Raw genomic sequence first — 72,089 nt, 5'->3', positions numbered from 1 at the left:
TGACTCGTCAATGGGTTCAACTGGAATCTCTTCCTCAGGTTGAGCACTAGTGTTAGAGGTTCCTTCACCGCTTGATTCTTGAATCTCTTCAAGACCAATTGTCCTCCTACTGTCCTCTTGGCATATGAGTTCCCTCTTGCGGAAAACTCCTTTCCTTACTACAAAGACCATGTTATCACTAGGTCTGTAGAAAAGATATCCAAAGGATTTATGTGGGTAACCGATGAAAATACACCGCTCACTACGAGGTTTAAGCTTGTCGTGAGTCTCTTGTCTTACAAAAGCTTCACAACCCCAAACCTTGATGTGTACCAATGAGGGAACCTTCCTTGTCCACATCTCGTGAGGTGTTTTGGAAACCTTCTTAGTTAGGACTAGATTAAGGATATGGGCGACAGTCTCTAAGGCATACCCCTATAATGAGATTGGTAGCGAAGCTCGACTCATTATTGAGCAAACCATGTCCAACAATGTTCGATTGCACCTCTCAGCCACATCATTAAGTTGTGGTGTCCTAGGTAGCGTTAATTGTGAAAGAATTCCACATTCCTTAAGATAGTTGTGGAACTCGATACTAAGATACTCACCACCCATATCGGATCTGAGCATCTTTACCTTCCTGTCCAATTGATTCTCCACTTATTGCTTAAACTCTTTGAACTTTTCAAAAGTTTATGACTTATTCTTGATTAAGAAGATATATCTATATCTGCTATAATCATCAGTAAAAGTCACATAGAAGAGGTTTGCATCCCCTGTGGTGGATCTGAAGGTCCCACATACATCTATGCTAATGAGATCTAACAGTCCCTCACCTCTTTCACAAGTACTAGTGAAGGTGATTTAGTCATCTTTCCAAGTAAACAAGATTCGCACGTGTCATCTGACTTTAGGTCAAATGAATCCAACACTCAATCCTTTTGGAGTTGGGCTATGTGCTTCTTGTTGACATGTACAAGACAACAATGCCTCAAGCATGCCTTGTCTATACCATTAGACGAATCAATATGCAACACATTATTTCCTAAGTTATCAGCAACCATCACAATTTCATATACACCATTACAAGGCAATGCTTCAAAATAAAATAAACCATTATAATAAGCATTAATAGAACCGATTTCATTATTAAACGAAAATCTAAAGCCTTGTCTATACAAACCATGAAAAGAAATAATATTCCTCGTCATTTCTGACGAGTAGTAACAATCATTCAAATCTCACCCTAACCAACTACTAAGCACTAAAGAGTAAACTCTGATCTTGGTAACAGGAGACGACTTCCTATTGCCCATTATCAATTTCATCTTCCATGCTCCACATCCCTACTTCTCCTTAGCTCCTATAAATCAGAACAAATGTGAAAACCACATCCTGTACCAAGGACCCAAGAACTAGCATGTGATGATTTATTAGATACAATAGTGTAAATACCTACGAAGGAGGGTTTAATCTTCCCATCCTTGATGTCCTGCAAGTAGTTCGGGCAGCTTCTCTTCCAATTCCTTTTATCATGGTAATAGAATCATGTTGCTTCTTTAGGATCGGAGGAGGGAGTGGTAGAACTGGTTTTGGCTTTGGATCTACTAATAGAAGATCCATCACGAGACTTTCCCTTCTAGTTCTTTGAGGGAGCTTTCCTCTTCTTCCCATTTCCTTGTCAAATAGCCAGGACAAAAGCAACGGTAGGAGTAGGAGTGGATTCGACACTTTTCCCCTTTAATCCACTTTCAACAGTTCTCAGTAGACCTTGGAGCTTGCTCAACGTGACTTCCTCATCGCTCATATGATAAGTCATCTTGAACTGATCATTACAAGGAGGTAAAGAGTGTAGGGCTATGTCAATAGCAAACTCTTCGTCAAAGTTGACATTCAACTTGAGCAAACGATCCACGTACCTCTCCTTTTCTAATGATTCATATATCAACAAAATCAAAGCTCAGCAAACATAACCAATATGGGTATTTTGGGAACCACTCTCCTGTTCGGTCTCTGGCTGACTGTACACACCACGTCCTCCTGAAAAATTCAAAGTTAAGCCAAGACCCACATTCCCGACTCCAAGCCAACAATCAAATAAGAACATGACAAGAGACCGAGCCCATGTCCTTAGCCCAACCCTTTTATTACAAATTAATTATTTCCCGTTGTTCTCGGGTTCACGGCAGAAAAGGTTCACGGTTATGCGAAGGGTTCACGGCCCGAAGGAGGTTTGCGGCCAGCGAAGGTTATGCGGTCCGAGGTGGTTTGTGGTCCGAAGCTAAAAAAATAAAGGAGAAGCGAGGTTTACGACTACTATGGTCTTCGGTTTTTGATGTTTTTACAACACTTTTATTAAGTGTTTAAGTGTATCATATATAATTATGAAAACTTTATTTTAACTTCATTAAAATAATAAATCATTAAGTTTAATGTTTATTTAACAAAAATTGGCTTCGGTTGACTTTTATAATATTGAAAATAACGGGATGTTACATTATCCCCCCGTTAGAAGGAATTTCGTCCCGAAATTTAATATTATACAGATACACTAAGATTAGGGAAAGAGATGTGGATATTTCTGTTTCATCTGATCTTCTCGCTCCCAGGTGAATTCAGGTCTTCGTTTTGCATTCCAACGAACCTTCACTATCGGGATACGGCTTTGTTTAGTTCTCTTGACTTCCCTATCTAGGATTTCTACAGGTTGTTCTACGAAGTTGAGACTCTCATTTAATTCGATTTCGTCAAGTGGGATAACAAGAGTCTCGTCAGACAAACACTTCTTGAGATTTGAGACATGAAATACGGGATGAATGTTACTGAGTTCATGCGGTATATTGAGTTTGTATGAAACAGGACCAATTCTAGCAATAATCTGGAATGGTCCAATGTACCTTGGATTTAGCTTGCCACATTTACCAAAACCTATCAATACTTTCCGGGGTGAGACCTTCAATAGAACTTGATCACCAACCTAAAATTCCAAGGGTTTTCGTCGTTTATCCGCATAACTCTTCTTTCTATCTCAAGAAGCTTTTAACTGTTCCCGTATATGGACTATCTTCTCTATAGTTTCACGAATAATCTCGGCACCGGTTAGAGTACTATCAGGTATTTGGTTCTTTGCTAGTTACGTATCGCCTACCTCATCCTAGCACGTAGGGGATCTGCACTTACGGCCATAGAGAGCTTCAAAGGGTGCAACTTTAATACTAGTGTGATAGTTGTTTTTCTAGGAGAATTCAACAAGTGGTAAATGGGTGTCCCAAGCTTTACCGAAATCTATCACACATACCCTTAACATGTCTTCCAGCGTTTGAATTGTTCTCTCGCTTTGCCCATCAGTCTGAGGATGGTACGCTGTACTCATGTCAAGATTCATTCCCAAGGACTTTTGTATTGATTGCCAAAACCACGAGGTAAATCTACTATCTCGGTCAGAGATAATAGATATTGGCACACCATGCAACTGTACTATCTATTTTATGTACGTCCTTGTTAACTTCTCCATTTTATCTGTTTCTTTTATTAGCAAAAAGTGGGCGGATTTGGTTAATCTATCGACAATAACCCAAATGGTATCATGAACTCCCGTTTTTCTGGGTAACTTGGTTATGAAATCCATTATAATCCGCTCCCACTTCCACTTAGGTATTTCTGGTTGTTGAAGTAAACCCGAGGGCTTTTGATTTTCTACTTTGACTTTGGCACAAGTTAGACACTTGCCCACAAAAGTAGCTATCTCTGGTTTCATGTTTGGCCACCAATAGAGTTTCTTTAGGTCCAAATACATATTGTCTGAACCCGGGTGAATAGACTATCGAGTTTTATGAGCTTCATTCATGACATGTCTATAGCCACCAAACTTCGGTGTCCAGATTCGATTCATGAAATAACGTACTCCATCACCCTTAGTTTCCAAGTTCTTTTCCACCCCCTTAAAGCTTCACATGTTATGTTTTCATGTTTCAAGGCTTCCAACTGAGCCTTCCTGATATGCGCGGATAAGTGGGAATGGATACTCATAGTCAGAGACTTTACTCGACGGCCCAACTACTCTTTCCAACTAAGGGCATCTGCTACCACATTGGCCTTGCCAGGGTGATAATGATTCTCACAATCATAATCATTTAGTAGCTCTACCCCTCTTCGTTGTCTCATGTTGATTTCTTTCTGATCAAAGATGTGATGAAGGATTTTATGATCAGTAAAGACTATGCACTTTGTACCATATAGATAATGTCTCCAGATCTTCAAGGAAAAACCACTGCTCCCAGTTCAAGACCGTGCGTAGTATAATTGACTTCGTGGTTCTTAAGCTGTCTCGAGGCATAGGGTATACCTAGCCCCTAATTAGACGCGTCATAGTAGACTACAAAATCTTCCGTCCCTTTTGGGAGGGACAAGATCGGTGTACTGCAGAAGGCTTGCTTTAAGGTCTGGAAAGCTGTTTCTTGTTTCTCCCCCCATTCGAATGACACACCTTTTTGATTCAAGGTGGTGAGTGGCTTTGCAATCTTGGAAAATTTATGAACGAATATCCGGTAGTAGCCAACGAGACCTAGAAATTGTCGAATTTTTGTTGGGGTTCGTGGGATTGCCCAAATTTCGATTGCCTTGATCTTGGAAGGATCAACATGTATTCCATCCTTGCTGACAACATGACCTAGGAACTCCACCTTTTGAATCTAGAATTCTCATTTGGAGAACTTTGCATACAATTTCTCTGCCCTCAAAGTTTCCAAGACATGTCTCAAGTGTTGGTTATGTTCTTCCTTACTTTGAGAATAGACTAGTATATCGTCAATGAAGACTATGAAGAACTTGTCCAAGTAAGGTCGAAACACTCGATTCATAAGGTCCATGAATACTAAAGGTGCATTCGTTAGACCAAAGGGCATTACTACGAATTTGTAGTAACCGTAGAGAGTTCTGAAAGCAGTCTTTGGAATGTCTCCTGGACTCGAAGTTGGTGGTATCCTGATCTCAGGTCAATCTTGGAGAAGAAACTAGCTCCTTGGAGTTGATCAAAGAGCTCATCTATCTGTGGTAAAGGGTATCGGTTTTTAACGGTATTTTGTTTAATTCCCGGTAATCTACGCATATACGAAAAGATCCGTCCTTCATTTTCACGACCAAGACCGGCAGTCCTCAGGGTGAGAAGCTCGGTCTAATGAAACCTTTGCTGAGTAGTTCTTTCAATTGGCTGGACAGTTCTTGCATTTTTGAGGGTGCAAGACGACACGAGGCTTTAGCTATAGGGGTAGCTCCGGGAATCAAATCGATTTGGAATTTGACTTGGCGTTCATGAGGAACTCCTGAGATATCTTCAAGGAACACATCAGGGAAATCACAGACTTTAGGGATATCCTTGATGATTTTCACTTCTTGTGTCTTATCAACAACATGAGCTAAGAAGGCACAATAATTTTTGCAAAGATACTTCTGAGCCTTGATGCAAGAAAAGATTTGTAGATTCATACTAGATTTGTCAACATAGATAACGAGAGATTCATTACTTGGCAGATTAAGACGGATGGCTTTCTGTAACAACCCGATATTTCAAGTCAATGTAATGACGTAAAGTCAAGTATTGTAAACTATTTTGAGATGATAATAAAAATAGCAACATAATGAAATGTTCAAAAATCTCAATGTGAATTTACTAAGTGGTAGATATATATCGTAACAAGGTTTTCCAAAATATTAAAAAACACTAAAATCCGAGTTATAACGAAGAAGTTATGACCAATCGAAGATCCGCAACAAAACCTGTAGAACATTGTTAAGCATAAAATGCAAAATTTCAATAAATACTTTTTAGCCTTAGGTATCTAAATGAAAGTTGTAGATATCATTAAACCGTAAACGTACATAAAAATCACGTCCAAATCTGACTTTGTATGAGGAAGTTATGATTTTTCTAAGTGCCGAATACAGCGGTAGATAGCTAAAAACAAAAAATAGAGATCGAGCAACTTTTAGCCGACACAACCTAAACGAGAATCGAAGATCTTGGCAATAGTAGTACATCATACCCTCATCACACATCACAACTTTACCTTCATGGGATACAATATGTTTTATAAATAGAAATATGTTTTATTTATATGTTTGCATACTGCATCATACCAAGGGTAACCATTTCAACTATAACATTACATTTATACAAAGAAAATACATATCGTTATTATGCCTTTATCAATACTGTAGAAAGGGTAATCATTTTGGACATAAACATATAGATTTCAAAATACGTGACTTAATTGAGAATATGTGAGTCATTTGTCTTCATCGTACCTATCAAGGTATACAAGAAAGCCATGTTTTATAACAAGAGTCTCTGCCCGGAGAACGTGATAAGTGTGTATAAATATATATGGGACTGATATTTCCGCACCCTGACTGTTAGCTACAGTCCGCGGGGTGACAAATATCATAACGATTCGACGCCTGAAGAACGTTGCTATAGGAAAATCCATCATAGTACGGTTATGAAAATTCACAGGATAGAAAATTATTATGGTATTATGTTTTGCGGGAAAAGTAATATTACAGTTATTTTTACGTGAAAATACAAACATCTTATAGTTTTCTTTACTAGTAAAACTATACATCATTGTTTTAAGTATGACATATTTACTTATACGTTACAGTCTTGGGCATTTAAGACTGCTTTTCAACTTTAGGAAAATATAGGATTTTCCGGGTTCAATATATTCATTTTATTCAACTCAACGATTCATAAATCACTTTATGAGAAAATATCGGATTTTTCTGGAAAACAAACGTGAACTTTCGAATGGCATGCATTTACGCAAATATCTACTTATGAACTCACCAACTTAATTGTTGACACTTCTTCTTTGAAATAACTTGTATTCTCAGGAATCACTAAACACCATGTTAGCAACTACTTTTGGGGACTAATGCTCTGGCGTTAGTAACATCTTTTGGAGCATCGTATTGTATTTGACTTTTGAAACATGTAATACAACAATCATGTAAACTTTCAAATATATATTATGGTGGTGTATACTTTCTTTACTATTTAATTTTTATGATACTGTACATGACGTCCTCCACCCCCGAATGTTTCCGTTGTTCAGGTTTAGGGGTGTGACAGATTGGTATCAGAGCATTGTTTATAGTGAACTAAGTATATCAAAACCATTTTTGATATACAGCTATAAACACAATTGGGCAAAAACACTCTGATTTAGAGATATACTTTTAAAAATATAGTTTTATTAAAAGTATACGTGCATACATTACATAACAGTAACTTTATCATAAGGAAAACAATATAGAAGTATTATAGATGAGTTGTGCACTACAGGTATGCCTTGGAATATGTAATCGGGACTGGGATGAATATAGCCTGATCAACTATATTTATCCGAGAGTCGACTAACATATGTCAGGGAATAGTTGTAGTGGACGACAAGTCTAAAACTTACCAAACATATAAACTTTAGAATTAAACATAACATTTAGAATACTATAGGATCATTTTGTAAATGCAATAGTTTAACCTTGACGTTCAAATTCATGTGCTTTAGTGTTTAGACAATTCTCATATCCCTATTCTCGCACAAACGCAATGGCCGGATACAATCTACCAGGGGACCCCTACTACCCGAACCAAGGAAATGGAGGGTGGATAGACAATGAGCCGGTAAAGGATCCAGAAGAAATTGTGGAGGAAAAAGAAGAATTCAAGGAAGGAATGCAAGAGGACTCCGAATCAGATCCCGAAGACAATAACCTACCTTTAGTGGCTCCGATTCAAAATCCTAATCCTCGATCGGGATTTCAAGGCCCAACACTGCTGTGGGTAGTGAACCTGAATAGGTGGAGTCACGAACAGGGTGAATCCCCTCCGTACAATGGAGACTGGCGCTTCTACAATCTGAGCGAGGGAGGCTCAACAGACAGATTCCTTCGTATACTGGTTCGCCGAATTACTCGCAATGATGAGCAAGGAAGGGCAACTATCCAAAGAACCAAGGAGAATGATGTGAACGCCGAAGTCAATACAGTTCGCATGCGATAGTTAGGATTAGCTCATGGAAGAGCCGTAAGTGAAAATGAAGCTTGGCAGCGAGAGCTAACTGCAACTCAAGCTAAAGTCAGGGAGATCCGTGTTAACTCTTGAGTCAACACAGTTCGTCTTCGTCGTCTGACCGATGACTAGGACTTTGAAAGGTCTCATACTAACGCCTTACAGGTGGAGTTGGATGCACGTCGATCTGAGAACAAGGATCTTTGTCAGAACCAGGTGGCACTATAGAGACGTGTATGGGAAGCAGAACAGCAGCTGGCTGAAGCCAGGGCTGAATCAAGTACCAATCACAACAATTCCCCTTGCGAGTAGAGTCTACTCTACTCTGTCTTTTGGATATAATTAGGTCCTTGTATAGACTCTAGTATTAACTTTTTGTACTGTAGACCTGTAGATGAGGTCAAATTTTCCCAATATTTCACTGTATCCACGATATATATATATATATATATATATATATATATATATATATATATATATATATATATATATATATATATATATATATATATATATATATAAAGTAATTGCGTTGCGTGTAAATTTCCTTGGATGCCACTAAGATTTGTATGTTTGTCTATTATTATATAAACTACTATTATGAATCGAACACAAGTTCATTCTTAAGTCGAATCTTAACATATGAAGAATTCTAAATAACCAACTTTTACCACTCGACTCTCAAATCATATGAGATTTATTATCCTTCATTGTAAATTCTTTGGCAGCAAGATGCCTCCTCGCAGATTTGCACGCTGCGTCAACAACGCAACACCTACGCCACCGCCACCGCCACCACCTCCACAATATGATCCTGTCATGGTACAGGCTGCTATCACTGCAGTAGTAGCAGCTGCTCTTACACAAATAAACACTAATGGCGCTGGAGGAACTAGAAGCAGTACCAACCACTTGAATCATGATACCGACGATGGTCATATCATGGAATGCACATACAAAGAATTTTCAAATGTGAAGCAAAATACTTTCAACGGGGTAGGAGGAGTCATTTCACTTATGCAATGGTTTGAGAAGACCGAAACGATCTTCGAGATCTGTGCATGCCTGAAATCAAGCAAAGTCAATTTCGCTGCTTGCACTTTCTCTAATTGAGCCCTCACCTGGTGGAAGGGCCATGTGAAAGCCCTATCTCTCCCTGTTGCTAATGCCATGAGTTTGGGAGGATAACAAACTCTTGATGTTGGAAGAATACCGCCTGAGGGGCGAAATCCAAAAGTTAGAGCAGGAGTTATGCAACCTAAGGATGACTGGATCGGACCTAGCCACTTACACCGCCAGGTTCAGTGATTTGTCAGCCTTGTGCCCCGGTATGGTAAACCCGGAACCAAAGAAGGTGGAGAGGTACATTTGGGGATTGTCACTCCAGATCCAAGGGCATGTCTTGGCTTCTAACCCAATCACGTTTAACAGCGCGAAGCGCTTGGCTCAACGATTGATTGATCATGGTGTTAAACAGGGTACTATTACCACTGCTACTAAGCCACCGAAGGAGGTAGAGTACCGAAGGAAACCCTGGAACAAGAAAAAGCGGCAATCCCCGCAAGAGAACCCCAAAAGGCAATAGTTAGTGACAGCTGACGCTGTTACTGTCCCTACCACCGCCACACCAACGAAGCCGTACATCGGCAACATGCCGAAGTGCAATAGGTGCAACTTTCATCGCCACGGACCCTATCGTGAGATGCATTGCACCAAGTGCAATAGGAAGGGACACCATGTCCGCTTCTGCAAGGAACCAACCTATCCAGCCGCAAATGTCGGAATAGGTCGTGCTTGTTACGAGTTTGGAGCAAAGAGGCACTTCCGAAGGGATTGTCTGAAAGCAAACAATCGGAATACTAGTGGAAGAGGCCGAGTTTTCGCAATGGGCCAATAGGAAGCCGTTGCAGATCCCACGGTGGTTACAAGTACATTTCTCCTCTTAACTCTTATGCATGCATTCTATTTGATAGTGGACCGGAGAGGAGTTTCGTGAGCCAAAATTTTAAAAAGCTACTCAAACAAACACCCCAGTCATTAAGCGAAACATTCATAGTAGAAATGGCTAACGGAAAGACAGAAAGCGCTAAAGAAATATACTTAAACTGTACCCTCGCACTAAACAACAATTCTTTTCCAATCAACCTCATGCCAGTTTCAAAAAAAAGTTCGGCGTTATCATAGGCATGGATTGGTTGAGTTCTCATCATGCGAACATTTTATGTTACGAAAAGGCCGTTCGCCTTAATATGCCAAATGGAAAAACCCTCATTATTTATGGCGATAAACCCAGTACAAATCTTTGTATCATCTCTTGTGTCAATGCTCAAAAATATTTATGCAAGAAATATCATGCATTCTTGGCACACGTCGTGGATGTGAAGCGAAGAGTAGAAGACATCAAGAGCATGCTTGACGTCTATGATTTTCCCGATGTCTTTCCCAAAGATCTTCCAGGAGTACCTCCTACAAGACAAGTTGAATTCATTATCGACTTAGTTCCTAGAGCCACCCTTGTAGCCAAAGCACCGTATCATTTTTCCCCAACAGAGATGCAAGAATTATCTAGTCAACTTAACAAAATGCTCAACAAAGGATTGATCAGACCAAGCTTCTCACCGTGGGGAGCCCCACTGCTGTTCGTGAAGAAGAAAGATGGATCGTTCAGAATGTGCATCGACTACCGGGAGCTAAGCAAACTCACCATTAAGAACCAGTATCCCCTGCCACGAATAAATGATCTGTTCGATAAACTCCAAGGGGAAAATTACTTTTCAAAGATCGATTTAAGATCGAGATATCACCAGTTGCGAGTCCTTGAAAGTGATATTCCTAAGACGGCTTTCCGCAACAAGATACGGTCACTACGAATTTGTAGTGATGCCGTTCAGGCTAACCAATGCACCCGCCATGTTCATGGACTTAATGAATCGGGTATGTCATTCATTCCTAGACAAATTTGTATTCATAGATGACATACTCATTTATTTAAGGAGTAAAGAAGAACATGGTCAGCACCTGAGACAAGTCTTGGAGACACTACGAGCAGAGAAACTTTACGCAAAGTTCTCGAAGTACGAGTTTTGGATTAGGAAAGTGGACTTCCTAGGTCACATGGTCAGCGAAGAGGGAATCCATGTTGACCCTTCCAAAATTCAGGCAATCAAAAATTGGTCAGCACCGAAGATGCCGACCGAAATTCGCCAATTTCTAGGACTTGCTGGCTATTACCGTAGATTCATACATAACTTCTCCAGCATTGCAAAACCCCTTACCACCCTGACTCAAAATGGGGTAGCCTTCAACTGGGGAGAAAAGCAAGATGTTGCATTTCAAACCCTAAAGCAAGCCTTGTGCACTGCACCGATTTTGTCACTTCCAGAGGGGACAGAAGACTTCGTAGTGTATTGCGATGCATCCAAGAAAGGGCTGGGTTGTGTGCTGATACAACAAGGAAAGGTTATTGCTTACGCCACACGGTAACTAAAAACACACGAGGTCAACTACACCACTCATGACCTAGGGCTTGGAGCGGTAGTGTTTGCTCTGAAGATTTGGAGGCACTACCTATACGGTACAAAGTGAACCATCTTCACAGACCACAAGAACTTTGAAGACATATTCGACCAGAAGGAGCTAAATATGAGGCAACGACGTTGGGTCAAACTACTCAACGACTACGAATGTGAAATTCGTTATCCTCCGGGAAAAGCCAATGTAGTGGCGGATGCCCTAAGTCAAAACGAGTACTCTAGTCGAAGAGGGAAAGCGCTAACCATGACAATCCATTCACACCCATCAACACAAATCAAGAAAGCCCAACTGGAAGCCTTGAAACCTAAAAACATAACAGGTGAAGCACTTAGAGAGATGGACAAAAACTTCGAAATCAAAAGTGACGGAGTTCGTTATCTCATGAACGAAATTTGGACACCGAAGTTAGGTGGATTCACAGAGGTGGTCATGAATGAAGCACACAAGACTCGATACTCCGTACACCCAGGTTCAGATAAGATGTGTCTGGATCTCAAACAACTCTACTGGTGGCCAAACATGAAAGCAGAGATTGCCACCTACGTTGGCAAGTGCTTAACTTGTGCCAAGATCAAGGTAGAACATCAAAAACCCTTAGGCCTACTCTAGCAACCCGAAATACCAGAATGAAAGTGGGAACAGATTTCCATGGATTTCATAACCAAACTACCTGAGACGCAAGGTGGTCACGATACCATCTGGGTGATCGTTGACAGGTTAACCAAGTTTGCTCACTTCTTACCAATCAAGAAGACCGATAAGATGGAAAAACTGACAAGGACTTACATCCGGGAAATCGTGTGACTTCATGGAGTGCTGGTATTTATTATCTCGGATAGAGATAGCGGATTCACTACACGATTCTGGCAATCGTTACAGAAGTCCTTGGGAACTAGGCTAGATATGAGTATAGCCTATCACCCACAAACTGACGGACAAAGTGAGAGAACTATACAAACCCTAGAAGACATGTTGCGGGCTTGTATAATAGACTATGGTAAAGCATGGGACAACAACTTACCCTTATCCGAGTTCTCTTATAATAACAGTTATCACACCAGCATCAAGACTGCTCCATTTGAAGTCCTCTATGGCCACAAGTGTAGATTACCTATGTGCTGGGCGGAAGTGGGTGACACATAGTTGGCGAGAGGACTAGTCCCTGATAGCACTCTCACTGGTCCGTAAATCATTAGAGAGACGATTGAGAAGATCGTTCAAATCCGTGAACGACTGAAAGCCTCACGAGACAGGCAAAAGAGCTACACCGATAAGAGACGAAAACCCTTGGAATTTCAGGTTGGTGACCGTGTCCTACTAAAGGTCTCACCCTGGAAGGGCATGATATGCTTTGGGAAGCATGGAAAACTAAACCCAAGGTACATTGGACCCTTCGAAGTTACTACAAGGATTGGTCCAGTAGCTTATAAACTCCAACTACCACTCTAACTTAACAACGTACATCCTGTATTCCACGTATCTAATCTGAAAAAGTGTCTATCTGATGAAACTCTCGTAACTCCACTCGAGGAGATCGAATTGAACGGAAATCTTAACTTTATGGAAGAACCTGTTGAGATCATGGATAGGGAAATCAAACGAACAAAGCAGAGTCGCATACCAATGGTGAAGGTTCGCTGGAATGCTAAGTGGGGACCTAAATTCACTTGGGAGCGAGAAGATCAGATGCAACAGAAGTACCCGAATCTTTTCCCGAGTCCATAGACGCTTACTTTGTAAATAATTTCGGGATGAAATTTCCTCTAACGGGGGGATGATGTAACAACCCGATATTTCAAGTCAATGTAATAACCTAAAGTCAAGTATTGTAAACTATTTTGAGATGATAATAAAAATAGTAACATAATGAAATGTTCAAAAATATCAATTTGTATGTACTATGGTAGATATCGTAACAAGGTTTTCAAAAATATATAAAAAACACTAAAATCCGAGTTATAACGAAGAAGTTATGACCAATCGAAGATCCGCAAGAAAACTTGTAGAACACTGTTAAGCATAAAATGCGAAATTTCAATAAAATACTTTTTAGCCTTAGGTATCTAAATGATAGTTGTAGATATCATTAAACCGTAAACATACATAAAAAGAACGTCCAAATCTAACTTCGTATAACGAAGTTATGATTTTTCAAAGTGTCGAATACAACGGCAGACAGCTAAAAACTCAAAATAAAGATCGAGCGACTTTCAACCGACACAACCTAAACGAGAATTGAAGATCTTGGAAATAGTAGTACATCTGTAACATCCCAAAATTCAGAAATATGATTTAAGGTCTTAAAGTGTAAATTGAGGAAGCTACTCGATGAGTAGATTCGATTACTCGTCGAGTCGGAGCGGGTTCTGGTCGCGAGTTAAGTGACCAACTCGCCGAGTCGGCAGCTGAACTCGCCGAGTTGGTGCTGGGAAGAGAAAACCCTAATCTTAGGGTTTGCACCCTATTTAAAAGACCCTAAGTCCTCACCTCAGCCTCCTTGTTACCCCTTGAGAGTCAGAAAACCCTAAAATCGTGTGTGAGCCTTTGGGATGAGGTTGGAAGCTTTGGAAGGAGATTCTAGCAAGGGAGGCTTGTAGATCAAGTGTATAGCATCAAGGAACTCGTATAGATCTAGAATCTACTTCAGTTTGGGCACATTTTTGAGGTAACAAGTTGTTACCTTGATCCCTTCCTTTCTAGATCAACTTATGGATGGATTTGGGGCCATTTTAGTATGATTATGATCCATTTCGGGTTATGGGTCTAGATCTGTGGTTGCAACCTCAGATCTAGACTTGCCTTGGTCTAGGAAATCATAAAGCATCAGCCCTGGGTTTGGTTGTGAAGCATTCTTGCCTTAAACCGTAGCCCTAGCTTGTTTTGGGCCAATAGCACCTTGTACTCACGTAAAGTTGGCAACTTTACGTGAGAGTCATGCCCTAGGAGGATGGATCTACAGTATGGAGCCTCTGCATGGCTCAAAAAGTGACTGTATGGATGAAGGAGTGAAGAGACTCGGCGAGTCTCATGGGCTGACTCGGCGCGTCATATAATGATGGGCATGGACTCGACGAGTTGGATGAACAACTCGGCGAGTCTGATGAAGATTATCATGGACTCGGCGAGTTATTACGTAGAACCCCCAACCTCTTCTGCTTAAGATTTAGATAAGTGGGTTGAGTGGTGACTCAGTGAGTTGGTCAGGATAGGACTCAAAGATTGATGGACTCGACGAGTCATGGGGTGACTTGGCGAGTCGAATCGTGATATGAGAATCTTCTGAGTCTAAGAACTCGGCGAGTCAATGGGTTGACTCGGCGAGTAGGGTCAATCAGGAAGGTTGACTTTGGCCAGGACTTTGACTCTGACCTTTTTGACCTTCAAGGGTATTATGGTAAATTGGATATTTATGTCAATGGACCATTGATGGCCATAGGTGTTGGAGTCTGAGCAGTGCTTCGGGATTGTGCTTTCGTGGATCGGTTCGAAAGTTGCAAGGTGAGTTATCCTCACTATATCCAAGGGTCTAAGGCACCAAGGCTGGCCCTTTGATTCGTTATTTGAGATAGTTATTGCTGTGATATGTTAGTTGGCATTCTGGTAAAAAGGATGATTATGTGTTAGCATTTTTGGTTAGATCGGTATCCTGGTAGATTGGATGTGGTTATGCTTAGTGACCTATAGTTGGTATGACTATATGCTGGTAGGAGATTACCTGTTATATGTGCACTTGATTGATTGGTAGTGGAGGGTATTCCATCCCGAGGATGATAAGGCCTAGTATCTTGTCTTTATAGAATGTTATATGGTTATCCGATATGTGCACGTGTTTGTTAGTATGTGGGAATTCCAACCCGATGGTTGTGGGCCAGGAGTATTTCATCCTGGTAGGATGATTGGACTCATAATAGGTGGGCATTCCAACCTGATGGTTGTGGTCCAGGAGTATTCCATCTCAGTAGGATGATTGGACTCGTAGTATGTTGGCATTCCAACCCGAAGGTTGAGGGCCAGGGGTATTCCAACCGGATGGTTGATTGGGCCCATAGTATGCTGCTCATTGTTGTATGTGTATGGTTATGTGTGTATGGGTATTTTGGGGGAACTCACTAAGCTTTCGGGATTACAGTTTCAGTTTATTGTTTCAGGTACATCAGGAGATCGTGGCAAGGCAAAGGCGTGATCGTACCGCTCCACATATTTTCATGATTTTGTGATTTGGTTATGGGGATACTCTGATGTTTAAACTATTTTGAAAACAAGTTGTAATAACTTAATGGTTTTTGAATCGATTAAAATTTTTTAAATTGGCGTAAATTTTATGAGTGTTACAACAGCGGTAAAAAGACAGACAAAAACGGACGTCGGATGAAGAAATTATGAATTTTTAAGGATGTTTCTTGTCCCGGCCTGTTAGAAATGTAATATTAAAAATAAAAGTCAAAATTAGCCGACGGAGTCTAAAAGAAAGTTTTAGAGAATAATATCACCTACACGTGGATATAAAGAACGTCAAAATAGAAACTCGTATGCGAGAGATATGAATTTCCGAAGTTCAGGACACGAATTCCCACCCTGTCAAAGGACTCATGACGTGAGCCACTCCATGCTCACGACGTGAGCCAGGGATTGATAGGATTCCATCGTGGGGCTGTCAAGAGTCGAGTCAGTAGGTGGATAGGATCGACCTCACGATGTGAGCCACTCCATGCTCACGACATGAGATCCAAAATCACTCCCTATAAATAGAAAGCGAAGGTCTCGGGTTTAGGCTGCTCAACTCTACTTCCCTTTCTACTTTTACCCTAAGTTAAGCATCCCGAGACTACCCTAACACCCCGGTTTCATATCCAAGCTCTGACAGAAGTTCGAAGCCCCGAGATTTCCAAGAAATCGACTTCTTTCCGGTCGAAATGCTGCCCGAGCAAAGTATCATTTTCATCAAATCGTCACTTCTACCAAGTGAGTTCATACCCTTATCAATACACTTTTAAATGCTTTTAAACACTTTAAGGGGGGAATACAAGTAAACACACGGTTACACTAGTGTGAAAACTGATAGGTTTTGTCTACAAGAACATCCGATGTGCTCATACAAACGCTAATGCTTGGATCTAGGTTTCTCTATTGTACATGCAAGTTATCCAAGACTATAAACCCTAATTCTAGCATACAAGTATTCATATTAACATAAGAATGAGTTTAAGATATTACCTTGATTGTTATGTAGCAATAACAATTCCAAATACTTCTTGTATTGACTTTAGAAAGCTTAGAATCACAAATGTCACTCCTCTAATGGTTCACAAACACCAAGAGCAAGAGGATGAAGAGGAGAAGAGAATGGAGGCTGCCCAAAACGTGTTCTAACCCTAGAAGAGAAGTTCCCCCACGTTTTTGAGCCTTAAGGGTTCTATATATAGTGAGGCTATTAGGGTTGTCTAACAAGGAAACCCTAATTTGGATGCTTAAGCCCTAAGCAACCCATGGACTCCTTTAATTAAGGCCTTGGACGATTTCTAATGGGTTTCCCCATAGAATTCGTCCACTCCTTAATATAAGGCAATGTATAGCCCAATTGCAATTATCTTATAATTACAATTCCAGTCCCTTAAGTTTAATTAATCTCTTTTAGCCACAAACTTAATTCTTATTAATTCTTGACTAATATTAATTAAACAATATGATTTCTCCTTTAATATATTATTCCCATAATATATTAATAAATCATATTTAATCCTTTCTCTCCATCATTCATCCTATCAAGTTGCTTTGGTGAAGGCAACCCAAAAGGACCATGCACCATCGGGTCAAGTACATACCAAAATAGTTATGGACTTAGACACTAATCCAACAGTCTCCCACTTGGATAAGTCTAATAACTATTCTGCGTATGACTTCAGATCCTGATCTGTAATCGTAGCTTCCCAAAGCCGCTATCAACTCTAATCCTATCAGATACGCGTGTCCTTTAGATAAGGGATCATATATTCCTCCATTCTAGATATCATATGAGACATGATTTCAAATCATTCTCTTTGTACTATTTTTTGATTTCCGATTTATGACGACTGACTAATTGAACAAATCAAATTAGCCGTTGCCCGGCCGAGCATTTATGTTTGTCATCACTAAATCATCTAGGGCCCAAAGATATCGCTTTTATCCTACTTTGGATAAAAGGAACGGATAAACTTTGATTCAATGCTCGCTTGCACTCACTCACCGAATCACACACAACAATATGTTTTATGACACCAAGTTACTAGTGCTTTTACATATTATCAATGTGCAACCAATTTGCAAGATACAACTCATACATCTTGGTTTCAAGAATATAAGATGTTATCGTCTCACCAATCACTCGTGATATAATCCATGGAGTGATCTAAGTGAGCGTGGGTTTAATCCAATGCTTAAATCATATTCATAAGCATTTATGAACGTTGCAGCAAACATTTGCTTATGTCTAATACTCTTTTAGACAATCCACACACCAATTCACGACAGTCTTCATCCATACCTACTTCCAACATATGAACGACTGTGGCCCGTGCGAATAATTTGACTGTTCTTAACCAATTAAATTATTCAGGAAGTCAAAACATGCAAAGTGAAACACAAGAATAATACTAATCCCATATGGCCTCAAACCTTTGAGTATAAATAAAACTCCTTTTATTTATCACCATATCGATTACTCATTATTTTTCGTTTCGGGTAATCAACTTCTTACTTGAATTACAACACTTGTCCCATGCTCCTAGCATGCACACAATGTTTACCTATGGTTGTTACTTTGTGAAATAGATCAAATTGAACACATTTCTAATCATTCTCATTTCACAACTCCTAATCCTTTTTCATAAGTGTAAGAATATCAAATTCTTGCCACTTATAGAATATGCTAGATTCTAACATTTTATGCAATGATCCTTTCGTAATATCACTACACCAAAGTCACAAAGACTATTGCCAATGAATTACAAGGTCCTCTATCGGAGATTGTTACAATACAATTCCTTAGATATGATGTCTCTCACTCAAAGTACTTTCCTTTGAACATCCTTTTGCATAAAAGTTTCTAATCTAGACATATATTTTCAATATTCAATTCCCAATATGGACACATTTCCATATTTTCCATATGACAACTTCTTCTTAATAGAATCTTATCTATTCATAATAATGTCGATATAGTCCATACAATATGGAAACATTTCCATATTTTCCATATGACAACTCATTCTTAATAGAATATTTTCTATTCATAATAATGTCGATATGGTCCATCCAGTACTATACTTGTAACTACTCACAAGCGACCAATCCTCGGCGAACTTTGGATTGTCCTTTGATAGTTGTTTAATTATCTTAGTCAAAACCGATTCTTGTCCTTTTTCCCTCTAAATGCGCTAGACATTTGGAAAATTTTAGAATGGTCAAATATTATAGCATTTGCAATCAATCCTATACCCGAAGTGTATGGGACACGATGCATAATGTCTTACACGAAGATTCGATACTTTATCAATCTTCTGCCATAATATTTTATGTGCTACGTTCTCAAAATTCGAACTATGAACCGTAATCATAATCGAAATTTGAGAACATACTATGTTTCCTTGACTAAATTTATTAACATTTCACAACCTAAACCTTTAAATTTGAAATGAAGCATAATATTCTCTCCCTTAATTATAGCAAAACAACTTTACAACCATTGCGACTTTGCAAAGTATAAATCTTGTTTTCTATAACTAATATTGCTAACTTGCAATATTTGCCTTAATAATCATGCAATCATAACATTTATGTTCCCACTATCATGATGATTATTATGAACATAACACTTATGCTCCCACTAGCTTTGACATTTATTCAGAAACCAGCTTAACTTCCAGAAAAACAATACTTATTGAATTTCTTAAGTTCATGTTTCTAATACCCAATGCTTTGATAATCTTTTATCAAGGCTTCTTAAATTTATACAACTTTGCCTTAGATAGTTCATATGTGTGTCTAAACAATTAAGACTAATTGCCAAACCTCACAATTTAAATCATGGAAAGGGATACCGTAACCATAATCGAATTTGAGAATGCAGTTTTACAATCACTATCTTCTTAAAATCTTTCTTAGTGAAAGCATTTCCTTACAATCATTTTCATGAAGGAGGGAATCTTATGACACTTCGATTTTAATGGTGTATGTGTTCCTATCCATGTGAATTTGTCAAAATCAAAATTTACGACAAATTCAAGCTCATATGGACCGAACTTCCTTAATCTTAATTTCTTGCCTTATGGTAGCACAACTGCCCACCATGTCTTCCAAGTAGTTAAGCCACTCACCTTTTCCTATCAATGTACTTTTCATTGATCAAGGTCCTTGCCTTTTATGCATTCAAATGAGAACTCATAGGACTCACATGCATAATTAACTCAATTGGAACAGCACAGAAACAAAATAATGTCAACACGATAGGTTGTAAACCTCAACTCGTGTGCTCGTGATGATCGATAAGATCTATTTTGATTTGTTCTTGAAACCTTTCAAGACCATTAAGACTCCCACTGACTCCTTGACATATAAGATTCTCTAGTCAATAAACATTTCTTGACAATTAAATATTCAAGAGTTAGTGTAGCTTTTATCAAAACACTTCATAAATTGGTCCTAGTTGGTCTTTGTCTTATCCAAGACATCACAACTTTCCACTTTTGATGAATGTTATAAACCTTCATAATACTTATCACTCAATGTCACAATCTTAACTCTAAGACTTTTTTTGGAACGAAGTATGATTGACTTCTTGATTTGACCATTTCTTCAATTCTTGATTCCTCTTCTTAGACATACAATTGTACCAAGACTCACTTAGACGATCAATTGAGATATAGTTCTTAATCATTAAGACTTATCATAAAGCATAAAAGCTACTCTCCCTTCTTCTTAGAATGGAGAAACTTTTATCTTTCTGCCTACTTGACTCTTCTTATTCGTTTTGCTATTGACTTAAACCTTTTTAATCAATTCACAATTACACTTAATCTTATAAGTGTAATCATATTTACTAAACCTTTAGTAAACCATGACGAATTTCTTTGTTACTCTTATGGTGGACTTTGATCAACACACAACTTTGTGTACTTGATCTCCTAGTCCTTCACTTGACACTTTGTCAATGAATTAGTCTAATTTCCAAATATGAAATTTCTCATTCATCGTGCAACCAAGTCGCGTGATTCCAAGTTTCTGCCAATTGAAACTTGGGCGATGAGAAACTCTCCCTATTTGGTAAATTTTCGACATTTCCATAAATAATATAATGAAGAATCAAATCCATTATTGCTAATATTAGAAACATTCAAACATCAATTTTTCATATACGCCATTGCAAGGATAATATAAAATCAAAATTTATTTTATTGCGGAAAGATTTGTCCTTACAATGCAATTCTTTGAAAAACTATGCTAATACATCTTTCTTAGCAATCTTATTCTAACTCTAAGTAGTAGCTTAAGAATCTAATCTTCAAGTAATGCGATCGAAATCCATTCCTTCATGGTTAGATTCTGCTCACTTCTTCCCTTAAGCTTCCTCTCTTTTCTTTGATCCTACAAAACATCAATTGTAGTCTTATCACATTATGTATTAAGAATCTAGAATAAGAGCTTAAAAGAGTTAGTCAATGGATTTTAACTAAAGCAGAGCCATACATTTTGACTCTCCCATATTTTAGATCTCTTAGGTAAATAGGGTAGCTTCGTCTCCAATGCCCATTCTCTTGGCAATAAAAGCAAATTGACTCTTTTGGAACAGGACATGGAACTACTTCAGACATTGCCTTTCTCTTATGATCAAACTTCTCGATCATTGCATGTCTTTCGTTGCCATTGTCTATATCCATAGAGGTCTTGAAGGAAGATTCACCAATCAACTTTGCTTTTCTATTGCGCCAAACCATTGCTGATTCAGCGGCAGTAAGCATATAGGAGAGATCTATAAGGGTCATGTCGCAGTTCATCATATAGTACTCTCTTACGAACTCACTATATGAGTTAGGAAGTGACTGAAGAACACAATCAACAGCCATCTCCTCACAGACAACGGATCCCAACATTCTTAACCTATCAATGTGTGACTTCATCCCTAGGACATGTGCACACACCGAATTTCCTTCTTTATATTTACTTGCCAAAAGGGCTTGAGTGAGCTTGAAATTTTCAAGTCTTCGAACTTGTGGGTTAGGGAGAATAATTGGAGGAGGTGGAGGAAGAGAAGCATGATCTCTTGTTCCTTGATCAAATCGTGGAATATCATCTTTATGCGGAATGCTTGTTCCACGGGATTTGGGAAGACCATAGTTGTCATACTTTGACATTTACAAAACGGGAGAAAACAAATTCAAGTTAGTTGATTGATTGAGTCCTTAGTAAATCACCCAAATGAGATACTGAGGCTAGGACCCAACACAATATGCTACAACCTAGAAAAGGGATGCCGTAATCTAGTTGCAGGATATTTGAAGGTAAGTGAATGACGATTCACTAATTTACACCATGAAAAACGAAAAAGAAATTTAAATTTTTAATCTATGAAAACTCCTAGATCCTTTGAGATTCATTGAACATTTCAATGGCTTGTTTAAATCTCGATATGCCCCTCTAGTTTGTGACTGGGATGCCGAGGATCGCAAAGCGGGTGTGAATAACCATGCAAACTTACATGGTGCCCTTACATGTTACAGTCACCTATTCGATGTGCCGGTAAACCACACACGCTCCACCGAACTATGACAAACATTGAGTCACCCTTTGCTACCTTTTCTTAGAACCATTTAGTGTGCCGGTTAACCACACACGCTCCACTAACGTCTTCGCAAGGGCACAAAGTGTAATTTCATGGAATTACATCAATTCACTTTTGCCTAAGTAACTAAGATTGGGAATTTGTAAAAACATTTAGTTACTTTTGTACTTCATTATACTTATAATGGAAGATTTTGTCCTATCCTACCCGTTCGGCTAACGAACCTCAACTAGTCAAGAGTGCGGTGGGTAAGAGTGGATACCCATTCAATCACCATTTTATAGGCAATTTCCTTAAACACCCCTTATAGACCAGCTTCGTGAATGAGGCCTACTAACGGTAAGACTGACTTTTACTCATACATATATATATAATGTTAGACTTTTAATGTTATATATAGTATAGGGTGTATTTTACACTTTTAAAATACTAGGAGGTCAAATTTAACAATTATACTTTTAATTTAATTAAATTGTAAACCTAAACTTTTATGGATTTATTAAACCTCTTTTAATTATACACCTTAATTAATTAATAAAACCATAAGGGTGTGGTTTGAACTTTTCAAAAACAATACTAGGGTCTTAGAATTTAACATTCCTAAATTAAACCTTTTAATCAACTTTTAAATTCCAAAACTTGAGGGAAAGTTTTGAAACATTTCAAAACATTAGGTTTAGAATTTAAATATACATCAAAATTAAACTTTTTAATCAAAATTTAAATTCCAAAACTTGAGGGCAAGTTTTGAAACCTTTTCAAAACATTAGGGTTTCAACTATTTAAATTTCAAAACTAAACTTTTGAGTTTAAATTTAAACTATAAAACCTAAAGGGGAAAAATTGAAACTTTTCATGCAAGATAATTCAAATCTAAATTACAAATAATCAAATATTATCTAATAAAACAAATGATTATCTAAATTTTGACAATTATCTTCTATTTAGGTAAGGATAAACACCAAATATGGTTAAATTTTGGATTTTATAGCAAAAACATATTTAAGGTAATTATCGAAAACCAAAACAGGAAGAAAATCGCGAAAATTAGTTGTCAGACGTTTCGACTCGTCGAGTCTGGACTTGGACTCGGCGAGTGCACCAAGTGACTCGGCGAGTCAAACCCTCAGAACCCAAAAAAATTCGATTTTCAGCTACATAATGCATCAATACAATAGAAACCAATCAAGGCTCTGATACCACTGATGGGTTTTGTCTACAAGAACATCCTATGTGCTCATACAAACCCTAATGCTTGGATCTAGGTTTCTCTATTGTACATGCAAGTTATCCAAGACTATAAACCCTAATTCTAGCATACAAGTAATCATATTAACATAAGAATGGGTTTAAGATATTACCTTGATTGTTATCTAGCAATAACAATTCCAAATACTTCTTGTATTGACTTTAGAAAGCTTAGAGTCACAAATGTCACTCCTCTAATGGTTCACAAACACCAAGGCAAGAGGATGATGAGGAGAAGAGAATGGAGGCTGCCCAAAACGTGTTCTAACCCTAGAAGAGAAGTTCCCCCACGTTTTTGAGCCTTACGGGTTCTATATATAGTGAGGCTATTAGGGTTATCGAACAAGGAAACCCTAATTTGGATGCTTAAGCCCTAAGCAACCCATGGACTCGTTTAATTAAGGCCTTGGACGATTTATAATGGGTTTCCCCATAGAATTCGTCCACTCCTTAATATAAGGCAATGTATAGCCCAATTGCAATTATCTTATAATTACAATTCCAGTCCCTTAAGTTTAATTAATCTCTTTTAGCCACAAACTTACTTCTTATTAATTCTTGACTAATATTAATTAAACAATATGATTTCTCCTTTAATATATTATTCCCATAATATATTAATAAATCATATTTAATCCTTTCTCTCCATAATTCATCCTATCAAGTTGCTTTGGTGAAGGCAACCCAAAAGGACCATGCACCATCGGGTCAAGTACATACCAAAATAGTTATGGACTTAGACACTAATCCAACAAAAACATCAATCTTTTTCTATACTTTCATATAATTGCATTAACTATCATTTGAAGTTGTTAACATGCAAAACATCACACATCACAACTTTACCCTCATGGGATACAATATGTTTGATAAATAGAAATATGTTTTATTTATATGTTTGCATACTGCATCATACCAAGGGCAATCATTTCAACTATAACATTACGTTTATACAAAGAAAATACATATCACTATTATGCCTTTATCAATACTATAGAAAAGGTAATCATTTTGGACATAAACATATACATTTCAAAATACGTGACTTAATTGAGAATATGTGAGTCATTCGTCTTCATCGTACCTATCAAGGTATACAAGAAAGACCTATTTTTATAACTAGAGTCTCCGTCCGGAGAACGTGATAAGTGTGTGTAGATCTATACGGGACTGATGATTCTGCACCCTGATTGTTAGCTACAGTCCGCGGGGTGAAAAATATTATAATGCTTCGACGCCTGAAGAACTTCGCTATAGTCAAATCCATCATAGTACGGTTATGAAAACTCATAAGATAGACAATTATTATGGTATTATGTTTTGCGGGAAAAGTAATATTACAGTTTTTTTTACGTGAAAATACAAACTTTTTATAGGTTTGTTTACTAGTAAAACTATACATCATTATTTTAAGTATGACATATTTATTTACACGTTACAGTCTTGGGCATTTAAGACTGCTTTTCAACTTTAGGAAAATATAGGATTTTCCTGGTTCAATATATTCATTTTATACAACTCAACGATTCATAACTCACTTTATGAGAAAATATCAGATTTTCTAGAAAACAAATGTGAACTTTCGAATGGCATGCATTTACGCAATTATCTACTTATGAACTCACCTACTTAATTGTTGACACTTTTTCTTTGAAATAACTTGTATTCTCAGGAAATCACTAAACACCAGGTTAGCAACTACTTTTGGGGACTAATACTCTGGCGTGAGTAACATCTTTTGGAACATCATATTGTATTTGACTTTTGAAACATGTAATACAACAATCATGTAAACTTTTAAATATATATTATGGTGGTGTGTACTTGCTTTACTATTCAATTGTTATGATACTATACATGACGTCCTATGCCCCCGAATCTTTCCGCAGCTCAGGTTTGGGGGTGTGATACTTTCTCGTAACACAGGATATCAGCACGGTGAAGACTTAACCAATCCATGCCGATTATGATGTCAGAACTTTTAATTGAGACTGGCATAAGGTCAATTTGGAATGAATGGTTATTTATAGTAAGTTTGCATCCTATGTATATGTCATTGGTTTTCTCGATCTTTCCGTTGGCCATCTCAATGGTGAACGTATATTTTAGTGCTTTGGGATTTCGTTTTAGAAGGTGTTTGAACTTATGGATTATGAAACTTTTCTCTGCACCGATATAAAAAAGAATTCATGCATAAGAATCGTTGAGAAGGAATGCACCGGTCACCACATTAGGATTCGCTACTGCTTATTCATAGCTAATCGCCAAGACTCTCCCAGTACCACTAGCATTCTTTAACTTATGAAAATTTCCCTTGTAATGTCCTACTTCCCCACATTCATAGCTTGCTTGACTCACTCCCATGGCAGGAACTTGAGAAATAGGTTGCGTTGGTGCCCTACAGAAACGGGCAGTGTGCCCTTTTCTGTTACAATTCTTGTAGTGCATTTCTTTGCAAGCTCCTGTATGATGGAAGTTGCATTTATTGCACTTTGGCAATGATCCAACATACCTATTTGGATTTGCTGGAGTAACATACACAGTGGTAGGAACAGGGGTTGGAACAGCAGCAGGAACAATAACAACGTGTGCTGCCACTGTTTGTTGGTTTTTCGAGGGCTCTTGAGACGATTGCCCTTTTCTCTTGTTCCAAAATTTCTTCTTTTTACTGCTCCCTTCCTTGGGTTTCTCTGGGATAGGTACCATAAAGCCCTGCCGAACGCCGTGGTCTACTAGTGTATGTGTCAAACGCTTGGCAATGTCAAAAGTGAGAAGGTTAACAACTATTACATTTCTTGGTATCTGAGAAGAGAGTCCCCATATATATATATATATATATATATATATATATATATATATATATATATATATCAACTTTTTTACTTTCGGTGGGAACCATCCCTGGACACAATAGCCAGATCACTGAACCTGGCAGTATATGCAATTATATCGGAGTCTTTCATGTCAGACTCTAGAGTTTTTCCTCTAGCTTTTAAATTTCACCGCGGGGACAATATTTTGCTAGCATCAGGGTTTTTAAATCATCCCAGCCCATAGCATTAGCAACTAGAACGGATAAGGATTTGACATAACCATTCCACCATGAAAGAGCTCTTTCTAGGAAGGTACAAGCTACAAACTTAACTTTGCTTGTTTCTGGACAAGCACATATTTCAAACACTGATTCTGTTTTCTCGAACCAGCACGTCAGAGTAATGACATCTCCGGTGCCATCAAAAGTTTTGGGCTTTGCATTAGTAAAGTCTTTATATGAACACTCGCGAGGGTGTCCAAGACATTCACTATGATTGAAATTGTGAGCACCACTGCTAGCTCCACTAGTACCACTGGCATTTATTTAAGTCATGGCAGCAGCCACGGTGGCAGTTACCGCTGCTCGGAAGACAGCAACATCGTATTGTGAGGGTGGTGGTGGAGGTGCTTCATTGACATTGACATGTCTCAGATTCTTTCTGGGAGGCATCTTTAGCTTCAAGATATAAAAATGGAAACGTAGTAAGACATCAATAGTGATAATAAAATCAAATGTCTTTGAACTAATTACATTAGTGCTACATGTATTCAGAAAAAGTTTACATAGTAGTCCATTACAAGGAATAACTTATAAAATGATAATGTGAAATTGAATAGTGATTTTCAAAGGAAATAAGATGCATGTCATATATTGGTATATCAGATACATAGAATTCGGAAAATTTGACCTTGTAGCAGGTCTACAATATACCAACTTAACTGAAAACTTGACAACATATTGACCTAACGAAAATGAAATTTTGAGGTTGTACTATGTACATCCCAAAATAGTAAGTAGAGTATGATCTATTCGCGAGGAGTACGATTCAGATTCCTACAATTCAGCCCTGAACCTAGCCAACTGACGTTCTGTGGCATACATACGCCTTTCTAACGTCGCTTGACGTTCTCGAAGTTCTCTAACTTCAGTTCGGCTTGAAGCTAGTTCCCATCGTAATTTTTTGATAATATTCCTGGTTATCTCATGGTTTCCAATCAGGTGGCGAAGACGAACTGTGTTAACTTTAGTGGTAGCACTAACTTGTACGACTCCATCGATAGCAGATCTTCCTTGTTCATCATTACGCGTAATCCGACGAACTAACACAGGAAAGGCTCTGTCTGTTGAGCCTCCTTCGTCAAGATTATAAAAGCTTTAATCTCTATTATAAGGACGGTCCTGACCCTGCTCATGACTCCACCTATCTAAGTTCACTGCCCACTAAGGTGTCGGACCATAAACATTTTGTCGAGGAATAGGATTTTGGGCAACTTGAGGTGGGTTATAGGCTCCTGATTCTAAGTCAGAATCTTTAGGAAAATCCTCTTTTATTGGATTTGCAGGATCCTCTGGTTCAGCATTATGCCATCCCCCATTCCCTTGATTGGGAAAGTACGGATCTCCCGGTAGATGAAATCCAACCATGTTATCTATACGAGAATGGCGAGATAAGAGACATCTAATAGATTTGATAAGTCCAAATAAACAATTTCAAGTTTCCATATAAGAAACTTATAGTTAATACTTAATGTATTCTGTATGGCATGACTCGTACCCGGTACTTCTATAACTACAAAGTGTATACTAATTATATATAACTTAGGTAGAATAGACCTTCGAATAAATGATCATGATTTAAGTCCACAACCAAACAAGGAACAAGAAATAAAGCTAGAGCATAGATTCTAAGTGTATAAAACCTTAATTATATATAACTGTAATATATACTTATATTTATAGCTCTACCAATAATGATTCTTTTGTTTTCTCATGTTTGTTTCTAGTAAGGTTGACTCTCTTGTATATTGTTGTTTTTGTGTCATAAAATACTCCTATAGTATTTTATCTTTTATGTTTGATCCTAGATTTCTTCTGGTACATAGGTAAGTTTTAGACTTGTTGCAACACCACTATCACTCCCAAACACATGTTGGTCATATCTCAAATAAACATAGTTGATCAGGCTATATTGATCACAGATATGATTACATAACTGTCCAGGTTTAACTGTAGTGTCTAACATCCATATACTTTTGTATTGTTATTACTGCGACATAGTTTCCTGTATATATGTATGTTAGTATACTTCTTATAAAATACTTAAATTTTAAAAGTATACTTGTAGTGAGAGCGCTTCAGCCCCATAGCATTTATAGTTTGTATATCTTTTATGGTTTGATATACTGAGTTCACTATAAACAATGTTTTGATACCAATCTGTTACACCCCTAAACCGGAACGTTGGAAACATTCGGGGCCAGAGGACTTCATGTATAGTATCACAACAATGCATAATAGTAATCAAAGTACAACAACAACCATTGTATTAAAAAAGTTATAAGTTTTACATCCATGATCAAAACATAATGTATATGAACCTAAAAGTACAAGTTTAAAAGACACAAGTTTATAGATCTCCGTCTTCTCAAAAGCTACGGTTGTACTTGTATTACTGTTTCCCTGAGATTACAATTAGTTTTTGAAAAGGTGTCAACAATTTAGTTGGTGAGTTCATAAGTATGTTTGTAACTAAAATTTGTTTTCTTGTTCATTGATAATGTAAACAAGTTTTTCCCAGAAAATCCTATATTTTCTGTTATGTTATTCTGTAAGCAAAATGTGTGATACTTTCTATACTATGAATTTGTAAAATGTAGTTTGGTTCTCATAAAACCATGAAAAGTATGTTTTCTTTGTATTGAAATAGTAATATGTGTTTATACTTGTAAATTAATATATTATTGTTTTATAATTAAATAAAGCTATGTGAAGTGTTACTTATTCATACAATAATCATTTTGTTCAATACCAAATTGTGAGTTATTATAACGATACTAGATGACCTATGATCGCCAGAACACGACGTTCTTCAAGTGTCGTAAATGGTAAGACATTTTATCACCCCAGGCATGCCTGCCTAACTATAGCTAGTAGTTTAGGTATGGGATTGTCAATCCCATATAGATCTATATACAAGTGTCACGCTCTCCCTTTAGGAGACTCTGGTTATAATTTCAGGACTGGGTTGGTACTTAAAAAATTACATGAAGGTAGTCTCACAAATTCTATGTTGATGATTACGTGTAGAATAATGAAAAGTTGCTTTGTAATAAATATACTGTAAGTAAGTTTCATTAACTGTATAGAATATAGTTTATATGTTTGTTTTCAATAAAGTAATATGTTTGTTTTATAGCAATTATCCTCTGTTTGTTTTCCGTTATGTACTATGTGTGTTTTCTTGTTATGTACTTTGAACCCCGAAACCAATGAATGAGTCCTCTAAACTATACTTATTATAGTTTAGCTGTTTGTTTTACTGTAAGAATCTGTAATACTGCTATTTCATTAAATTCTCTGTTTGTACTCATGTAGTATCAAACGGTTTGAAAACCATTATATACTTATATAAATGTAATATTTATATAATTGTGATTTATTAGATCTTCAATTAAATAACTTTACCCAAAGCCCACAACCAAATTATATAATTTACATAGATATAAATATGTAATTTTTAACAATTGTAACAATTTAAAAATATTAAAATCATTTAAAAACTTTTGAGATATTAACACAATTTTATTGTGTTTCACTTGTATTCCCCCCCCCCCCCCCTAAACTAGTTAAAAATCATAAAAATGTAGGGGTATGAACTCACCTTTTGTGAGTGATTTGATTGGAGGTTTGATTTAGGATGTTATTCCCACGAGTTATATTCCGAGTCCTATAAGCATTTCATGCAATACATGCATATTTTTATTGAATATAATCACAAATATGATAAGGAATCGAACTAATTTGCAAGTTTAACTTACAAATAAGAGTGTTAAAAGAAAAGTTTGAAGGCTATAAGATGTTCACGGCTAGTTGGGTGTTCACGGCCCAAGAACACTTGATGTTCTTGAGTTTACAGCCAAGCAGTGAGGATGTTCTTGGGTTTTCGACTGATGCTCTTGATGAATTGAAGAAAACTTGAAGATTCAAGTGTTTTCGGCCCAAGGATATGAAGATTGGAAGGTGATTGTTTGATAAAGATGAAGAATACTTGATGTACTTGAGGAGAGAGTAGGTTTTCGGTCGTTGATACTTGAGAGAGAATGAGAGTGTTTGCGGTTGGAGTGTGTGAAATGAGGGAAAAATCAGTCATATTTGTATATATACTTAAGAGTCTTCGGCAGTAAACACATCCCGAGGAGATAAGATCCTCGGGTTCACGACTAAGAAAGGTTCACGGTCATGCGAAGGGTTCACGGCCCTAAGGTGGTTTGCGGCCAACGATGGGTTTGCGGTCCGAGGTGGTTTGTGGTCCGAAGCTAAGAAAAGAAAGGAGAAGCGAGATTTACGGCTACTATGATCTTCGGTTTGTGATGTTTTTACAGCACTTTTATTAAGTGTTTAAGTGTATCATATATTATTATGAAAACTTTATTTTAACTTCATTAAACTAATAAATCATTAAGTTTAACTTTTATTTAACGAAAACTGACTTGAGTTGACTTTTACAATATTGAAAATAACGGGATGTTACTGCATATACACTTAGGTAAATCTATGATTGTTTTTGCTGCCTTTAGGAAATGTATTGATGCTAAGAAAACCCAACATGATCTCGGAATGAAATTTCAACATATAAGCAATATGAACATTATAAATGGAACTTAGAATTTAGTTTGCACAAACACACAAACTATATCATGAATTTGAAAGAGAAAGGAATATGAAGCTACCTCTAGATGCAAGAAATTGAAAGCATTTGACCAAGGGTGCACACATGAAATTCAAGCATCAAAACACCATGGATTTAGGAGGAGAATTTCGTTCATGGGAAGGGAGGGGATGATTTACGTTATGGAAAAAGTAATGGATGAAGAGAGGAGGTTTAAATACTTAAGGCTTTGGATAAATGACTACCACGATCCTTCCTTACAATCAACTTTTTCAAAATGGCTCCTAACTAACTAAAACTTTTGAAATTATTCACATATGGCCCTCCCTCATAAAAATCTTTACAAACTTAGTCCTAGTCACTTAAGTGGTCAACTCCTAAGTAACCCACTTCTCACAAATTCTCCTTCCCCATAAAAATATTCTCTCGACACTACAGTTCTATTAAGTTTTAAATACAAACTAGTAATAAAATTATGATTATTATTTTTACCATTTGTTATATTCTATAATTATTTATTTTATTTATTCATTTGAATTTATTTGAATTAATTAACTTTTTTACTTACAAATTTCAGCCTAAAAAACCAGATGTTACAACAACATTTAGTGATTTTAAGTGTTCTTGAAAGGTGTCTCTCTCTCTCACACACACACTTGTGGAATATTGTATTTAATTTTTTTATTTTATTCTTGAGAAGTTTTATTTCGCAAGTTTCATCAAAGTTCGTTTATCATTTGTCTGAAGGGCTTAACTTGTTTTATTGATTTCCCAACATATTTAGTTAATGGTTTAAATTATGGCTATTACGGTTCTACGAGTGAAAAATGATCTCGATCATATTAGGATCTATCTAAAGAAACATCTATATTCAGATATTTGGATCCGGACTATAATATTAAGATCTTAACCCATTATGATCCTACATCTTTAGTCTTTATTATATAGCCAAGAATCAAAATTTGACGATACAACTTGAAATCGAGTATCGTATATCGCATGAGGAAAAAAGTGTCATTAAGTATCACCGGTTCATCCATTCAACTTGAATTTGGCAAAAGTTCATGATACTCATGATATTCTCTTTATGAGCATGTCAAATAAGTTTACTGGTTAAATGTGTATGAAAAAAAATGGTTAACTAAATATGGAAACAAACCAAATTTATGTAACCTTTTTGGTAATATTGTTTCTTTATGCTAAATGCAAGTAATCATAAGACACACTGATGTGAACGGAATCGGGTCAGCGGTTGTTAGTGTCAGATATGGATTGTATATCTAAAGTAGATGTTGTTAGTTCCCAACTTGATTCCTAGTTGTCATTAGAGAACAAAACCATTATACCTCCTCAGAGACTATACCTCGGTAGCAATTTCTAATGATCAAGTTAGAGATGGTCAAGTCTTGGGTCAGTCCAGTTTAGGCCCAGCCAATGACTAGATGAGACTAAACTGGGATGGCCTAAGCCTAACCTAATTATCTACTGACCTAGATTTATAAATAGAACACCTCCTCCTGCATGAGGAGAATCTATCATTCCCATACATGAGCCTCTACTGTATACATACACTCTTCCCACCAAGATAGTTCCATATCCAGAAGAAACCATCTTCTCATATACATCGATCTAACTTGAATAACGAAGTCTGTTCCTAGTACACAATCCCTGAGACGGTTCAAACGGTTTTGTTCTCTAATGGCAACTAGGAATCAAGTCAAGAACCTATTGATGACACATACTCCAGATCTGACACCAAGACTCGATGACCCGATTCGATGTCACAATAGTGGGTCGTATGACTACTTGCACTTAACATAAAGAAACCTATATTACCAAAATTGGTAAATAACTTTGGTGTTTGTCTAAATTTAGGTAACCATATTTTCTTCATACACATTTGACCAGTAAACTTGTTTGACATATTCATAATAAGGTAATATCATAAGTAATTACAAGTTGTATTACCCTATTTTGAAAAGATAAAACAAGTTTAAATGGTAAAACCTATATAAAACGAACATGGTTACCTAAATGTGGATGCAAACCAAAGTCCGTTACCCTCCTAGGCCATTAACCCTACATAATAATGATTATCATGTTTATTTTTGTGCCTTTAATGTTTTCTTTTAAATTTTTATTGCTTGTGGAAATAAGAATCATAGTTAATACTTAAAAAGTTAGAGTTAACTACATTATTGATTTCTAAATCAATATCAAGTTACAATGAGTATTTCTCAAACAAGACAATGCAAACAAATTTAAAGAGTAGTTCATTTTGGTAGTATCTTTCGCTCTTCGTCCGATTTTTTGATCACAATTTCCACAACATAAAACAATCTTATGTAACATCTCGATCTTAACCATCTTGGTTTCAAAAAATACTATAAATCAGTGGATTAATTGTAGAAGAGAACTTATATTTTATGATCTTATCTATTTAAACCTAAACAAAATTTATTTCAGAAAGCATTTTCAATTTTGTTTGTTAACATATTTACCAATTTTATATAATTTTCCCAAAAAAATCTTGATTTTATTTTTCTTTTTCCGAAAAACCCCTCAATCTTTTCTTATCGAAAAGACTCTCACTTGACAAACTTTTTCCTTTGTAACAACTTTTTTTTGTTTCATGATTCTTATTTTTTTGTTGCGGTTTATGGTGTTTTTGATGGTTTTCAACATTAAATCTAAAGATTTTTTTTATGAGAAATATTTTTATGTCCATTTCTTGTTGGAAAACAACATATCCAGATATATTTTGTACGATGCTTGAAGATAGTAACAAGTGAAGAAAAACGAATCGAGTTGATTGTGCATGTTAGATTGTTTTTGAAGTCAAATAAAAAATAACTTCCAAACACTGATTTATATTTGGAATCTAATTTTAGATTTTATCTTTTTCTCGTTATAAATAATTTTCAATCTCAAAAGTAATTTAGTATACAATAATCTCTTTGGATTCTTTTGGGAATGGTTTTTTTAGTGACTTAAATCATTATTGTCAAATAAGCTAATAAGATCATTATGGATCAAATCACTTTAGAGATTAAAATGTTTCTAAAGGAGGAAAAACATAAAAGCTAAAACTAGATTCCAAATGTAGTTTTAAGTTTAAAAGTATTTCTTTGTTTGATTCCACAAACAATTTAAGATACCAAGAACCATCCTAAACTGCTTTTCTTCGCATACTATTATCTTCAACCTTCCTACACATAAATTTTTATATGCATTTTCTAATAAGAATTGGATACAATAATTCTTCTTGTTGTTTAAAAAAGAATCAATTGTTTTGTTCATATTTTATGTTTAAAACCGTCCAGAAACATTATAAACAATATTACCAACAAGAAAAACAAAAGAATCATTATCCAAAACAAAAACGTCATTACAAACGATAAAACTATCAAATGTGAAGAGTCTTTTAGGAAAAAAAAGTTGAGGGTCTTTTTAAAAAAAAAAAAAAAAAAAGTTGATGCGTTTACGAAAAAAATGTGTAAAACCGGAAGATTATTGATAAACCTGTCAAAGAGACAAATTGAAAAAAAATAGAAAAATATAAGGGTTTCTATTAAATGAAAAAAGTTTTCGTTTAATATATGTTTGTAGTTGTGTGGTCTTGTAGGAGTGATCATGTCCCCAGACTCAATGGTTTTTCTTTTTGGTTCATGAAAACGTTTTGGGAGATTATAAAAGAAGATGTTTGTGGCTTTGTTTATGAGTTTTTGTTCTTATGGTTGTATTTTATATAGGTCCAACTCTTATTTAACCACTATCTCCCCAAAGAAAGAAAGCCTCTTATTTATTAAAGACTACATAACGGTTAGTCTAATTGGAGTGCAACACAAAATTATTGCGAAGCTTGTAGCTAATCGATTGGTGGTTGTTATTGATAGTATTGTTAGTCATGAAATTTCACTTTAATTAAAGGCAAGAAATCTTGGATGGTCCTTAAAGGTGAATGAAGTGATAGATTGGTATAACATGAATAAGAAGAAGGTTACGATTTTTAAAGTGAGATTTGACAAAACTTGTGACTTTGTGTGTTAGGAGTATCTTTTGAAGATCATGGAGTTCATGAGATTTGGTCAAAAGTGGGTTGGGTGGATTACGGTTGTTGTTATTGTTATTAAGTGTCCCGACTCGAGTTTAGGATTCAAAGAGCTCTTTGTCAAGAAGATCATCAATTATATTTCCTTTTTATTAGCGTAATGGATGATTTGCATGTGGCCATAGAAGACGTATTAGGCATAGGGTATTTTCTAGAGCTTTAGTTGGGGATAGGGATCTTATACTCACTCGTGTGTTCTATATAGATAACGCTTTATTCTTGGTTCCATGGGATCAAAGGAATATATATAACTTGATCATTGTCCTGAAATGCTTCTATTTAGTTTTTGGGTAATTTTTTTTTGAACCGCCAATTATAATGACCCTAGCAAGATGCTAGGGACCAAAATATACATCGTACATAGGGGCATAACAAAAAGAACAGACCACCAACTATATACAACTAATAGGTGACATACACCACTTCTCCCACACGATAACATCACCTTTGCGCTTCCTATATTTCCGCCAGCTAAAAACCATCGATTTAATAAAGTCCACAGTCTTCGCCGGTGTCGAATTCACTCCTTCGAATATCCTATCATTCCTCTCCTTCCAAAGACTCCATAATGTTCCATATAGAATACAAGTCAATATCTCTTTCTTTTTTGGGCAATGACCCCAATTCTGGGCAAAATCTAAAAAGTCGGTAACTCCAGAAAACTGTTTGGCAGGAATGCCACACCAGAAAAGCACTCTGTTAATTGTCTCTTCCGCAAAAGGACACAATGTGAGAATGTGGTTTGATGTTTCCACGATGTTGCTGCATAACTCGCACATCGAGGAAGGAACCTGGATGTTTCGTTTTTGTAACTCCTCAGCCGAACGAATCCGTCCCTGTTTTGCCCGTCATATAAAAGCTCACTACTTTTTTCGGGGCTAAGTTTAACCACCAAAATTCCCCATCGCTGATTAGATGTGATGCTCTATCTAGTCGACATCGGAGTTTTGCAACATTAAAGATCCCATCTACTACAAAATCTGACCTCCGTGTTATTCCATCCTCATCTGGATATAGGATATCCTTTGCCTCCATATTTAACTTCCAAAGTCCATTCTTCACTTTATCAATGCCTGACCAAAGCCCGCTAAAAAAAAATTAACCTTCAAATTTTTTTTTAAATGTTTAGGGCCAGGGATATCATACAATGAAGTCATGGATTTGATTGTTGGTAAAGGTTGGGGGTGTTGTAGCGAATGAACGAATGATTCCTAAGGTCAAATGGGAGAAACGATAATATCTAAAAATAAATATGGTCTTGGGATTTGAAGTTTAAAGGATTTTAATATGGTTTTGGTTTCCAAATGACGTTGGAGATTTCATATAGAAGTTAATGCTATTTAGGTCAAGGTTGTGACAAGTATTCATGGGGTCCATAGGGGTGTGAGTTATGGAGCCTAAACCGAGAGGTAGAGGGGTGTGCTTTTCCATGATTAAACTTTGGGATATGTTACATTTCAATCATTTCATTCCTTTTTATTTTTAGTTTTACGAAAATCGACTTGGAATGGGTATGCCACTCAGTTTTGGCAAGAGGTTTTGATTGATTAGATGAGACTTATGGATAAATTCCTGAGGCCTTATGCTATGGAAGTTGATAAAGATTATCTAATAGCGTACATGTGATAGAAAAATGATTAGTAATAGGCTTGGAACAAAGAGATTAAGCGGGTGATGACACTATTGAGAAGCTCTCAGGTTTGATGAGATTGCATGCTGAAGTAGTTGGAGCCCTCCGTTAGTATTGACAAGGTGGGTGAGTGAGCTGCAATCGGATGGGTGTGTGAGCTGCAATCGGATGTGTCTTTTTCGGTTAGAAGTACTAGATATTATATTGACAATGACACTCTTTATGAGGGTCCTATTAATTTTCGATGGTGTCACTTAGTCCCAATAAAAATTAACGTTCTTATATGACAAGTTTTGTTGGATAGATTTCCTACGCGAACAAATTTGGGTGATAGAGACATTGATGATCCCTTTAGTTTGTGTCCCTTGTGTTTGTAGCAAGTAGAATGCACTAATCACTTGTATGTCTATTGTGAGGTGGTTGACCGGATTTGGGTGAAGGAGGTTAAATGGTTCGATCTTTCTTTCCCTCTATTTACTAATACATTGGAGTTGCTGAATAGGTGGATTTAGTTAGACTATGTTAGACTAGGTGTTGGAAGTAGAAAATTTTGGAGGTAGTAGTTTTGACGACGATATGGATGATATGGAGACATCGGAATAGTATGGTTTTCCGGTCTCCAACCACGTCGAGGAGTTGTCTTTTTTAGAGCATTGTTTTGATTACTTTTGATTGGTTTGCTAATAGAAGTAATATATTATATCACTTGGTCGTTGTGTTATAAAATCCAATGCTTCGTAACACTTTATAAATTATTTTTCTTCTAACTTCTTGCTAATTGGTTTCTCTATTAAAATTTTTAGCCGCTTAAAAAGAAAAAAAAATGGAGGTTTGAAAAAGTTTTGGAGAAAAAAGTTATGCCACATGTGAAAAGGTGGAGTAAGCAAGCATGTAGGAAAAAAAGAAAATAAAACATATAATAGCTAAGATTAATGTGATGAATGACTATGATTAACAATTTTATTGTTCATCAGGTTCTACAAATCATGTGGTTATATAATTTGCTACTTATAAGATCGATTACCAATCAAATTTACTTGTCAAGAATGATGACATGTCACCCCTACTACCACATGACTTTCAAATGATTTTGCAACCTTTTTTTATTTTCTTTTTCTTTTCCTTTTGACTGATTTGTGATTTCTCTTTTGATTTTCAGGGGCACCGTCGACCTTGGGTCCGACCATTGCACCCCGACCAGATACTCAGTCTCTTAGTCTTTCCCTCATCGTTCTTCAACTACTTCCCCTCTTGCTTTATTCGCTTTTCCCATCTTCGTCAAATCTATCTTCAATGTTTTTTTTTTATTTTTTTATTTTTTTATTTTGTGCTTTTGTGTTGCATGTTCCCATTCTCCCAAAAGCATTATAACCACCGTATCCCGCCACCGTTTGCAACTCACACCCTCCCTTGCAACCACCAACCTCATTTACTCGGTCTGTGTTCCAACAAATGCAAACCATTTTTGAGGCTATTATAATATCTACCATGAGATATGTGATGAAAGTTCAAATGGTAAGAATCAACCTCATAAAATGTTTTTTTTACAATTGGGGCGTGGATAATTTTTTTGTTAATAATATCAATTCAATTTCAGTAAATGCTTTTCCAAGTTTTGTGCTTTAAGTTTGTCAAATTAATGCTCTTTATTCAATGATGTTCCATTTCACCATTCTAATAATTTATATCTATCTATTTATATATATCTATATCTATATTTATATCAATAATTTTTTTTTTCATTATATTCATTTAAAATTCCTATAAAATTCCTATGACTTTTTAATTTATTTTTAATAGTGATTATAAATTGATTAATTATCTTAAACAAATTCAAAACTTAAATTGTAATCCAAAATTAAGTAAATTTCAATATTAAAATAGTATCTTTTATTTCTACTTACAAAGTTTGTCTTCAACTTTAAACATATTATACATAACTTACTTATAAAATCATGTCTATAACTTTAAACAATAAAATTATGTCTTTATTTTAAATATATTATACTTAATTTATTAATTTGGATATTTTGTATATGAACCATTATCCTTTTAAAATCACAACTTTTGAATAGTTTATATAAAATACTTGAAATTGTAAATTCAAATATAACATTAAAGGACCAACTTAAATCGACATTTGAATTAAACATAAAAGAAAATTTAAATATTATTTTGTAAATTGTTATAAGCTATAAATTGTACTATCAAATGTAAAACCAAAACTGAAATCCCAAATTAACTAATTTTTTTCCTAAATTTTTTTTTTTATAATAATTATAACGTTAAAGGGTTGACTCATATCGAAATTTTAAATGAACTTAAAAGAAAATCCTAAAAATATTTTGGAATTAGTTGAAAGTTATATATTGTAGTGTCGAATACATAACTGTAATACCAAATTAACTGAAAAAAAAATTATAAAATTATTTTTATAATAATTAAGAGCTTCCAAATAAATAGTTTAAAATAACTTACAAAACCAATTAAAGTTATATACAAAAACTATATTATTACCTTTATTTAAAAGAACTTATGAATAGTATTACTGAAATTATATTGTTACATTTATTCGGCTCGCGATTATATTTAACATTCAAAGCGTTCGTGTTTTTTGATTTTATATTTACTAGTAATTATTTTAAATTTTGTATACAATATATTGATATATTGAATGTTATTGTTATATATATATATATTTTTTAATTTTATAAATATTATATGCATTATTAAAAATACCAAATTAGATTTGGGTTTATATAATATTTGACAAACATAAGGATAAATTAATTGCTTTATAAAAAAAGTTTTAAAAGTTGTGATTGATGATTGTAAAAAAGTTTTAGAATTTTGTATGATAAGGTAACTTAATATTATATAGAAGATTGATGATTAAAAAATCATACTAACAAATACCCCGAATATGACGTTGTAAGTCGCAATGGAACCGTAAGCAACATAATTGTCCTTAAAATAATTCAAGTTAACTTACATCAACTTTATAGATTAAATAGTTGTCAGTACAATAATTCTAGTGAACTTCGATCAACATAAAAAAAATATTAAATCAAAAGTCCACCGTTGAAGATGCGTCAACTACGTACAAATACCTTGTTTGATGTTAGAAATTGTAACATTTATAAAACATAATCTTAACATTAACATTAAATTGTTAAACAGCAATTAATGATGGTTGTAAAGTTTGTTTTATAGATATAAAGAATTAGACACAGTTATATAATGGTCCATGTGGTTGCTTAGACTCAAATCTTTCGTCCTTAACTTTTCCTTGTTATATTTACGGTTCCCATGAATTTAACATTTATGTAGTTTGTCTTTGTGGTTTCATTTTATTATAATTTTGGTCTAAAATCAATATTTTTTAACTTAATTAAAAAGCTCACTTTAGTTTTTGTTTTATCCATTTTCCACTAGCTCACGCCGTCATTGACTTCATCTTCCTATCTTATCCATTCGACTGAATCGACCTCTAGAACCACCACCAAACGTAGACATGGCCTTCATCCACCTTCAACCGATTTTCTCTACCGCATACACCTCTTTTTCTCTTCCTCCGAAAACCACCCTATCCTCACCCTTTTCCTTCTATCGGCACCCATCATTGCTCATCATCGCTCTCTTTGCTCAATCACACTGAAAAATAAGATGGAGATACCTTCCATTACTATCTCAACTATTACTCTGCCGCCATATCATTTTACTGCTCTATGTCTGTAAAATCGGTTGTAGAATCTGATTGTAGGTTTTAGGGTTTCTTAGATTGGATGAAGACATGGTTATGATTGTTAACATGTTTGATCAACAAGAGCTTACAAGGTCAAGAGGAAAGGCTGGTGAGCCTCTAATTACTCTATTTATGTTAAAGCCGTTGACCTACCTTTACGGTCAAAGTTGATGGTCGACACCTATTGCTTAATTCCACTAACAAAGAAGCATCGTGAGACCCACTTCCTTCTTACCCACACCTTCACAACCTTCGATTTTTGCTCATTCGTCTTCTATATCCAAATGGGTTTGATCGGGAATGAAGAAAACACACACTATGTACAATGTTTGAAGTTCATAAACCAAACGGAATCTTTCACTAGATTGAAGGGGAATATATTTAGAATAATTTTTGGTAAATATCACTTATTAACTTACTACTCATGTTTTCTCTATTGTGGTTGACTTGTCTTCGAATTAAGGCTTGGTTGATGCAAGATTTTTTTATTGAATTGGTGTTGTATAGCTCCGATCTTGAATGACCCATATACGGTTTACATATAAGATGGGTTAACAACCATGTTTGTCTCTAGTTTATCAAATTATTATACATATCTAATTTGAAAACTACAAATGAATGGTGAACTTTATTATTTGAGGTTTTTGCCATATACATTTAGCATTTGAGGTTTTTGTGATATTAGAGGTTTTTGCCACATAGGTTTTCAAAATTTGCATAGTGCCTAAGAACTTTTGCATTTCATATTTTTATCATAAACATTACTAGAAAACAGCCATTTAATGACGCGCAAACAATGACACACGGTGATTTACGATACACAAAAGCGTGTGCCCTAGAAGTTATGTCATCTCTTCTAAAATTTGAAAGATAGAGGACACTCTTTTTGTGCGTGCCCTAAAATTAATGTCCAACAAAAAAAAAATTAAAAACACGGAGGGCACTTATTTAAAAATGGGTGTCGTCTAGAAATGTCGCTTTATATTTTTTTTTTTAATGAAAGGCGCGTTTTCTTCTTTTGTAGTTGGGGGGAAACGAAAATCCCAAAATTTGAAAGGCTGCCATTGTTATCCTCTACCTTATTTCCATCGTTCTCTCTCTCTCTCTCTCTCTCTCTCTCTCTCTCTCTCTCTCGTTACCTATATGTTCAAAAAAACTATTTTGGTCCACGTCGATGAGGTTTTTCCTCGTCCAATAGAAAGACTGGTGGCGGCCATTTTTAACTTTGCGGCCACACCTTCTCTCGTAGTCGACTCAATCGATAAGAACAAGACTTCCAAGAGGTTCCCCAAAACTACTTGCCACATCCTGCTTGGTTTGAAGAGCCATGAAATGTGACTTGTAGCCTCTACTTCCTTTTGGGGAGTCACCCTCTGTCAAGAGCTCCAGTCGCCGCCACAGGAGACTTGAAAGTGGGTCTAGCCTTGCCACCAGCTACTTGGTCCAACCATCTTCTGAACTTCGCTTCCGTTCTAGGTTTTGTTTATCTCTTTCTCTTGAACACCGTATGATTCATCTTTATTATCTTTTCTTTTTACATGATTTGAAAGAACGAAGATTATATATTCCACCTCATTTGATTCTTGCCTCTTTTCAACAAAAATTAGATTTTCAATTTGGAATCCAGTTCATGAGGTCTGCTTAGATATTGGTCATATTTCATATTAAACTTTCAATTTTTCAACCCTTTTCACTTTAATCCATCTTCTAGCATTCTCTTCATGTGAATATATTTTGAAGCCCTATGTTTATTCTCTTTTCTTCATCATGTCTGGAATCGATCCAGGTAAAGGGCTAGAACCCTAATTTCATTTCTAACTCTGTATTTTGAATGTTTTTTTTTAATTAGATGTTGCACCTGTTAGTAAGTCCCTTCTCTTCCAAATATGACTTTAGTTTGTGTCTTTGTTATGTGATTTTGGTAAAACTTTCTCATTTTATGTAGCTACTTATCTTATTAAACTATAGCTTTATTTCTAAATAATATTTGTTTGTTTTTTGGAAGCAGTTATCATGTTAGCTAATTGGAGATTAGGATTAGTCTTAAAAGAGGACAAGACAAGAGAAAACCTTGAATTTAAGGTTCAAGGGAAGAGCCCTAGGAAAGGAGAGAAAAGAAGTTTGATGTGTCGTTTGGGGGGAAGGCGGTGTAACCTACATCAATCGATGATTCTACCCGTTTTCTAACCGGCGCTTGAAACAAAGCAGGAGGTGGCATTCCATGGCAACGACACTTTCTTTTCTGTTCTTATCAACTATGATTACCGCCTCACCGCCCTCTAATACTATTTCTCTCGCTTTTCTTTAATTCCTCTTGCTTTCTTCTTTGTTCTTCCTTCATCTTGTGCTCCCCTGTTCTTACTAAGAAGCAAGTTTTGCAAGTTTTTCGGTGATATTAATTCTCAGCAAAATGCACCGTTTTTTCTCTCATCTAATTGCACATAATTACTAGGTTTTCAGGGAACATTTATGGAAAAAATTGTACAGAAGAAAAAACAACGTTATTTCACAAGCGCATTGAATTTTTCTACAATCCTCAACCTGATTTTAGAATCTACCAACAAAGAGAATTTGAAAGAAGTCGATTCTGGTTTCAACCGGAGACTGCGGCAACAGATGAGAAGTTCGGTGGAATGATTATTATTTTTTGTATCAAAAAGGTTGTTTATATTGCAGCGATGTTTCAGATTCTGGCTGTTTTTGCTGGACCAAGTGTGAGTTAGTTGTGTCTGTTGTGTTTATTTATTTTTGATTTTTGTTATCGTATCAAGTTTTTGATGTTTTTCAGTTGAGAAGTATTGTGTCCAAACAAGTAGGTCCCACTGAGCAGGTAATCTTAAGCGTTTATATATTTTATTTAATTAAAAGTTTTTTTTTAAATTACGTCTTACTTCTAGATAGAAGGGTAAAATGGTCATTTACTTTTGTTAAGTATGGTTTTACTTTGTTTTCAGGGAAAGGCACAAGGGTGCATTACATGCCTATGTTCTTTTGCCAGTATTGTTTCACCACTAATTTTCAGCCCTCTAATAGGTGATTAATTTTTTAACAATAGTAGCATACATTTTTTTAATAATTATAATCAAAACTAATGAATTTTATGGTTTTATACAACTTTATTCTTATTTGACATTGCTCCATTTGAGTTTCCTGGTTTTAGTCTTGTATGTGCTTCATTTGTTGTGGTAAGAAATATATTTTTGTTCTTAATTGATTTTTGACATTTTATTGACCATAATCGGATATAAAAAAATAAGAAAATCTTAGTTTTATGTTAGGTGTTACATAAAAATCACATTCTTTATTTTGTTGTGCATAAGAAAAAAAAACCTCTAACTACTCTCTATTGAAGGCTAAAGGACCATTTTACCCTTTTGTTTGACATTTTATTGACCATAATCGGGTATAAAGAAGAAAAAAGATTTCAGTTTTATGTTGGTTGTTACATCAAAACACATTCTTTATTCCTTGTGCATCAAAAGACCTCAATAACTACCATCTATTAAATGACCATTTTACCCTTTTATCTAGATGCTTGCATTCATTCAGTGGAGGCTTAAACGATTCTAATCATGGTATTTTTTTTTGTTTGTTGGCTTGGTATGGTGTATTTACTGTTATACCCATTCCATTCCTTACATTACTCAATCTTTGTTCACAGGAAAGCTAGAAAAAGGTGTTGTTTTGAAGGCCAGTTGCTCTAGGAAGTGGGCCAGGGCATTGTAAGATCAATAATGGAGGATGTTGGCATATGGTTATAAAAGAAATAGCTATGTAGCATGATTTTGATGGCATAGACAGCTTGAAAATTATCCCAAAGTTTTGGTATATTGTCACACCCCAAAACCAAGAACGGCGGAAACGTTCTGGGGCAGAGGACGTCATGTACAGTATCACAACAATGTAAAGTAGTAAACAAGCAACAACATCATCCATTGCATTAATAATGTAATTATTATACAAGTGTGGTCTGACAAATTATAATAGACACTAAATTATAAATCAAAAGAAAGATGAGTCTTGATCGAGCTCCATCATCTCTAAACCTTGCATCGGTACCTGTCTATGGTTGACCTGAGGATACAAGTGATTTGAAAGCGAGTATCAGCTTTAAAGCTGGTGAGATCATAAGTATTTTAGTGTCTTAATTTGTATGTAAGTATTTGTATGTATAAGAATTGTAGTATTAAAAATGTATATGAATTGTAGTATTGAAAATGTTTGTAAAACAACTGTAAACGTTTGAAAAACCCTAGAAATCCCTATGATTCCTACTGTTATAAAAGGGAGTCTTCTACCAAGACCTAACTGCTGTGAATGTAGTATTCTACCAAGACTTAACTGTTCTGAATGTACGTTTCTTGTAAAAGTGTGTAATTTTCCCAAGTGTAACTATCATTAACAAAATATAGTTTTTACATTTAATGCTTAAGTGAAAAGATCACTAATTATATGTAAAGGGAAAATTAATGTAGTACTGTAGTGTAGTGCTATAAGAACCACTGCTGTACTAACTACCTTAAACCGGATTTATATTAAGGCATCATATGATTAATTGTACCGTACTATCAACTGGTAACAATGACAAAGGTATGGTCGTAAAAAGAAATGACGTTTGGCACCCGCAGACCTGTAGGTCCGGCTGTAGCTAGCAGCAAGGTGTAGGATAGTCGATCCAGTATAGATCTATACGCAAACTCATGCTCTCCCTTCAAGAGACTCTGGCTACAATTCGGGCCATGACATTGAAGTCATGCTCTAACACAATGGATCACAATTTGTCAACGTATTCATGTATATGTACTTATTTAAGCGTAATAATGTAAAAGTATATGAACGTACGCCTTTGCTACCCAAAGGTACTGAACTGACTGAAAGGAACTATTATGTCCATATATGTACACATGATATGTAACTAATGTTTAAACGACCTTCGGACGGGTACCGGATATCCCACCAGACCACATCTCAAGCGCGAAAAGGAAATAGGGTGGATAGCCATCCTAAGTCCTTTAAACATTTCTTATATAACTATACATATATAGGCATGCTTATAACAGGATCTCTATGTAAACGTATCTAAGTAAATGTACTCATGAATTTATATAGTAATGTACTGTAATGTTCTAGCTGTAATGTATGTTCTCTCTATCTAGCAAGTATTGACTCATGAATGAACTGACTCATTGTATGATATCGCGTTCTACTAATAGTTCTAGTATCTTCCTAAACTACCCATATGGTAGTTTACTAGTAATCTAACCGGTACGTATGGACATGGATGTATACCCTTGCTACCTAAGGGCATTGGCTGAACTGGAAGGACCTTTATGACTATATATGTACACATGATATATAACTAATATTTAAACGACCTTCGGACGAGTACCCGATATCCCACCAGACCACATCTCAAGCGCGAAAAGGAAATAGGGTGGATAGCCTTCCTAAGTCCTTTAAACATTGCTTATATAACTATACATATAGAGGCATGCAATTTATAATATAAAAGCATAAAATAAGTTTTGTAAAACCTTTGAACATAATTATTATCTAAGAAAAGATCGACTTGATGTCAATCTATAAAACGGTTTGAAGACATGGGTTTGATAAAACAGTTTAGTATAAAGAAACATTTGTTTGAAACATAATTGTAAATAAGTTTGAAATGAAACATACAGAGTAAAAGGTACAGTGTAATAAGGAGTTTTAAACACATAAAGTGTTTATGAAAAGCATTTGAAGGAAACTGTTTGGTAAAACGACTAATGAGTAGCCAATCATTTGAATGATGCTTATTAATCACATGTGATTGATATTATAATTTGCATTATACTACTTGTATCCACCCCCCCCCCCCCCACAAAACATTTAAAAACAGTTAAAACATTGATTAAGGGGTATGAACTCACCTGCAGTAAGTGATTGGAATTGAACGGACTGTATCGTAAGGAAGGATCGGACAAGTGCTTGGTGTCAAGTGAAGACTTTAGACACACACAATGATCCTAATTACATATGAAGACATATGTATATAAACAATTAGTGATTAAAACACTAATTAAACATGTATAAACATTCTAATGCGAGGTAAACACTTTGGTCAAGTGCTAGGAGGCTAATGAGTTGCAACAAAGGAGTGCAAGACCTCTCATGGGAGTTTATGGTCAAAAGACCATATATGTTGGAGTTTATGGCCCATGGGAGTAAACTCCTGGCCGTAAACTCTCAATAAGGTTCCTAAATGAGGCCTAACATTATTACAACTCAAGTGGTGAATTGCTTCAAGGCTTAAACAAGTGTTTGGGCTTCCTTTTAACTCCTTTAAGGAGTTCACGGCCCTAGGACCATATCCCTTTGAGATTACGGTCGTAATCTCCCTTGGGAGGATGTTTATGGTGTTTTCTAGTCCCTAAATTAACTAGGAACTAAACTAGGCTTTTGTACTAAGCTTTAGAAGAGTTTATGGCACCATTTGGCACCATTTTATGGAGTTCACGACCCTAGAACTTCTTGGGCCATGAACACCTTACTCTTGGTGTTCTAAGTGTGTTTGCTAGTCCTAAACTCATTTAGGTACATGTCCAATTTAGTCTCTTGGCTTAAGGGGGGGGGGGGGGTTTAGGGCATTTTGTCACTTAAAAATGGAGTTCACGGCCCAAGAACTTCCTTGGCCGTGAACTCACTTTCACCCTTGATTCTTAATTATTTTGGTGGTCTAAACATGTAATGGTAGTCCTTATGTTGAGTTCCAAGGCTTTGAGGGACATTGGACACACTTTTGGCCCTTAAAATGGAGTTTACTCTCCAAGTGTTCTTGGGCGGTAAACTCCCAAATCTTGGGGTTTTGATTTGATTTTTGAGGTTATAAAACATAATCTAAGCTATATAATACAACTAGATAGAAGTATTCACGATTTGGGATAAAAACCCGAAGATCCGTGAGAGAGAATTTGGCTTTTCTCTAATTGGAAATGTAACTAATGAATGAATATGGTTCATATTTCTATATGTAGTCCTGAGATTTTTGGCAAAAAATATTTTTATTCCCGGAATGAACTCTAATGTAACGCCTGTGTTTCTGGGCTTGTCATTAACATTGATATAATAGTCTAGGTTAACCTTTGTAACCCGTTTTGAAATAATAACAGTGTATTATTTGAGTATTATGTGTTTTGTGGTTAATTGCTTAATTATGTTGTTTGATTAATTAAGAATAAAAATAAGCGTCAAAACGTAAGTGTAAAATAAACTCGTTATCTTTGGATAATGTTGTAGTAGTTGAAACGAGGTTTCCGAATATATATAGAACGCCCAAATCTGACTTCGTATGAGGAAGTTATGATTTATTGAAGTTTCAACTTAGCGGTATGCAACCCGAAATACTCGATTGAGATCGAGTGGTTTTTAACCGAATCAATCTAAACGAGATCCGAAGATTTCGTTGTTGGTATCGAAATGATGAAAAGTTAGGCGAGAACGGACGTCAAACGAAGGAGTTATGAATTTATAACGAAGTTTTTCTGTCCCGACCTACTAAAAATAAAGTCAAAATTAGCCGATGGAGTCTAAACAAAAGTTGTAGAGCGTAGTCTCACCTACGTGTGGATATAAAGAACGTCGAAAACGGAGTTCATATTAAGAAGATATGAATTTTCAAAGTTTATTAAATAATTAATATTTAAATTTAATTATAAAATCCGGTATTATCCGAAGGGGAGTCATCGGTCTCATCCGAAGTACGCCCAACGTACAGCGAAGCGTGACGTCCCTCGCACTCGAGTTCTTCGGATACGTAAGCAATGACAAATTCGGACGCGTACTCCCCGCGTACTGTTGTACGCCCAGCGTACTGCGAGGCTCCAACCTCCTATAAATAGGATGCGAGGCTGCCGAGTTCTTTTGCTCTGTTTCTCTCTTCTTTCTCACGTTTTGCATCGTTTTGCGTGCCAGAAGTACCCTGAAGCCCCGGTAATATTTCCGAACCCCGAAGCAAGTTTCGAAGCCCCGAAGATCCCGAGAAGTGCGATTCCCAAGCCAAAGCTCTGTCCGCGCGAAGTTCGATTTTTGTGGAGATCTTCCAGATCTGCTGAAGAATACTACTACTGTAAGCCGTAGTGCTGTCCGATCATCTTCTGATCAAGTGAGTGTGTAGTTACTTTCTTCTAACGCATAATTATGAAGTATTTTATACGAAATACGTATTATGTGTATAATTTTGTTATTATGTGTGTGAATGTATATTCACTCTCTACTATCTCATAGATCTGATTTATTTTCTATGAAATACGTGTTGTGTGGGTGTGCCTCATCTGTTATGTGGAATATGTATTGAATGAAAATGCTATGCAAGTTTTAAACTATGTATAAAAAGATATATATTTTTATCTACTAATATGTTGGGTAGAACATGGGTAGATAGTTGGTGTGTAATAAATAGATGAGAGGCCTCGATGTTGTTGTTGTTGATCTAGTTATTCAGCGGAGTATGGATAACGACCACAGACTCTTTCTAGATAGTCCTGTGGAATGCCAGAAGGTTCATAACCTATAGGTGTACGTCATACTTAGTATTCGTGATCGATGCTAAGAAGGAAAAGAAGATGATGCAGAATATTCCCGTTGTGTGTGATTATCCGGAATTATTTCCCGAAGATCTTCCTGGATTACCGCCTGATAGACAAGTGGAGTTTAGAATAGACTTGTTACCAGGGACGACGTCAATAGCAAAAGCACCTTATCGATTAGCACCGACGGAGATTAAGGAGTTGATGATGCAACTTTAGGATTTATTGGACAAGGGTTTCATTAGACCTAGTTCATCACCCTGGGGAGCTCCGGTGTTATTCGTGAAGAAGAAAGATGGAAGTATGAGGATGTGAATTGATTACCGAGAGCTGAATAAGGCAGCAATAAAGAATAGATATCCGTTGCCGAGGATTGATGACCTGTTCGATCAACTACAAGGTTCAAGTTATTTTTCAAAGATCGACCTGAGGTGAGGATATCATCAGCTGAAAGTAAGAGAGCAGGATATAGAGAAGACTACATTCAGAACACGATATGGACACTACGAGTTTTTGGTTATGTCGTTTGGACTAACCAATGCTCCAGCAGCATTCATGGATTTAATGAATAGAGTTTGTAACCCGTTCCTTGATAAATCTGTGATAGTGTTCATAGATGACATTCTGATTTATTCGAAAAGCCAAGAAGAGCATGGCAGACACTTGCGAGAAGTGTTGGAAGTCTTGAGGAAGGAGAAGCCATATGCGAAGTTCTCCAAATGTGATTTTTGGATTCGTGAAGTCCAATTCTTGGGTCACGTGGTCAACCAAGAAGGGATAATGGTTGATCCAGCGAAGATCGAAGCTGTGATGAAGTGGGAACAACCGAAAAGTCCCACGGAGATCCGAAGCTTTTTGGGATTAGCCGAATATTACCGAAGGTTTATCCAAGGTTTTTCTTTAATCGCTACTCCATTAACAACTTTGACCCACAAAGGAGCTACTTATGATTGGAGTGATAAGCATACAGAAGCATTCGAGAAGCTAAAGAAGAAGCTATGCGAGACAACGATACTTTCTCTACCCAATGGAGTTGAAGACTTCGCTGTTTATAGCGATGCGTCTGGGGTTGGATTGGGTTGTGTTTTGACCCAAAGAGAAAAGGTGATAGCATATGCGTCTCGATAGTTGAAAGAGCATGAAAAGAACTACCCGACTCATGATATGGAGTTGGCAGCGGTAGTTTTCGCTCTGATAATATGGAGGCATTACCTCTATGGCCTGAAGTGCAAACTTTTTACTAATCATAAGAGTCTCCAATATCTCTTTGGTTAGAAGGAATTGAATATGAGGCAATGACGCTGGCTAGAATTACTTAAAGACTACGACTGCGAGATACTTTACCACCCCGGTAAGGCTAATGTTGTTGCTGATGCACTCAATTGGAAAGTCAATCTTGAAAGGAAAAGGCCAAGAGCATTGAGAATTGAATTTGTCTTGACTATTTTGGAAAGTATAAAGAAAGCTCAAAGCGAAGCTTCTGAGAAGAATGACCGAAAGGAGGAACGTTTGGGCAAAACGTTGGTGTTCGGTGTAAACAGTCATGGACTGAAGGTGTTCCAAGATCGGATTTGGATACCTAAGACAAGAGGAGTTAGAGATCTTCTGATGGAAGAAGCTCACAAAACCATGTACTCGATTCATCCCGGTAGCACTAAGCCGACGATGAAGCTTGATGTTGCAAAGTATGTGGCTGAGTGTGTGACTTGTGCGAGAGTAAAGACACAACATCAGAAACCGTACGGGAGTTTAGAACCATTGCCTATGCCTATGGGTAAGTGGGAAGACATTGCTATGGATTTTGTCACTAAACTTCCCAGAACAAAGAATGGTCACGACATGATTTGGGTGGTCATTGATCGATTCACTAAGAGTGCGCATTTCATAGCGGCCAAGGAGAAATGGTCTATGGATAAGCTTGCGAATTCTTACGTGAAGGAAATTGTGAGGCTTCACGGTGTTCTGTTAACGATTGTATCGGATCGTGACAGCCGTTTCACCTCGAGGTTTTGGAAAAGTCTACAAGAGGAATTGGGTACCAAGTTGTGTTTAAGTACAGCTTACCATTTACAGACCGATGGTCAGAGCGAACGGACGATATAAACGCTTGAAGATATGCTGAGAGCATGTACTCTGGAATTCCTAGGTAACTAGGATGAACATTTACCTTTGGTAGAATTTTCCTATGATAATAGTTTTCACTCGAACATTAAGATGGCACCTTATCATGCTTTGTACAGGCAGCAGTGTCGTACGCCGTCTTGTTGGCTTGAGGCTGGGGAAAAGCAGTTTATGGGACCTGAGATGGTTCATCAAACTGCTGAAAAGTTGAAAATAATTAGGGAAAGAATGTTAGCAGCTCAGGACCGTCAAAAGAGCTATGCTGACAACAAGCGAAGACCGATGACTTTTGAGGTTGGAGATTCGGTTTTGCTTAAAGTCTCGCCGTGGAAGGGACTTATAAGATTTGGTAAAAAGGGAAAATTAAGTCCAAGGTTTATTGGACCGTTTAAAGTTCTTCAGAGGATTGGGAACCAAGCTTAGAAGCTCGAACTACCAGAAGAACTGAATGGAATTCATAACACTTTCCATGTGTGTTATTTGAGGAAGTTCACGGGAGGATTTCCTGACATGATTCCACTTTCGGAGTTGTGAATCGATGAGAACAAAAGGTTGATTGAAGAACCAGAGTCAATTGTTGACCGAAAGACTAAGAAGTTGCGACGCAAGATGGTCGAGTTAGTGCTTGTCCGATGGAAACACACGAATGGGCCGAATCTCACCTGGGAGACGGAGAGTGACATGATGGGTTGCTATCCGCATTTGTTTGTTGATGTGTGATTCCGGGGACGGAATCATTCTAAGGTGGGGAGAATTGTAATGCCTGTGTTTCTGGGCTTGTCATTAACATTGATATAATAGTCTAGGTTAACCTTTGTAACCCGTTTTGAAATAATAAAAGTGTATTATTTGAGTATTATGTGTTTTGTGCTTAATTGCTTAATTATGTGGTTTGATTAATTAAGAATAAAAATAAGCGTCAAAACTTAAGTGTAAAATAAAATCATTATCTTTGGATAATGTTGTAGTAGTTGAAACGAGGTTTCCGAATATATATAGAACGCCCAAATCTGAATTCGTATGAGGAAGTTATGATTTATTGAAGTTCCGACTTAACGGTATGCAACCCAAAATACTCGATTTGAGATCGAGCGGTTTTTAACCGAATCAATCTAAACGAGAATCGAAGATCTCGTTGTTGGTATCGAAACGATGAAAAGTTAGGCGAGAACGGACGTCAAACGAAGGAGTTATGAATTTATAACGCAGTATTTCTGTCCCGGCCTACTAAAAATAATTAATAAAAAATAAAGTCAAAATTAGCCGACGGAGTCTAAACGAAAGTTGTAGAGCGTAGTCTCACCTACGCATGGCTATAAAGAACGTCGAAGACGGAGTTCGTATGAAGAAGATATGAATTTTCAAAGTTTATTAAATAATTAATATTTAAATTTAATTATAAAATCCGGTATTATCCGAAGGGGAGTCATCGGTCTCATCCGAAGTACGCCCAGCGTACAGCGAAGCGTGACGTCCCTTGCACTCGAGTTCTTCGGATACGTAAGCAATGACAAATTCGGACGCCTACGCCCTGCGTACTGTGAGGCTCCAACCTCCTATAAATAGGATGCGAGGCTGCCGAGTTCTTTTGCTCTTTTTCTCTCTTCTTTCTCACGTTTTGCATCGTTTTGCGTGCCAGAAGTACCCTGAAGCCCCGGTAATATTTCCGAACCCCGAAGCAAGTTTCGAAGCCCCGAAGATCCCGAGAAGTGCGATTCCCAAGCCAAAGCTCTGTCCGCGCGAAGTTCGATTTTTGTGGAGATCTTCCAGATCTGCTGAAGAATACTACTACTGTAAGCCGTAGTGCTGTCCGATCATCTTCTGATCAAGTGAGTGTGTAGTTACTTTCTTCTAACGCATAATTATGAAGTATTTTATACGAAATACGTGTTATGTGTATAATTTTGTTGTTATATGTGTGAATGTATATTCACTCTCTTCTATCTCATAGATCTGATTTATTTTCTATGAAATACGTGTTGTATGGGTGTGCCTCATCTGTTATGTGGAATATGTATTGAATGAAAATGCTATATGCAGGTTTTAAACTATGTATAAAAAATATATTTTTTTATCTACTAATATGTTGGGTAGAACATGGGTAGATAGTCGGTGTGTAATAAACAGATGAGAGGCCTCGATGTTGTTGTTGTTGATCTAGTTATTCAGCGGAGTATGGATAACGACCACAGACTCTTTCTAGACAGTCATGTGGAATGCCAGAAGGTTCATAACCTATAGGTTTTGTGAACGATGTGTTCACCGGTGTACTCTATCCCCCTCATGGTTGCCTTTAGGATATCTATTGTTGAGGAAACCCCTTAGCAGTAATGTCCGTCCCGATGAAAATCCTAGATTAGGTCCCTTGAGATAGATGTTTTTTTAGGGACATAAAGTGAGGATAATGGGAATCGGTAATTGGGATAGTGATTGGTTGGTGAAATTAAATATAATTTATTTATTGTGGGTTGAAAACCCTATATGCTCACCAGGCTCCCAAGCCTGACCCATTCAGTTTTATTTGTATTACAGGAAGTGGCGCAAGGGCATAAGATGGATGAATCATCGAGTTGTTTTGTTTACAAGTCTGTATATGTATATATTTGTTGAATGACTTGTAATATTATCGTTTATGCTTTATGGTTTGTATCGGAAAATGACATCCCGAGTTTTGATTATATAATGAAAATGCATCTCTTGATGAAATGCTTTGATAAATATTATTTTATCATGTTTTGTTTTGGGAACAAATTCCGCAACTCTTTCAAATCAAAAGGATTTACTCTGAAATTATTTTAAAAGCATAAATGAAAATCGGTCTTTTCTGGCCGTGATTTTGGGGATATCACATCTAATATCCTAGAGTATTGGAATAACAGTGTTGCACAAAACCCTAGTGCATCCACTCTCCTGATATCTCCTTAAGTGTAAATCCTGAAAAACTGCCAAACTTATACCCGAAGTCAGGAATTTCACTGTAACTGTTCTAACTTCTATTGGCTTGATATGGTTTGTTCAGAATGGAAATTTCGGGTTGTCACATCATCCCCCTGTTAAAGGGAATTTCGTCCCGAAATTAGAATTTAGGCAAGGAAGTAGGTACGAATGATCGAGTCGTGAGGAGGAAACTTCCTAATCGATTGGTTCTAGCGCTCCTAAGTGAAATCGGGTTCTCGGTTGGTATTCCAACGAACCTTCACTAATGGGCAACGACGTTTCTTCGTCCGCTTGACCTCTCAGTCGAGGGTCACTACGTTTCTAATACGAAGGCGAGGATCTCGTTAATCTCGATCTCGTTGAGTGGGCTTACGAGAGTCCTGACAGAAAGGTATGGTTTCACGATCGATACGCGAAGAGTAAAATGTACGTTACTGAGTTCGTGGAGTAGGTCTATTTTGTGATGTACAGGACCGATTCTTGTAAGAATCTCGGAGGTCCTGGCTACCTTGGATTTAGCTTTTCACGCGATACGAAGCGTATTAAGCCATTCCCATAGTGAGTTTTCTTAAAGAACTTGGTCTCTCACTTGGAATTCCCAAGGTTTCTTTTTCTTGCTCAACTTCCCAGTCAAGGGCCACCCCTTGCTAGGTCAAAGTCGTAAGGGTTTCTGTAATTTGAGAGGAGTTATGAATGAACTATGACGGTAGGTCAGTAAGACCTAGAATTTGGTGAATGTCTGTCGGCGTCTCTGGTGTCGACAAATTCTCAACAGTTTTGACAAATTGAAAGAGTACTCAGGATTCCCACATCACTAATAGTGTGTCTTAGGAATCTGACTCTTAAATTTCAAAACTCGTGTTTAGAGAACTTCACGGAAAGTATCTCTGAGGGTAATGTTTCCATAGGTTCCTTCTTACTATGTGGGTAGATAAGTAAGTCTTTACATGGAGAATGACGAACTGATCCAAGTAAGAAAAACATACCCTACTCATTTAGCTCGTGAATACTATGGGTGTATTGGTCCTATCCGAAGGGTATCACTACGGACTCGAAGTGTCCGCATCGAGTTCGGAAGGTAGTCTTCGCGACATCCTTCGCTAACACTCAAAACTGCTGATATTCGGATCTCGGTCCATTTCTGAAAAGTGACTTGTTCCTTGCGTTTGCTCAACCGATTCATCTATGTGAGGCAGAGACAACAATTTCTAATGGAAAAATTTGGACGGAGTCCTCGATAGCCGAGGAACATACGATGCAATCCGTCGATCTCTAGAAGAATAAGACTGGAGTTCTCCAGGGTGAGAAGCCTAGTCTTCTAACTCTATTTCTGTGTATTTCGCTGAGTTGTCTGGGCTATTCTTGTATCTCCGTAGATGTTTAGACTGTAGGACGCTCGTTTTCAAGGAGTCGTACTGGGTTCTAAGTTTGTTCACATGACGATGCGATTAATCGTAGTCTTGGGTAGTTCTCCGTCCTGAAGTTCATATTAGAATGCATACTTGGTTCAACGATCACCATCTCGGGTATACGGGTCGTATATAATTAAGATTGAAAAGATGGTCGAATAACTGATTCTTCTTTAAGCTCACCTCCTATCGAGGAAAAGAAGTTAAAGTGGAATCATCAATTCTAAACCTGTAGAATCTTGATTATATATTGCCCCTATGTATACATTCTTCAGCGACATATCAACCGTATGGATCTTTGGATTAAACTTGACGTACTGTACGAGTGGTACTTCGGGGATTTCTTCGGAAAAGAAAAGAACTATGAGGTACTCCATGCATAAGTACTTCGGTGTTCTAATATGACGGCTTCGCTGGAAAAGCGATCTAGAAGAAAGAGATGTACGTATGAAGCTGATTGTTTCTTGATGACGACATGGTTCTGTTAGCACGAAAGATAAGGATTTTGTGAGCGATTCTGGTTGACCCTAGATGTACTTCGATTGCTCAAGAAAAGAGTAAGAGTATGTTCTCAAAAGTTTGACCTACATCCCTATGATGCAGTCCTAGCACGGAATGGAAGTGTGTTCGTGAAGGTTTGACCTACATCCCTATGATGCAGTCGTAGTATGGAATTGAAGTGTGTTCATGAAGGGTTTGACCTACATCTCTATGATGCAGTCCTAGTAATGAGTAGAAGTATGTTCGTAGAATGGTCTCAAGACATTTGTCGTTCAAGCCGACGTATCGATGGTTGGCGAATAACATGATCCAACCACTAAAAGAGACTTGGAAATGTCTCCGGATCTAACTTGCTATAGTCCAATGACTTGACTAAAGCAAGTTTCAGATAGACTCTAATGAAAGTATGATAAGAGTACTTGAATAAAGAATGACATAGAAGTTAGCCGACTATCAATATCTTTGATATTTATGACGTAAAAGTTTGGGAAAATGACCTTGCCAAAGATCTTACATCATATCTAGAGAAGATAGTCATTGACAGCATAAAGACCTAACCAATAGTACTTACAGTACAAGATAGTTTCATAGAAAATGCCATTTCGGGCATAGACAGAAAAACGATTACTTTCTAACAAGGAAAATGAAGTAAAGCATCTACTATTGGCGACGGTCATCCCTCTAGTGAACTCTCAGTTCATCTAGTTGACATTCCACATCAAGTAAGTGTCTTTCGTACACCCTCTGGTGTACTCGGAGCTCTATGACTTGGGCTCGTGATTCAGCCAGTGCTTGCAGCAGGGTCTCATGGTTTCTCTCAGATCTCTCGCGAGTATCTTCTAGACAAATGGTGCAGAGGGTATGCATTCTCGCATCGGCGACAACTTCGGTGATCTGATGTAGGGTTGTCCTGCCTTGAATCTCATTTCGGGCCACTCTGCGGACCAAGATTGGCAAGATTCTGTCTGCTGATCCCCCATTGCTCAGGTCGTAAAAGCTTCAGTCGCCATTAAATGGCATGGGCTGATCTTGTCCTTGGCTCCATGTTTCCAAGCATTCCACCCACTCAGGGGCCGGGCCATGAAAAGCCGGACGATGGTTAGGAATTGGAACGGGAGCTGCCTGGGGTAGGTTCTCAACCTCTGGTTCGGAGTTAGCATCGTCCGAAAGGTCTTCATCGTGGTGATCATTCAAAGGGATAGGATGATCATTCTCTGGTTCTTTTCCAAACGAACCAGCTATGACTTCTTTCGGAAGATACTTGTTGTCGTGGGGATGGAGTCCAGCCATGTTATCTATGCGAGAATTTGGGTAAGAAAATAATTATTAGACGAACTATCTAGATAATTATTTAGGAAATCTTCATTAGTTACATCTCTATTTGTGAAGTGCATACTAGTTATATGTAATCGAAACAGGATAGGCCTTCGAATAAGTGACCTTAACTCCAACCTAATTACATATATCCTTAGTGTATCCACTTAGCAACTACCAACTTAGTAATGAAGATCCTGTTTTCGTTCTCAAGTATAAAGTACTTATAGTAACACCAAATACTCCTATAGTATTTTAAGTTTAATGTTATGTTCTATTGTTCTCATTGTGGTAGCTTTGGTAAGATTTTAGATTTGTTGCAACCACACAACTACACTTAGGCACATGCTAGTCAACCCTCGGATAATATAGTTGATCAAGCTATGTCTTCCCAGTTTTGACTATATGTCTCTAAGTCCACCTGTGTTACCCAACAATCGTAATTGTTTTGTATTGTCCTAGTGACACTGATTTTAGTATGAATGCAGCACGTATACTCAATTAAATATTTTATTATTTAAAGTATATACTCTTGGTCAGAGTGTTTTTAATCCCATTGTATTTATAGTCTGTATATCTTTTATGGGTTGATATACTTAATTCACTATAAACAATGCTCCGATACCAATCTGTCACACCCCAAAACCAAGAACGGCGGAAACGTTCTGGGGCGGAGGACGTCATGTACAGTATCACAACAATGTAAAGTAGTAAACAAGCAACAACATCATCCATTGCATTAATAATGTAATTATTATACAAGTGTGTTCTGACAAATTATAATAGACACTAAAGTATAAATCAAAAGAAAGATGAGTCTTGATCGAGCTCCATCATCTCTAAACCTTGCATCGGTACCTGTCTATGGTTGACCTGAGGATACAAGTAATTTTGAAAGCGAGTATCAACTTTAAAGCTGGTGAGATCATAAGTATTTTAGTGTCTTAATTTGTATGTAAGTATTTGTATGTATAAGAACTGTAGTATTGAAAATGTATATGAATTGTAGTATTGAAAATGTTTGTAAAATAACTGTAACGTTTGAAAAACCCTAGAAATCCCTATGATTCCTACTGTTATAAAAGGGAGTCTTCTACCAAGACCTAACTGGTCTGAATGTAGTCTTCTACCAAGACTTAACAGTTCTGAATGTACGTTTCTTGTAAAAGTGTGTAATTTTCCCAAGTGTAACTATCATTAACAAAATATAGTTTTTACATTTAATTCTTAAGTGAATAGATCACTAATTATATGTAAAAGGAAAATTAATGTAGTGTGTAGTGCTATAAGAACTACTGCTATACTAACAACCTTAAACCGGATTTATATTAAGGCATCATGTGATTAATTGTACCATACTATCGACTGGTAACAATGATAAAGGTATGGTCGTAAAAAGAAATGACGTTTGGCACCCGCAGGCCTGCAGGTCCGGCTGTAGCTAGAAGCAAGGTGTAGGATAGTCAATCCAGTATAGATCTATACGCAAACTCACGCTCTCCCTACAAGAGACTCTGGCTATAATTCAGGCCATGACATTGAAGTCATGCTCCGACACAGTGGATCACAATTTTTCAACGTATTCATGTATATGTACTTATTTAAGCGTAATCATGTAAAAGTATATGAACGTATGCCTTTGCTACCCAAAGGTACTGAACTGACTAAAAGGAACTATTATGTCCATATATGTACACATGATATGTAACTAATGTTTAAACGACCTTCAGATGGGTACCCGATATCCCACCAGACCACATCTCAAGCACGAAAAGGAAATAGGGTGGATAGCCTTCCTAGGTCCTTTAAACATTTCTTATATAACTACACATATATAGGCATGCTTATAACAGGATCTCTATGTAAACGTATCTAAGTAAATGTACTCATGAATTTGTATAGTAATGTACTGTAATGTTCTAGCTGTAATGTATGTTCTCTCTATATAGCAAGTATTGACTCATGAATGAACTGACTCATTGTATGATATCGCGTTCTAGTAATAGTTCTAGTATCTTCCTAAACTACACATATGGTAGTTTACTAGTAATCTAACTGGTACGTATGGACATGGATGTATACCCTTGCTACCCAAGGGCATTGGCTGAACTGGAAGGACCTTTATGACTATATATGTACACATGATATATAACTAATATTTAAACGACCTTCGGACGGGTACCCGATATCCCACCAGACCACATCTCAAGCGCGAAAAAGAAATAGGGTGGATAGCCTTCCTAAGTCCTTTAAACATTGCTTATATAACTATACATATATAGGCATGCAATATATAATATAAAAACATAAAATAAGTTTTGTAAAACCTTTGAACATAATTATTATCTAAGAAAAGATCAACTTGATGTCAATCTATAAAACGGTTTGAAGGCATGGGTTTGATAAAACAGTTTAGTATAAAGAAACATTTGTTTGAAACACAATTATAAATAAGCTTGAAATGAAACATACAGAGTAAAAGGTACATTGTAATAAGGAGTTTTAAACACATAAAGTGTTTATGAAAAACACTTGAAGGAAACTGTTTGGTAAAACGGCTAATGAGTAGCCAATCATTTGAATGCTGCTTATTAATCACATGTGATTTATATAATAATTAGCATTATTCTACTTGTATCCCCCCCCCATAAAACATTTAAAAACAGTTAAAACATTGATTAAGGGGTATGAACTCACCTGCAGTAAGTGATTGGAATTGAACGGATTGTATCGTAAGGAAGGATCGGACAAGTGCTTGGTGTGACAACCGGCAGTTTTCAGTCAAGTCAAAGTCAACAAAAGTCAACAAGTCAAACCGGTCAACCCAATTTGCCGTGAGTACTAGAGTTTACGTTAAGTAACTTCTAAACAACTCTCTATTCTAATGAGAGATCATAAATCGAAAAGTGCGTTCACCTAAATCTCCTTAACCTGAAACGATGGTACGTAGAAAGCCAAACCGATACGACAATGTTACATACTCATCGGGAGTATGCAAGATCCCTAATCAAGGCTTAACTGGGTTTAAGGACCTTGCAGTGCGTGGTCGGACACTCAAAAAGGTCACCAGTGAAACCTCTCCCACATGTCTCTAAGTATGTGAAACCTCTCCCACATATCTCTAAGTATGTGAAACCTCTCCCACATATCTCTAAGTATGTGAAACCTCTCCCACATATCTCTAAGTATGTGAAACCTCTCCCACATATCTCTAAGTATGTGAAATCTCTCCAAGTATGTCAAATCTCTCCCAAATCTCTCTAAGTATGTCAAATCTCTCCCAAATCTCTCCAAGAATGTCAAATCTCTCCCAAATCTCTCTAAGTATGTGAAATCTCTCTCACATATCTCTTTGTATGTGAAATCTCTCCAAGTATGTCAAATCTCTCCCAAATCTCTCTAAGTATGTGAAATCTCTCTCACGTATCTCTTCGTATGCGAAATCTCTCCAAGTACGTCGAATCTCTCCCAAATCTCCCTAAGTATGTGAAATCTCTCTCACATATCTCTTTGTATGTGAAATCTCTCCAAGTATGTCAAATCTCTCCCAAATCTCTCTAAGTATGTGAAATCTCTCTCACATATCTCTTTGTATGCGAAATCTCTCCAAGTATGCCAAATCTCTCCCAAATCTCTCCAAGTATGTCAAATCTCTCCCAAATCTCTCTGAGAACGAGGAATCTCTCTCAAATCTCTCTCGAAATCTCTCCCAACTTTCTATAATCACTCGGGGCATCCCGACCCTCGAATTTGACGAAAATAGCCCAAGAACGGAAGTCTACGCGAAAAACGGACTTAAGGAAACGAACCCTCTGAACCGAAAGTACTATTCATGAACCGAACCGAAAACACTATTCATGAGGGTCCGAACCGAAAGTACTGTTCATGAGCTGAACCGAAAGTACTGTTCATCCGAACCGAACCATGCAAGGAGGAAAGGTCCGAACCGAACCATGCAAGGAGGAAAGGGTCCGAACCGAAAGTACTGTTCATTACTGTTCACAACAGTACCTTCGGTTCTAGCCTGCCTCGGACCGAACCTCTACCTTCCGCTTCTCGCCTTCGCTTCGGACTGCATCGCTTCGGACCGAGCTTGTTCGCCTTTCGCCTCCCCGCCTTAGCCACCCGCGTCCGAACCTTCGCCCAGAGAACCGAGCCTCGGCCGAGATCCGAAGGGTCTCGCTGGGCAGCTCGGATTTCGCCTATTTTTACATATTTTTGCATTTTAAACCCATTTCTGATTATTTTAACATGGGATTTTCACCCAAAACTTTATTTTTAATTATAAGACCCCTAAATTAATGATTTAATCACATTTTAAGGGTAAAATCTTATTTAAAAAGGAGTTGGTAAAGTACAAAAAGAAGAAGTGTTGACCTTACCTTAGTTATGACGCAAGCAACCCCCTCACCCACTCCATGACAACCCACGCTCCTCCCCACCATACCTTGTACTTTTTACCTCCCTCACAAGCCACCTCCATGCTTTGAGGGCTGGATAATCATCCTCTCTCCTCATTTTTCTTTCATTTGTTCTCATTTCACAAGAAGATCAAACTCCTTTCTCTCTCACTTTCTCTCTCTAGAAATCCAAGATTCAAGGGCTGATCTTGAGAGTTTCCTCCACCTTTGGTAAGCATAATCCATTTCCTTTATGATTACCTCTATTATTTCCACTCAAATCATGGATATCTTACACAAACTCCATTATATTTGTGTTAGAGCTTCGAATCTTCAAACGGTTCTTCTAGTGTTCTTGGGTTGAACACTTCTCTTCTTCATCACTTATCTACTGAAATCACACAAGGTGAGTTCATACCCCTACATTTTCACGTTTTCTCAAGTTTTTAGGGGGGGAATACAAGTTAAAATGCTTAGAACATAACTACATTCTTCTAACAGCTTTCATCAGAAAGTTTCACTCCATTCACAGACTGTTTTGGACATCTTAAATATTTTTGTTTTCAAAACTGTTTTAGGTGTATGTAGTTCCACTTCTTAGCTTTAAAATGACTACTTGCACATCTCCATACGATTTTTCTACAATTTATGGTGATTTTTACAAAACCGCCTATCATTTCAAACATCAATCCGGACCAGTCTGTGATTATGGACTTTTTCACCCAAGTTAGAGATCATTAAAAATTATAATAAAAATTATGAACAAACTAGACTCATTTTCCAAACTCTCAGAAGTTACAGAACCTGATTTGGACATTTTATGATTTTTCTACAATTTTTCCAATATCAGTTACAGAAAAGGTTATTAACAGAAAAACACAATAAATTTCATTTCACCTTGTAACATGTCGAGCAAGGTATACATCGTTAGTTGATTATGTGTAGTTGCAATATATGACAAATTTTGTATTCTTACATAGACATACATCAGAAAACAAGTGGATTTACACCTTCACAAGTATGACAAATATATATATATATATACGATATTACGAGGCTATATCCATTAAAATATAAACATTGATAAATTATGACAAGTAAGGCCTATGCTCATTTCCCACGAAATCAATCGATAAACTATAATAGGTATAGTTTAGGGTTATTTATATAACAAATACAATATTAAAGGTCTTACACTTACAAAAGAGTTATTGCCGCTATGGATGATTAAGATAATCTATAATAAGTATAGTTAAGCCATTATACCCCCACAAACGAACGCGTTAGTTATAATCGGTATAGTTATGGTAAATACATATTACAAACAATGTAATAAACTATAATAGGTATAGTTTATGTTTCATCTACTCTAGGAACTTAATTACAAGAAAGGAATTCACCATCACTTTCGATAAGCTATTCATATGCATAGTTCAGGTTCACTAATCTCTATTATTCCCCGGTGAACTATGATATGTATAGGTTATATTCACATTAACACATCATATAGGTTATATTCACATCACTTTCGATAAGCTATTCATATGCATAGTTCAGGTTCACTAATCTCTATTATTCCCCGGTGAACTATGATATGTATAGGTTATATTCACATTAACACATTGTATAGGTTACACTCACCATCACCATCACTTTTGATAAGCTATTCATATGCATAGTTCAGGTTCACTAATCTCTATTACTCCCCGGTGAACTATGATATGTATAGGTTATATTCACATTAAAGGTTCACATTGTTAGACTTCAACTATAATCATTGAGCGTATATGCTTGAGTCATACAAGAATTTAGTCTGGATTGGCTTAGAATTGGTGGTGCCCGCCTCATCTCCTGTTCCTCGTTGGGTTGTGGACCTAGGGCAGACCCACTACATTCGACGTTTTATCTAACTTAAATCTTCTATAACTTATATACGCTGGATGATTATAGAGGAAATCTACGGGTCAATCTAGGATACATTAACACATCATATAGGTTATATTCACCATCACTTTTGATAAGCTATCATATGCATAGTTCAGGTTCACTAATCTCTATTACTCCCCGGTGAACTATGGTATGTATAGGTTATATTCACATTAAAGGTTCACATTGTTAGACTTCAACTATAATCATTGAGCGTATATGCTTGAGTCATACAAGAATTTAGTCTGGATTGGCTTAGAATTGGTGGTGCCCGCCTCATCTCCTGTTCCTCGTTGGGTTGTGGACCTAGGGCAGACCCACTACATTCGACGTTTTATCTGACTTAAATCTTCTATAACTTATACACGCTGGATGATTATAGAGGAAATCTGCGGGTCAATCTAGGGTTCATCAACACATCTTATAGGAATATTTTGTCTACACCTAACTAAGAAAATATTGGATTTTCTGGATTCATATCCTATCGCTTTTAAAAAGGAAAACGGTTTCTACTCCAAACAAAACTCTTATGAACTCACCAACTTAATTGTTGACACTTTTTCAAAACTACTTGTATTCTCAGGAAATCAGTGAAACAGGAGAACTTCAGCGCTTTGAGGATGGGACGTTAAACCGTCAACAATTTATTTTTATCATCACAATGTAATTGATTTTGAAACATGTAAACATATACTTTGGTGTACCTTTTTCAATTATATTTATGATGGTTGTATTTACTTTGAGCACTATTATACACGTTGTTGTGATACTGTACATGAAGTCCTCCACCCCTGGACGTTTCCGCCATCCTTGGTTTGGGGGTGTGACAGATTGGTATCAGAGCATTGTTTATAGTGAACTCAGTATATCGAACCACATAAGATATACAAACTATAAATACATTGGGACCAAAAGTCTCTGATTTAAAGCTTTCAAAACAACTATACTTTTAGAAACAAATAATTCCTCGGTAAAAGTAGGAGCAGGTGCACACACACTAGGGTCAGTATCACGGTGGGATGGGACAAAAGTAGCGATTGTTGAACAATACGAGTAGGCTTGGGGATGTATAGTCAGGTCTGGGAATGACATAGCCTGATCAACTATGTCTCACCCAGAAGTGATTAGCATATGCCCAGGAATGGTCGTAGGTGTTGCAACAAGCCTAAAAACTTACCAACACTACCACAATGAAATACCATAGGGGTATTTGGTGTTATTATAATTACTTATTTGAGAACTAAATAGATTTTTACCAATAGGTCAATAATTGCCTAGTGGATACATTAAAATTATATGTATCCAGGACGTCATAGACTTAGAATCTGTGGGTCTTTGCTTTACTTCCTGTTCTCGTTGGATTGGGGATTTAGAGTTAGGATCGCTTATTCGAAGGTCTATCCTGTCCCAGATACATATGACTAGTATGCACTAAACAATATATTGAAGTACCTGGTAAAGATCATCTTATAATTATCTAATTAGTACGTCTACTTATTATTTCTTATATCCCCATTTCTCGCGAAGATATTATGGCTAAATTCCTTCCCCACGACGACCCGTACTACCCTAACCACGGCAATACTGAATGGCTCGGAGAGGAGCCATAGAGTGATTACCGAATCCCTTTGAATGGTCACCAAGCTAAAGGCTTTGCTGATGGTCCTGACCCCGACCCTGAAGTGGAGAACCTACCCCGATGGCCCTTGTTCCAAATCCTAACCCTCGTCCGGTTATTCAAGGCCCAACGCCTCCTTGGGTAGAATGCTTGGAAACCTGGAACGAAGAACACGACCAACCTAGGTTGTTAAGTGGAGACATTCGAATCCTTCAGAATCCACTATTCCAGGGAACCGTAGCATTGCCCAAAATCTTCCTTACGTTAATGAGATGTAGACCTATTATCCTCGAACCCTATACTACAAACAATTTACATATGGTAACTCCAAGAAATTCTTAAATTATATACCAAGTGATTTTAGAAGGAGAGACCACCCCGGAACTGCCCGCAAATATTAGTACGTGTTTCTAACATCGACGACTAAATTCCAAATTTCTTTATTTAATTAAGTCTAGCATCAATTAAAGCATGCATAGTAGTAATGCCAAGGATTAAACTGAGAGCATAAACAATAAGGAATTCCAAGGCCGTCATGAGACCATTCTATGAATTTACCTCGACTCCGTATTGGGACTGCATCATAGGGATGTAGGTCAAACTTTCGAGAACATGCTTCTACTCTATAGGTGAACGGTTGAAATACATCTAGGTTCAATGATAGCCCTGACTAGGAACTCTAATTCATTAAGAAGGATTACTAAGAATGTTATTTGTTATGATTTCCTCACTTATACATTCCCCCAGTTATATATAACGAATACCTGGTAGATAATAGAATGTGAGAATTCTGACTTAGTTTCTTTTCCTCGTTGGGATGTGAAACTGAAGTAGAATCACACATTTTACTATCTGCCCAGTATTGGTTATATCATAATGTGTATAAGCTAAGTTTTCATGTATAATAACTCATCTCTTAGTCGGAATCAAAATAATACAGAGCCAACCTTAATCACTCACAAACTCCTTGTCTTTCGTGTTGCAGAATCATGTCATCATCCGGAAATAGTCAACTGAACAACGAATTCCCTATCCTTCATATCGACGCCGCTACGTTTCAAGCCGCGGTAACAGCTGCTGCGGCGGCTGCCCTTATAAACCTCAACACTGGCAACGCAATCGTGACTGACAAAGGAATCGAAAATTTCGATTGTTGTATCAATCCAGGAAGCCAACAAAGGGCAGCAGTCATGGACGTACAAAGTCGTAAGACCGAAAAGAGGAAACGAAATCGTCGAGCTCGAAAGGAGCGTCAACGATCCCAAAGACTTGCCATGCGACAGCAACAAGTGGCAACTCCTGCCCCTTCAGCACCGGCACAACCAATTTCTCAAGTACCCGGCATCGGGACAATCTCTACACCCAAAGGTGGTGGTAAAACCGGCCCCCATAAAAGGAAAGTTTCGAAGTGGATGAACGAGGAGGGCACCCGTGTCCACATAACTCTGACTAAACACCTCACTTCCACCACCAATGCTAGTGCAAGCCAGATGTGTCACCAATGCGGCGAGATTGGACACCTCAGAAAGGACTGTCCAATTATAAAGAACTCCGGCGCAGATGGGAGGATACTAAGGATCACTGCCACCGGAGAAACTACTCCGGACCTCGTTAAGAATATCTAAAGCATTCGTTGTATCGGACTCATAAACTGCTTAAAACTAGTGCCACTAGAGTCTTACCTTTTGCGAGACCCCGTCAGTGAGGGGACCCTCGTGCTGCGCATACTTGTCTTTTGTAGTATACCTAGTTCGCAACAATAGTCTTGTAGTAAATCCATAGTACTATAACTCTGTTTAAAAGTTGCACAGTGGAGTCTTGTCTGTAACGCCTTTACGATCAAATTTAGTGTCTTTATTACGAAGCGACTTCATTTTTTTTTTATCATACGACTAGAATGCCAACCAAGGACCTGGATTTACTTGAGAGCGTGAGAATCAATCGATTAGGAAGAATCCCCACTTTTTGGCTCGATTATTCATGCCTACTCCTTGTCTAAATCCAAATTTCGGGACGAAATTCCCTCTAACGGGGGGATGATGTGACAACCGGCAGTTTTCAGTCAAGTCAAAGTCAACAAAAGTCAACAAGTCAAACCGGTCAACCCAATTTGCCGTGAGTACTAGAGTTTACGTTAAGTAACTTCTAAACAACTCTCTATTCTAATGAGAGATCATAAATCGAAAAGTGCGTTCACCTAAATCTCCTTAACCTGAAACGATGGTACGTAGAAAGCCAAACCGATACGACAATGTTACATACTCATCGGGAGTATGCAAGATCCCTAATCAAGGCTTAACTGGGTTTAAGGACCTTGCAGTGCGTGGCCGGACACTCAAAAAGGTCACCAGTGAAACCTCTCCCACATGTCTCTAAGTATGTGAAACCTTTCCCACATATCTCTAAGTATGTGAAACCTCTCCCACATATCTCTAAGTATGTGAAACCTCTCCCACATATCTCTAAGTATGTGAAACCTCTCCCACATATCTCTAAGTATGTGAAATCTCTCCAAGTATGTCAAATCTCTCCCAAATCTCTCTAAGTATGTCAAATCTCTCCCAAATCTCTCCAAGAATGTCAAATCTCTCCCAAATCTCTCTAAGTATGTGAAATCTCTCTCACATATCTCTTTGTATGTGAAATCTCTCCAAGTATGTCAAATCTCTCCCAAATCTCTCTAAGTATGTGAAATCTCTCTCACGTATCTCTTCGTATGCGAAATCTCTCCAAGTACGTCGAATCTCTCCCAAATCTCCCTAAGTATGTGAAATCTCTCTCACATATCTCTTTGTATGTGAAATCTCTCCAAGTATGTCAAATCTCTCCCAAATCTCTCTAAGTATGTGAAATCTCTCTCACATATCTCTTTGTATGCGAAATCTCTCCAAGTATGCCAAATCTCTCCCAAATCTCTCCAAGTATGTCAAATCTCTCCCAAATCTCTCTGAGAACGAGGAATCTCTCTCAAATCTCTCTCGAAATCTCTCCCAACTTTCTATAATCACTCGGGGCATCCCGACCCTCGAATTTGACGAAAATAGCCCAAGAACGGAAGTCTACGCAAAAAACGGACTTAAGGAAACGAACCCTCTGAACCGAAAGTACTATTCATGAACCGAACCGAAAACACTATTCATGAGGGTCCGAACCGAAAGTACTGTTCATGAGCTGAACCGAAAGTACTGTTCATCCGAACCGAACCATGCAAGGAGGAAAGGTCCGAACCGAACCATGCAAGGAGGAAAGGGTCCGAACCGAAAGTACTGTTCATTACTGTTCACAACAGTACCTTCGGTTCTAGCCTGCCTCGGACCGAACCTCTACCTTCCGCTTCTCGCCTTCGCTTCGGACTGCATCGCTTCGGACCGAGCTTGTTCGCCTTTCGCCTCCCCGCCTTAGCCACCCGCGTCCGAACCTTCGCCCAGAGAACCGAGCCTCGGCCGAGATCCGAAGGGTCTCGCTGGGCAGCTCGGATTTCGCCTATTTTTACATATTTTTGCATTTTAAACCCATTTCTGATTATTTTAACATGGGATTTTCACCCAAAACTTTATTTTTAATTATAAGACCCCTAAATTAATGATTTAATCACATTTTAAGGGTAAAATCTTATTTAAAAAGGAGTTGGTAAAGTACAAAAAGAAGAAGTGTTGACCTTACCTTAGTTATGACGCAAGCAACCCCCTCACCCACTCCATGACAACCCACGCTCCTCCCCACCATACCTTGTACTTTTTACCTCCCTCACAAGCCACCTCCATGCTTTGAGGGCTGGATAATCATCCTCTCTCCTCATTTTTCTTTCATTTGTTCTCATTTCACAAGAAGATCAAACTCCTTTCTCTCTCACTTTCTCTCTCTAGAAATCCAAGATTCAAGGGCTGATCTTGAGAGTTTCCTCCACCTTTGGTAAGCATAATCCATTTCCTTTATGATTACCTCTATTATTTCCACTCAAATCATGGATATCTTACACAAACTCCATTATATTTGTGTTAGAGCTTCGAATCTTCAAACGGTTCTTCTAGTGTTCTTGGGTTGAACACTTCTCTTCTTCATCACTTATCTACTGAAATCACACAAGGTGAGTTCATACCCCTACATTTTCACGTTTTCTCAAGTTTTTAGGGGGGGAATACAAGTTAAAATGCTTAGAACATAACTACATTCTTCTAACAGCTTTCATCAGAAAGTTTCACTCCATTCACAGACTGTTTTGGACATCTTAAATATTTTTGTTTTCAAAACTGTTTTAGGTGTATGTAGTTCCACTTCTTAGCTTTAAAATGACTACTTGCACATCTCCATACGATTTTTCTACAATTTATGGTGATTTTTACAAAACCGCCTATCATTTCAAACATCAATCCGGACCAGTCTGTGATTATGGACTTTTTCACCCAAGTTAGAGATCATTAAAAATTATAATAAAAATTATGAACAAACTAGACTCATTTTCCAAACTCTCAGAAGTTACAGAACCTGATTTGGACATTTTATGATTTTTCTACAATTTTTCCAATATCAGTTACAGAAAAGGTTATTAACAGAAAAACACAATAAATTTCATTTCACCTTGTAACATGTCGAGCAAGGTATACATCGTTAGTTGATTATGTGTAGTTGCAATATATGACAAATTTTGTATTCTTACATAGACATACATCAGAAAACAAGTGGATTTACACCTTCACAAGTATGACAAATATATATATATATACGATATTACGAGGCTATATCCATTAAAATATAAACATTGATAAATTATGACAAGTAAGGCCTATGCTCATTTCCCACGAAATCAATCGATAAACTATAATAGGTATAGTTTAGGGTTATTTATATAACAAATACAATATTAAAGGTCTTACACTTACAAAAGAGTTATTGCCGCTATGGATGATTAAGATAATCTATAATAAGTATAGTTAAGCCATTATACCCCCACAAACGAACGCGTTAGTTATAATCGGTATAGTTATGGTAAATACATATTACAAACAATGTAATAAACTATAATAGGTATAGTTTATGTTTCATCTACTCTAGGAACTTAATTACAAGAAAGGAATTCACCATCACTTTCGATAAGCTATTCATATGCATAGTTCAGGTTCACTAATCTCTATTATTCCCCGGTGAACTATGATATGTATAGGTTATATTCACATTAACACATCATATAGGTTATATTCACATCACTTTCGATAAGCTATTCATATGCATAGTTCAGGTTCACTAATCTCTATTATTCCCCGGTGAACTATGATATGTATAGGTTATATTCACATTAACACATTGTATAGGTTACACTCACCATCACCATCACTTTTGATAAGCTATTCATATGCATAGTTCAGGTTCACTAATCTCTATTACTCCCCGGTGAACTATGATATGTATAGGTTATATTCACATTAAAGGTTCACATTGTTAGACTTCAACTATAATCATTGAGCGTATATGCTTGAGTCATACAAGAATTTAGTCTGGATTGGCTTAGAATTGGTGGTGCCCGCCTCATCTCCTGTTCCTCGTTGGGTTGTGGACCTAGGGCAGACCCACTACATTCGACGTTTTATCTAACTTAAATCTTCTATAACTTATATACGCTGGATGATTATAGAGGAAATCTACGGGTCAATCTAGGATACATTAACACATCATATAGGTTATATTCACCATCACTTTTGATAAGCTATCATATGCATAGTTCAGGTTCACTAATCTCTATTACTCCCCGGTGAACTATGGTATGTATAGGTTATATTCACATTAAAGGTTCACATTGTTAGACTTCAACTATAATCATTGAGCGTATATGCTTGAGTCATACAAGAATTTAGTCTGGATTGGCTTAGAATTGGTGGTGCCCGCCTCATCTCCTGTTCCTCGTTGGGTTGTGGACCTAGGGCAGACCCACTACATTCGACGTTTTATCTGACTTAAATCTTCTATAACTTATACACGCTGGATGATTATAGAGGAAATCTGCGGGTCAATCTAGGGTTCATCAACACATCTTATAGGAATATTTTGTCTACACCTAACTAAGAAAATATTGGATTTTCTGGATTCATATCCTATCGCTTTTAAAAAGGAAAACGGTTTCTACTCCAAACAAAACTCTTATGAACTCACCAACTTAATTGTTGACACTTTTTCAAAACTACTTGTATTCTCAGGAAATCAGTGAAACAGGAGAACTTCAGCGCTTTGAGGATGGGACGTTAAACCGTCAACAATTTATTTTTATCATCACAATGTAATTGATTTTGAAACATGTAAACATATACTTTGGTGTACCTTATTCAATTATATTTATGATGGTTGTATTTACTTTGAGCACTATTATACACGTTGTTGTGATACTGTACATGAAGTCCTCCACCCCTGGACGTTTCCGCCATCCTTGGTTTGGGGGTGTGACACTTGGTGTCAAGTGAAGACTTTAGACAC

At 37.0% G+C, this 72,089-nt stretch overlaps 1 long non-coding RNA gene across 1 annotated transcript; it reads left to right on the top strand.

Annotated features, from left to right (window-relative positions):
* The first annotated feature begins 40,526 nt into the window (after positions 1-40,526).
* On the top strand, positions 40,527-45,066 carry LOC145103154 (uncharacterized). The gene is made up of 6 exons (XR_013706383.1): positions 40,527-41,230; positions 42,843-43,548; positions 43,623-43,664; positions 43,789-43,867; positions 44,366-44,409; positions 44,496-45,066. It is a non-coding gene; the product is annotated as an uncharacterized LOC145103154 (long non-coding RNA).
* The last annotated feature ends 27,023 nt before the right edge of the window (positions 45,067-72,089 follow it).

The sequence above is a fragment of the Lactuca serriola genome, chromosome 4, assembly GCF_051521515.1.
Source record: "Lactuca serriola cultivar US96UC23 chromosome 4, Lser_US96UC23_V15, whole genome shotgun sequence".
Lineage (NCBI taxonomy): Eukaryota > Viridiplantae > Streptophyta > Magnoliopsida > Asterales > Asteraceae > Lactuca > Lactuca serriola.
Note: the sequence above shows the minus strand (reverse complement) of the source record. Positions and strands in the feature narration are given on the sequence as shown.